General features: G+C 40.6%; 2 protein-coding genes and 1 pseudogene across 2 annotated transcripts; 2 read left to right on the top strand and 1 right to left on the bottom strand.

The window, feature by feature from the left end:
* The window catches only part of LOC139728964 (N-terminal EF-hand calcium-binding protein 1-like), a 10,852-nt pseudogene extending 3,529 nt beyond the window's left edge, over positions 1-7,323 (top strand).
* An 8,497-nt stretch (positions 7,324-15,820) lies between these two features.
* LOC139728963 (calcium-transporting ATPase type 2C member 1-like) lies at positions 15,821-64,874 on the bottom strand. The gene is made up of 23 exons (XM_071639890.1): positions 64,829-64,874; positions 41,427-41,624; positions 40,134-40,223; positions 38,855-38,890; positions 38,371-38,432; positions 37,859-37,967; positions 37,044-37,199; positions 36,124-36,192; positions 35,559-35,701; positions 34,053-34,177; positions 33,485-33,582; positions 32,961-33,056; positions 32,322-32,411; positions 31,402-31,678; positions 30,500-30,670; positions 29,551-29,648; positions 21,148-21,198; positions 20,365-20,600; positions 19,899-20,015; positions 18,407-18,554; positions 17,532-17,627; positions 16,577-16,718; positions 15,821-16,050 (listed from the first exon to the last, which is right to left on the bottom strand). The coding sequence occupies exons 1-23, from the start codon at positions 64,832-64,834 to the stop codon at positions 15,926-15,928; spliced, it is 2,739 nt and encodes a 912-aa protein (XP_071495991.1). The 5' UTR covers positions 64,835-64,874; the 3' UTR covers positions 15,821-15,925.
* Positions 53,388-60,718, top strand: LOC139728965 (uncharacterized). Its single transcript, XM_071639891.1, has 2 exons — positions 53,388-53,455; positions 59,774-60,718. Exon 2 carries the CDS (start codon positions 59,783-59,785, stop codon positions 60,716-60,718), a length of 936 nt encoding a protein of 311 aa, XP_071495992.1. The 5' UTR covers positions 53,388-53,455; positions 59,774-59,782.
* Positions 64,875-72,089: the final 7,215 nt, after the last annotated feature.

Here is a 72,089-nt window from a genome sequence, read left to right as displayed (position 1 = left end):
CTCCAGTTTAGCACATACTTCAAATATTTCTGAGTGGCGGCATGAGACTTTGGCTGCGTTCATCAACTTTCCCCTGTTTAAACGGCTTTTGATAGCCCTTTCCAAAGCCCTTTAGAAACGGCTTTCAAAATAGTTGCGTTTATCAACTCTCTTCGCGAAAACGATTTTTTAACTGGCCTGTCACTGCACAGCTGCATTGCGCTATTCGACCCGAGGAGAAGTACAAGTACTGAAGTACAAGACTACAAAGCCGTTTCAAAACAGCTTTGCGTTTATCAACTTCCAAAAGGCTTTTACAAACAGGTTTCTGAAAACCTGTTTAGGAAACCTGTTTGGATAGCCACAAATTTGGGGCTTTCGAAAAGGCTTTCCTAAAGGGCTTTCGAAAGAGCTTTGCGTTTATCAACTCGTGAAAATACCTTGAAAGCTGTTTGGATAACCTGTTTCTGCCGAGAAAGGAGAGTTGATAAACGCACCCTTTCGTAAAGGCTTTCCTAAAGGGCTTTCAAAACAGCTTTGCGTTTATCAACTCTTAAAAATTCCTTGAAAGCTGTTTGGATAACCTGTTTCTGCCGAGAAAAGGAGTTGACAAATGCACCCTCAGACACGTACATTTTGTGCTTCTGTACCTGGTATGGATGATAGCTGAACTGCTGCTGGATAATGTGCAAGTGATTATAGTTAAAAGTCTGTTGGTGTCATTAGTCAGATTTGTTCTGACGTGCCCTTTGATGAAAACAAGAATCACAGCAGTGACAGATCAGTGGGAGGGATAGTCATCTTCAACCCCATTCGTGGTTTTCTCTTTTTTTTTTTTGTTCTCTTTGTTTTGTTTTGTTGTTTAGGGGTTTAAATCCCGGCCCTCCTCTTTGTTTTTGCTTTTGTTTGTTTGTTTGCTCATCATTGTGTCAGCCGATTTTGGGAGAAGAGTGGTAGCAAGAGATGTGAAGACTTTTTTTTTTTGCTTGTCATGACCCATCGTCATTGGCTTCCCCCCCCCCCCCCCCCCCAGCAAAAAGCTAGATCCGCCCTTGGACAGCCAGTATTTTCAGTAGTCCTGAATTCAAACTCTATCTTAATCAGGAATTGCCTTGTTTGTATTCCCAGGAGTATCCTACGGAGACCTTCCACCAACAGTTCACTACTCGCTTCTTGCTGAAGGAAGTTTCTGGACAGTTTATGGCCCTGACCAAAAATCTGGACTTTGCTTGTGACCACCTGGAACATGAAGCCCTGAAGGACAGGTGAGGTCCAAGACTAGGAGTCGATGTCAGGTGTAGTGACAGGAACCATGTCTCTTGATTACAGCCAAGTTTGTCAAATATGTCTGATATATTAGGAAGTAGATGACTAGATTGCTATTTGAGTTGTCAATCTGTTGTGGAAGATGACCAGAGCAACTTGGTCATTTAGCTGTATGATAAAAAGAGTATTTAGTGACTTTCATTATCAGATAGACAATAACGGGTTCAGACAATAGTGACTTTCATTTATCAGATAGACAATAACGGGTTCAGACAATTTTATATATTTACAGATTAAAATATTTCAGAATATGAATATACCGTATATGCCGGAATATTCCTGAAATAATTTTATTTTTTAAATATGTAAATGTTTTGTTTTAAAGAAAGTGCTGTACAACTCATGGCTGTATAGATAGTGTGTGGTCAAAACTGTTGATTATCTCCAACTTGTATCACCATTGAAATAGACCTGGAAGTAGTCAGGTGGCGGTGGTAGAGCCCGTCCGGAGCTCCAGCGCTGGCTGGGTAGCTAGACGGACAAGACGTCAACTGTCCACACAGACCAGTGTGCCAGGAGAAGGTGAGTACATTGGTATACACACAAACTCAATCAAGCAATCAGCAAATACCCTCCCACATGTGCAGTGTAGTTGTGGCGGCTGGGGTAGTGTTAAAGTCTTAAACACTCATGGTTCTGTTTGGTAGTTGCAGTGAATGCCATCCAAGACATCTAAAGGTGGCATAATTTGGGGAAAACAGACAGTATTTTCTTTTCAGTAGATTTTAAGAAATTTTTATTGCTCTTACCTTTATTCATAGCTCTTCAGAAAAGGTCTCATGTGGTTAGATAGGAAGTGATTTTTGTCGAGCCCACCAGGGGTGAGGGGAGACTAAGGGATCGCCTGCGGCATCTGTCCGTTTGTCGTCCGTCCATAACGCTACAAACACTTGAATAACTCTCTACTGAGGACTTCAATTTCAATCAAACATGGAGGGAAGAGTGGTTATTCAAAGTTACACAATTTACCAAACATGAAGGTCACCTCAAGGTCAAAGGTCACAGGCAGGGGTCAATGAACTTTATGGCCCAATGTTAAGTTTTTACGGCGCGTTTCGATTATGGCTCATAACTTTTGATGTATATGTCCGTTTGTTATCAAACTTGGATGGTAGATGTCCCTTGGGGAGTTGAAGGTCACCACAAGGTCAAAGGTCATAGACAGGGGTCAATGAACTTTTAGGGCCCTATGTTAAGTTTTTATGCCTCCGCCACGAAGTGCCGGAGGCATTATGTTTTCAGGTTGTCCGTCCGTCCGTCCGTCCGTCCGTCCTTCCATCCGTAATCAATTTTGTGGACAGCGTAACTAAAAAACTGTTTTTGAGGTATCCTAATGAAACTTGGCATGTACATTTATGAATGGGCGAAGTTGTGCCTATCAACGTTTCGGTGCACATGCTCAAGGTCAAAGGTCAAAAGGTCAAGGTCAAATGCTCAAAATTTCACTATTTCCCCCATATCCATGCAATGCCTGAAGGTATTTTCTTGATACTTTGTGTATATATGTACTACTAAATAAAGATTCTCCATAGAGAGTTTCGGGTCATGAGGTCTAAGGTTGAGGGACAAAGGTCAAGTCAAAATGTTGAAATTGTACGCTTTTCTCCATATCTCGCAAATGGTTTAAGGTATCTTCGTGGAACTTAATATAAGCATGTACTGACTGGCAGTGCTTATCTAGGGAATTAGGGGTCATGGATCAAAGGTCAGGGGGGTCAAAGGTCAAGGTCAACTCCTCAAAATGTCACTACTTCCTTCATATTTATGCAATGCCTGCAGGATTTTTCTTGAAACTTGATATATACATGTATTACCCAATAGATATTCTGTGGGAAGTTTCTTGCCAAAAGGTCACAAAGGTCAAAGGTCAAGTGAAAGTGCTAGATTTCCCTTCTTCCTCCATATCTCGAAAATCATCAAGGTATTATCATGAAATTTATTACATATTTATGCATGTTCTACCAAACAGTATTCTCTTTGAAACTTTAAGGCCAAAGGTCAAGGGTCAAAGGCCAGGTTTAAATACAAATATTTTACCATACTGAAATTACACTTTTTCTCCATACATTGTGTATTACTCAGTGCATAAACTTATAAAAGGGTCAGAGTCAAGTAAAAATCCTCAAATCCCCAAATACCTGCACTCTGACAATTTAGTCATTCATCCAATTAAACATAGTTCAAGGAAAGTGAACATTCAGCACATTTGTGACAAACCTGTCATTTTAATATTTTGCCAATTATGTGAAACTGTCATCACACATTGTCAAGACATTGTGCTATAGACCTATTAGGAGAAACATGCATTATGGTGGAGGCATACCAGTCGCTGTAGCGACATTTCTAGTTGATTATGGCTCCAAACTTTTGATCCATATGTCTGTTTGTGACCAAACTTGGATGGTGGATGTCCTTTGGGGAGTTGAAAGTTCATCACAAGGTCAAAGGTCACGGACACAAACTCATGTAATTGTCTTTTTCTCCCGCACTTATAGGAATGAATCTATTGACTGCTGAGGTCAATCGTCTTGCTGACCTGGTGGCACGTCTGGAGCAGAAGGTCAAGATTGATCCCGTGGATGAAGATACTGTGACTGAGACCAACAAAGGATCTCTGGTGAGAGAAGCTTATTTCCTGATGTTCAGACATTTTGTTGACATCATTCCAGAGTCTCGGGTGCAAGGATATATTCCCACAAATCTACTACTGTATAAGCTGTTATTTTCGCAAGGGTTTAATTTTCGTGCATCTTAGTTGGATCATGAATTTAACAACACGCGATAATGTCTCCATGCGCTAGGGTAATAGCACATTTATGTTTAATAGCGGCAGCGTCATTATCGCAAAAACAACATCTCACGAAAATGTCTATGACCTCATTCAGGAAAATATCTGTACGCGAAAATAACAGCGTATACACTAACTTACAAAGAGACAGTGGAACAAGTACAGATATTTCTCTCGTAATCTCTGTCATGAATTAGGATGTGAGATATAACTCCTCATGAAATATAGATTGCTAGTTGTTCTCCCCCCCCCCCCCCCCCCCCCAACAGGACTAGATTTACTGTCACAGGTCAGTATTATATGTTGCTGATTGCAGCTATTCACGATTACGCTCCACAGGCATTCATTGTCAGCAGGAAGTTCGCCGTACTGGAGGAAAAGGATAGAAGTTTCCGTGACAACCTGAGGACATACGTTGATGCAGCAGGAAGAGATGATGGATGTGTGAGGTAAGCTATTGTGTCCTCTTTGCAAGATTTTTTCTTGTCAGTCTAAGACTTATATGTGCATCACCGGTGTGATATTTTGAAAGGAGAGTGCTTCAGTAATAGTATACTAATCACAGACTTAGGGAAATTGACTTTATTTCTGTTTTTCTTCTATGAATAGGATGTTCTTATGGAAAGTTATAAGATTGAATAAGCTGAGTGAACAATTCTCAGAGGATATATAAATACTTGATATAAACAGCCATCACTATCTTTCAACAAAGCAGAATTCTGGATGCCTAATCCAGTCAAGTAGTTGTACTGTTTGAAAATTGTTGTGTTCTAATTTTGCCTCTTTACTTATTTTTTTTGTGTGTGTGTCTTGAAACTAAAGTTTCAAAGATGAAGTTCAGGAAGTCAAGACTTGATGCCCCATTCTAAATGTTTTTACTTTTGTGATAAACTTGGAATATAGTGATTTGTTTTTTCTTCAAAGCTAGTAATAATGATATCAAGAATAGTAAAGTAATGATGGTAGTCATAATAAAATTTTCACGATTATTATTATTATCATTATTGTTATTATTAGTATAATGAAAATGATGATGTTTGTAGTCATGATTATTATCATCATCATCATTTATCATTGCTATCCCCCTCGCAGAATTGCAATATATTCATCTGAATATATTGTAGGCAAACTATAATAGTCGTAAGAATGATCAATACCTAGAGAAACCTTAATACAAGTACAACAATATGGTACTAATTGGAAACACTTCAGTTCATCTTCTCAACATCAAGTTTATTACATGTTGATAAAATTATGTTCAGAAAGGTATACTTACCCAGTAATGTCATGCATTGTATTTCTATTGTTTCCACTCCTACACAACCGCAGCATCAGTGTGAGAATGTTTGAGGGGACCTGTAACTATGCCGTCTACGAGATCTGGGAAACAGAAGAGGACTGGAAAACGTGAGTCACTTTGTTTTGATCTCTATTGATCCAGCAGTGGTTTTGCCAAGGTTTGACTCTGTAGCTCCATATTACATATATTTAGTTCAGCAGAAAATCAACCAAACAATTCCATACTTTGCTTGTCAGGATAAATTGTGCAGTATAAAAAGAAAAAAAAAAGAGTCTTGCTCAGTATGTGTTCACTGTTATTGTAGTTTGTGTTTATTTGTTTGTTTGTTTGTTTGTTTGTTTGTTTGGATTTCTGTACCAGATGTAACTGCTCATGGTTTGTGGTATTTTGTAGTATTTATGTATCATGTCCTTTGTTGATAAGCTTGTCTTGTGTTCTTGCAGGAACTTTGCTGGTGCCAAGTCAAAGTCTTTCCGTCGAGAGAACGTGGATCTCTTGGACAAACCAGAGCAGCTGTCCTCAATGGCCATACCAGGTGAGAGTCATGTTACCCCAATGATAGCTGAAGTCAAATTCAACTCTTGTTAACCCTGGCTTATAGTGGGAAAATTGTGTTTAAATCAATATATTTATTACAGGAGCCATATTTGTGCAATGCTAACTATTTGATCAGAGGATCCTGATCAGTGTACATATCAAAATTTTACGACTCACCAAAAGGTAGTTATGTAAATCAGCTAATCATTAAGGAGCTTTAGATTCAGGAAGAAATGAAGACAGAATGATGTAAAGATGTTTCTTGTAGATTCTAGAGTGTTTGACTTGTGTTGCAATACTCAAAAGCTTGTACCGGTTTCATAAGGACATCCTCTGTTCTCTCGTACACAAAATGTTGTTCTTACATCCCAATGGAGGTCATTTTGTGCATACTGTAAAGCAAGGAATATTGGCGGCATGCCACTAGAATTCAATGCATATAGTGTAAACAAGATCTTTCATGTGCATCTTAAATTTGTGAATCTCTCACGAAATTTGTGAAATTAGAATACACATGAACATTTCTGGTTTTTATGGTTAGCTATATTTGCTTTAATTTGCATTTGCATGACAAAACAAAAGACTTGTATACTTAATTCTGCTCAAAGATAATCATATGGTGGAGTAACTATTCAAATACAGGCATGGAAGACTCTCTAAACAGTGTTTACACAGAAGAACTGAAGTAGATTGATGTTTGTTTTTTTTTCTCCAACAGTCACCATGTATTGATTTCTTATTTTTGCATTTTTGTTTCATTTTTGTGATTACTCAAGATGTGCTCAGCTAACAAAACCCTGACACTTTGCTTTCTCTCTTTTTATCCCACAGCCAAATGGATCATCAAGACTGATGCAAACTGATGAACTTATGCAATCAATTTTTGTCGGAATCCTTGGTTTATTTCATCAGATCTAATGCTTAGTTTGTGTTATTGTGTACAATGCGTTTCTGTGATAAGGCACATGCCAATATTTATCTTCTGCAGGCCAAAAGAAGTGTCATGAAATATTATGTTTGTCGGTATGTTTGAGTTTTTAAATGATTAATTAACAATTAGCAATTTGCTTTAGAGTAAACAGATTGCATTCTGATAGCCCAGATGACATAAACTAGGACTGCCTATTCTACTTGTGATTTGCAAGATATTTTGGTGCAAAGTATGGTAATGAAAATGAAGAATGAAGTAGTCTGCATTTTTATGCTATTCTTAATCATATTCATGGAGGAGGAAAATGTGTTCTTTAAGTGTATTAAATGATTGAACACAGAAATGGTTTCATTATCAAACTGCTAAAGATGAGTGTTATTGTATTGCTGTGTACTGTAAATAGCCTGCAGGCATAGGGTTAGAAAGACATTCCATTGTTTATCACTTTGATAGACAACTTTATCAGTGCAGGAAGGTGGAAAACCCTGATCAGTGCATAAGGTCAGTCCTACTACTCTAGTGACATGTTCTGTATATCAGGCAAGTCAGTTTTTCTTTTCATTGATAAAAGGCAACTTTGTATCTCTTCAGTTATGAAAGGCTACCTTGTAGCTTTTGAAAGATGAACTGCTAGTTTGAATCTTCTCAATGATGCACAGCTAATTTGTATCTTGTTAATGATGAATGGCAATTTTGTATCTTTCCGATGATAAAAGGCAACTTAGTGTCTCTTCAATGATGAAAGGCTACTTTGAATCTCTTCAATGATGAAAGGCAACTTTGTTTCTTTCCAATGATGAAAGGCTACTTTGTGTCTCTTCAATAATGAAAGGAGGAAATGATTGAAGTAGTATGTGGTGTTAGAGGCAGATGCACGAGAGCTATGAAAACTCTTCTGTAGGTTTGTGTGTCGTAGACCAAACAAGGTATTTATGTGTAGTTTTTGATACTGAATAACCTTAATGGTAGTATTGTGTCTTTATGTCATGTAGATATGTTGAACAAGTTAAGTGCATCTTATATATTTAAGTGATATCAAAGCAATACCATTTTGCATCTGTATGTATGCTAAAGAACTAAGAGGCTCTGTTTTGCGAGAACAAAATATGCACAAGTTTATACAACAGTTGTATGTAATTTGTACCTGTCTGGTGTGACACTGACATAACATTAACCCTAAAAAGACTGGGGGGGGGGGGGGGGGCCTAAAAGGCCCCCCCTCGACATTTCGCGCGATTGCTCTGCAACACGCAATGCTCTCGCTGCGATGCTCTATGACTTTTTTCTTTCAAGTTTCCTGCACATTTTAACACCTGATTTCTGACGCCCGGGGTACGGTTCTGAAGTTACATGACATTTTGTACATGCATGTGAGGCCGAAAATGGCTCAAAAATGTGATTTTGTGTACAAGGTCAATGCAAATTGAGTTTTTTCACATGGTTCATATAAATATGCTTATTTTTACTCTCAATGGCTAAAATTAATTTGTTTTAGGAGTATTATGCTTCAAAAAGTGTCTGCCACAAATTTTGTTAAAAAAACAACAAAAACAAAAGGTCGAAAAAACAAGGAAATACATAAGAAATTCATGAAACAATAAAATAAATAGGAAATTAATTTTGATACCGAATTTTTTTTCAAGTGCATTTGCTAAGAATGCCACAAAGAATAATTAGACCAAAAATGAGCACTTTTGGAGCTTTATTTAGTGATTTAGATCAAAGAGTCTGATTTCTCGCATAAATTAGCATAATTAATCAAAATAAAATAAAAGAAGACTATTTTGGAAAATTTAAATATACGATCTTGTAGATTACATCGCACACTACCATCGTGCAAATTTTCGCGGCGATCGCGCGATCCACGGCCAAGATCTTAAGGGGGGGACACATTACAGGTGATGTAGTAAAGTACACATAAAGCTGACACAATTCAAACAACTGTAATGCAACTTTGCACAATAAATAACAATTTGCTGCTGGTCGTTAAAAATGATATGAAGCTACCTGGTATATTGTAGATTTGCAGTCTATCATGTGTATGTGGTTGTTCTGAAAAGAAAATCTGAGAGAGGTAGTGTGAGAGGGAGGTAGTAGTATGATGGAAGAGGGTATGGTATACAGCAAGAGACATCATGAGGGTAGTATAAGGAGTGAATATGGGGAGAGGTGAAAGAGATGAGTTTTCAACCAGTTACTAATTTGCCACTCTCACTATACAACCAGTTATTTACCTCATTTGATGAATCCTCAATTCTGATTGGTTGAAATTTGGGGCATAAACTCAACAATTTCCTGTAGCCCCATAGAACCCAAACTGCCCCATAGTACTAAACTGCCCTCTTTTAATTTGTAGCAACACATTCATACGTACGCGTAGAGTAAGCACTTGGCTTCAATGGTGCGAGAGGTGACCAATGTCCAATACAATCGCAATGCATGTGAAATGGCAGTGCAGATGTGTGAACTGGCTAGAGCTATTGCCATCAACGTACTAAATTTTCATACAATTTTATTCATTATATAATACAGATATAAACTGCTTTTCTTCAAGGCGTTTGTTGCTATTATCCCCCCTCTAAGGTTCCTTGGGTCATAGCATGGAGCCGAGCGTGCTAATGATATCAACAATACCCTGAAGAGCATTTCATATCTGTATACTAGGAGATGGTCATTAACTTCATGACTGAATAGATGAGAGAACTGTCGTGTTGTGGTTAGTGAAAGTGTCAATGAACCACTGCAAACATATTAAGTGTCATAGTGTCAATAAAAGTTTGTAGAATATGGTGAACTATTTTCATTCATTGTGACTGATTAACAATAATTTTTCATTCATGCTGAAACTTTTGCAGCAGCCAAGATTGAGTAAAGTTGGATACAAACTTAAAATCCATGTTATAAAGCTTGCAAGTATTATACACTAATTTCATCACAGTCATAGTCATGGATTGAAAAGGAACATATATGCTGTTATGTGCCGAGTTTTTTTTTTGTGTGTGTTTTGGTTTTGTTTTTGTTTTTGTTTTTTCATTTGATTGCTCTTATGCTTTGTTCACTTAGGTCTCCATACTTTTAATCACTGTTATTATTCCACGAGTAGTATGTTGCACTGCATCTTGTATGAAAAAATCTCTATAACTTTTTCAGTCATTCACCTTTAGCACACTCTTCTGAGCAGCAGTAAACTAATTTGCCCATTTACAATGAACTGGTTGTGTCCAGTAGCACAATTTACAATACATTGTATATAGAAAACTTACAGTTTGTGGGATGGTGTCATTCAGTTGTTTACACAGCTGTATGATGTACGTAGTAGTAACTATCTCACTTTTTCAATCATCAATTTATCTTGTGTATCATTCATCCACTCATTCATTCAATCACTCCTTTCACTTTGTATGCCAAGTTAACAGGGAAAGATATTCATGCCATACCAATCACAAGACTGAAATTTAATCACAGTCATTAACAATTCTGGGCAAAAAACTGACATATGCTGGAAATACAAAGTCACTGTAAATAACACTGTAAATTCAAATTGGCTTGCCATTATTCAACAAGACAGCTCACATTGCTGTTGTGTGCATTCCACACAACCTACTACAGTGTAAAACCCTCAGAGCTTTGAACCACACTGCTTTCACAGTAGTTTGGGAACAGTCCCTTTGTTATCAGTCCATATTTTCCACTCACAACAGACCCAAGAGATGTCACAGATCTGAAGGTCACTCAGTTCTTTGGGTAAATTGTTTCTTGTCATGTATCGCCCCCTGATGGCCAGGAGTAATAAGATTTCAGAGGCTGAACTACTGTATACGCTATATATTTCGCGAGTCTAAATTTTTGCGAATCGGGACATCCTAATAATTTCGCGAGTGATTAAATTCGCCATCGTGGAGTCCTCTACTGAACGAAGAAATGTGACAATGCGTATGTCACATTCATACAATGATGTATTGTATATGTATAATTGTGTAATAGATTTGTAGGGTGTTGTTTGTATTCATTGTGCTTATCATAGACGTAATTATGTAATTGTGATGCAAAATGTGTTTGTATTGTCATGTTCATTTCAGTACAATGTAATGCCAGTGGAAGCCAAATTTCTGTGTCTGACATAGACCAATAAAGAATGAAAGAATGAATGAATATCGGCATTAGGGTCAATATTTTTGTGTTTTTTTATTTCGCAAAGAGCAGCTGTCTCGCGAAATTCGCAAAAATAAAAACCTTGCAAAATATTCGGCGTATACAGTAATTTAACAGATGAGCCAGCAGGCATTATTTTTGACATGGCATTGCTTTTTCATAGTTTTTACTGAGTAAGGTCTGAACATTACAGAATATTACTGAGTACATGTATTACCAGGTAAAGCTTTTATGCTTATGTTGTAAAAGTTGCATTGTATATCACAATATGCACTGAAATAACCCCCGTATCTCTTCTGTTGAATCACCAGAGATATTAAAACACTAAATTTTCTTCAGACACTCACAGATAAAACATAATAATATGATAACCAATAATTACAGTACATAGTGCCTTTTCAAAAAAGACACACAGCACTTCAACAATTACAGCATTGATCCACTTAAATCTAACATGTAGTGGACTAGTAGGCATGGCACATCCAGACACCATGTGTCAATATTTGAAATATTACACGTTAAACAGTCCCAAGTCATTAATGCAGCTTTGATTCATCTCGGAAGGGATCTTTCTGTTCTATCCAGACAGATCCTTCAACCTCCATGCTTCAATATTTCTTACATGTCATGTGGTTGAGGCTTGTTTGGCAATACTTGTACACTGAAGAAAATTCCACAAAAATTCATTTTTCATGAAAATCACATTCTATCAACTTGATACTGACATATGTTAAGGGCAGCAATTACTCCCCCTGCTTTCTGAAAGTGGTTAGTCAAGTGCTCTTTCATAACGCTAGAAAAGTGAATTTTTGTGAAATTTTCTTTATATTTTCTTTATATTGTTGTCCAATCATACATCATAACCTCTAGTAGTCTATTCATCCAGCGGTTCCAACACCAAAACTTTAACAATTCATAACTTTTGCATCGATTGTTCGATTTTCCTTAAACTTTAACTGATGTGTTCTACTAATATTGCTGCTTTCACTCAATCCACAGTGCTATTTGGGCTTGGGTTCCCTTTAACCCTATTTTAACTGGGGGGGGGGGGGTCAAATTGACCCCCCCTCGACGTTTCGCGCCACGATTCCGCAACGCGCAAAAATTTTGCCGCGTCGTTTCATGACTTTTTTCTTTGAAGTCTCCTGCATATTTGGAGACCAAATTTGCCATGTCCGGGAACACCGTTCTGAAGTTACGTAATGTTTTGCATATGCATGTCAACCCCAAAACAGCTCAAATTCATGATATCATGTGCACATCCAATGCAAATTGTGTTTTTTGGTTAAATTGATATAAATTAGATTATTTCAACTTTTAACAATTGAAATCAATCAATTCTAGTGTAGATAAGCCTGAAAAAGTACCTGCAACAAATTTTGGCAAAAAAACAATAGAAAACAAATGGTCGAAAAAAACAATAAAATACATAAGAAATTAACAAAACAATAAAAAACAAAAGAAATTGATTTTAATTGTGCTTTTTTCAAGAAAATTGATGTGTCTTGAGGAATTCTGACACAAAAATTTAGCAGTCCTTCAGTCTTTTTAATGAAGTTATAGGTGAAAATATGATTTCATGCATAAATTTGCATAATTAATTCATTAAAAATAGAAAGGCAATATTTTTCTATTGCATGACCGTGTAATCTTGTAATTGACATCCGGCTCTATTTTTAAATCTACATGGAGTGATTGGCAGAAATGTACATGCCTTGTCACATATCTTGATTTTTTTTTTTTTTTTTTTTTTTTTTTTTCAAATTCATTTTATTTCAGTCTCACAATAATCAATGAATGCTAATTTTAAATGGCAAGTACAATGCTTGTTATGACATTACGCTGTATACTGTAAGCCTGTTTCCATCAGAGAGGGCAGATATTTGCTTATGACACTAAACTCTGTCAAGCCAGACTTGAAGCACCTTCAGACATAAACAAATTTTACTTGAGAGTGGTACACTGATCTTTGAAGGCACTGAACACATAATCAGATTCTTGTCAACATGAAAACTTGGCTTACACCAGTCTACTGTCAGTCGCCATTACAGGACAAAGACAATCAATGTAAAATATTGTATCATTCAATGTAGTCCTATTCTCTGAGTATGACTACTGCATGTCAATTGTCTATACAGGATCATGCTGTGTACTTCACTGTGAAAACAACCTGCAAACAATCAGAGTTAACATGATACAGACTACAACTGTGTCAAAGAAAAGGTGGGTCTGAAAGTCAAGAATACATACAAGGCCCTATGAACATCAATGCTTAATCCGTTGAGGACGGGCTGATTTTGCTACAACACACATTTCCCATAGACACCTGCCCGAGTATACTCGGGACTCGTCCTCAACGGGTTAACTGTTACCACATATATTATTCTGCATGTCCCACTTTGATAAAGATGTAGAGTGTAAAACACATGTACCCAACGTGGCCAGCAGCAAAAATATCACCATACAGATATGAAGGTGCCAATGACTTCCAGTTCCAGTGTATATTGTAGACAACTTTGTTCATTGTCTTTCTTGTCAAAGTAACAATCGTTAATACCGTAAGTAAAAAAAAAAATATTTCACATTGATCGCTTATATAAACAGGGTTCAAGTCAACATCCCTTTAAAATTAAATTTTGAGACAAATAGAACTATGCAGATACTCGTCAGTCTAGAGATACCACACCCAATTAAACTTGCTGCAGAAAATCTATAACATTAGAATCTCAGATAAGTTGGAAAACAAGATCAAGAGAGGCACTCCTGTATGGATTGTACATTGCTAAGTAATTAAACAAAAAGTTTACAAGAAGACAATAATTTGTATATATACGAATAATTTCTGAATCCAACAGAAAGATTCACATACACTCAACAACACTGACAAGCAGACAGACACACAAGTCACACGCCTATGAAGGAATTTGTTTACATTGTGGACTAAATCACTGTTTTGAACTATGGAAAAGCCCTAGAAAACTGAGAGAAAAATACTATTCATTCTGTGTCAGGGTTATCACAGTAAATGTGAAAAATGGAAGGTGAATTTTTCTTCCCAGCACCAGGATGTAAATCCCGCCTTTCCATTGTAAACCTTACTATTTTAAACAAGCTACACATGGCAGTTTAGTTTACAGTCTGGGGTCCTCCAAATCATATCATGTAATCTGACAATGTAAGTACACTTCAGTTGGACCACAGTGATCAAATGAATTTATCATAAAATTTGATTCAGTTAAAAATGGAGCAGTTGTGAGATACTTACATTGTATCCTCTGGCAATTTAAAGAGTCAGAATACTGAAGAAACAACACTACAGACAGTATTTCTACTGAGCAAGGTGATAACAAATATTATTACAGAGCTACACCTGTTCATATCATAGAGGATAAAATGGGTCTACCTCTTGCATAGGGACTATAAAATCTCTATTCCATTAAAAATGCTATTCATTTGGGTGGGTAAAAGGAAAACGATGTAAGGATGACGGCGGGATGATGTCAGGGTTTAGGGACGATATGAAGAATGATAGGAAAATGATGTGATGTCACAATAGTGTCAGGATGATGTCACAATGTTTGGTGATGATGTCAAGATAATGTGAGGATGATGCCATGATGTAATGAAGGTACAGTGCACTCCCGTTATAACGAACACGGTTATAACGAAATTCTGGTTATAACGAAGTAAAAATTTGCGCTGCAATGTCATCCACTCTATGTATTTCTATTGTTTATTTGTTCGGTTATAACAAAATTCCGATATAACGAAAGAAAACTGCCGGTCCCGAGGACTTCGTTATAACGGGAGTCCACTGTATCAGAATTATGTCATGATGATGATGATGATGATGATGAATGATTTAGTCTTATTCATAGAGGGTAGCCACTTCAGTGATCTCTGCACTGTTCTCCTCGTGGGTCCTGTTCACATCAATGAATGTAATTCAGCTATCAGAATTCTGTCATGATAATCTAATGATGATGATAGTGATGTCATAGTGCATCACAATGATATAATGTTGATTGATGATGTTATGAAGATGATGTGAGGATGTGATGTCGATGATGAGTGGGTGATGTGATAGGGATGTAATGATGTCATAAAGTAAAGATAATACAAAGATATGATTTTGACATCATGATGACTGACGATGTGATAAATACACTATGAGTGGATTAGACATTGGAATGATTGGCAATGATCCACACAGTTAACCTTACCCCTTCCCCTAACATCATCAGCTATTAAAAGAAAAAAATTGTCTTGACCGAGAGTGATGGGTTGACATTGGTATTGGTATTCCTCTGAGTAGCCAGTCTTAAATAACTTGCAAATATATCAATAACAATGCTAGCAGAAAATGTAATTGGGGAGGGGAGGGAAATAACTAACATGAATTCAAGTTCATAGGGGCATGATTTGTTTCGTCCCTTTAAGCAGCATTACACATTAAAACTGCTCTTGTCATCTTAACATCATACAAATCTGTAACTGCTGAAAGACTGCAAGAGTGTAGATAAAAGAGCTGGCATTCATGTACCAATTGCAAAATTTCAAATACATGCAAATCAAATGCTACGGATCAAAGAAATTAAATCAATATAAATGCATTGCTGGCAGCCTTCATCATCAAATAAACCATTATCAGTCATAATTGTTTAAGGTAAATGCCCATTATAAGAACCATGAGATATACTGAAATATAAAACCTTGTGCAAACAGGAACACTTCCATTATGTCAAGACAAGTGGCCACAGTCTTCACTTATAAATGACTTTCACTGAGTATACCCAAACCAAAACAAATGTCCACCAGTACATGCATGAAGATTTTTGACAGATTGAATGCCTCAGAAATACTGCAAAACCACACAAGATTGCTGCCAAGTATCAATGAGACCATCGTCAGGTCAAACAAGTTCAAAATCACACGGTTGCTTGACGATGTGACGCCGATGCAACCGCCGATGACCCCACTTTTTAATCTCCGACACAACAAAGACAGAAGAAGTCAGCATCACCAAGAAACAGATATCTGAAATGAGCAACAAATGTCAGTCAATCAGAGTAAGTCATATTAAAGAGTTCTATGGAGAAGAGTAAAACTGTGCTTGATTGCCCCTTTAATTACAGACATGGAAGTCAATGAAGTCCATTAGACATTAAATTTAGGAGCCTATGATACCAAATATAGCATTACTTACCTACAAATATCTTATTAAGTGAAAAAGTATAAGAAATCTCTCATTTTCTCAAAACACGCTGCGGAGTAGAATACAAGAAATCTCACTGAAGTGCTGAGGTTTAGTTGTGAAGAAATAAAATTATAAAATTGCACTGACATATGATTTACACATAGTTAACTCATTCACGCTTTTTGCTCTTAAAGGACACATTTGTACACATTAGTGTACAATGGGCAATAATCTTACAATGTGTACAATTAACAATTAGCCCTTGATATTGAAATGATGACTCTTGGTTTCAACAATAACATAACAATAGTGTGTGAAAACACCAGTGGGATGGGAGAGGGGGAGGGAAGTTCATGCCACACTCACCATATATGGAGAGTGCCTCCGTCTGGAATATTTTCTGCAGTGGTGGAAAGTAGATAACCAGCATCTGGCCCATAATGGACCCCCCTACAGCATACAGGAACATCCGATTGCTGAACAGACCTATGCTGAATATACTCTTCGTCTGTAGAACAGAAAACCAAACACAGATCATGCTAAAGTTACAGGAAATAATTTTTGATACTTCTACTATTCTGTCTGCTTGATTTCACTCTATACAGGTCAACTTGTGCAATATACGGCATTGGATACTACTGTAAAAGTGGATATTTTTGCGCGACTAATTTTTTGCGCTCAGTGAGAAAAGAAGAGTTTCGCGTGTTTTTAATTTCGCGGAATCAAGACATCAACTACTGGAACACATTGGAAGCAAAAATATTTGCGTGCTTTTCTTTTCGCGCTAGTTTCTGTTTGCACGAAATGTGCGAAAATTTTAGCACTGCGAAAATTTCCACTTTTACAGTATGTGTCTACCTTCATTCAGAAGTGTCTCCAATCCTTGACTGGTCATGTTTATCTGTCTTCATGTTTACAGTACTGTATACACTGTTATTTTCGCGTACAGATATTTTCGCGAACCGACGCCGATGCTTACGTTAATGCTCTATTAACAAAGGGCATGGAGACAGAGCATTTTCGCGTGTTGTTAAATTTGCGATCCAACTGTGATTCGCGAAATTCCAAAATTAAACCCTTGCAAAAATATCAGCTTATACAGTAGCTAGGATTATTGTATTTGTCTTTTAAATCTTTTTTTGTTTTGTTTCCTACATGAGTTTGTTTACATTTGTGTTGCATTTATGGTGAACATTTTATCTACACAGACTTTTGGAAGATCAGTCCCTGGATTGAGGCATTACCATGGGAGAAAGTCCATAAATGAGATAATGTAATGACAAAAACAAGGTGAACACAAATCAACAACCTAGATACTGACCTGTGACCTACTGCTGAGTGCATTAAACATGTCAAAGAAGACAAAGCAAGTGAAGGTCATGGTGGTATCTCTTGGGGTGATGATGTTGTCTTGCATCTGATGGCAAAGAAATGGGAAACAAAATATGATTTTGATTACAGATGACAATAAAGTAACCGTGACCTCCCAGCCTCAAGCTTCTGTGAATAGTTGTCAAGACAACGAAAATTTTGCAGTTAAACCAGAGCCAGTATGATTTCATCTCCAGTTACATCCTGAGGGAGAGCTAACCGTGGCGTGATCTGCACGTTTGACATTACTTATCAAAATTACCAGACATTACTTATGTTGAAACGTACAAAGTCTGTACACGATTGAGTTATTTCATCACCAGTGGTGCATCAGAATGTACGTATGGTATTGTATTCATATGCTACACGTCTTTATATGACTATCTGACACAGAGAAGGCTGAGGCAGGATTGCTTATGATTGAGAGCAGCAGTCATTACACTGCCATCTGGACTCTTGACAGGAAGAAGGTGATAAATCCCAGCTCAAGATAGTATCATGCTTGTCCTTATACTCTGAAAAGGCTTCATGGAGCAAAACAATTCAGCATACTGTATGTGAAGATGAATGCTGCTACTACATGTACCAATATACAGGGCCAAGTATCTAAGACAATGAATAAATCTAATCAAATCAATACATGCATCATTATTTAATATTACAATCCACATGAAGAAGCATCTGACAGGAGATTTGCTAAATGTACTAATGTAATCACTCGGCACAATGTAGCAAGAGCATAATATTACGATTATGTAAAGGAAGAACTTGACCAATATTAATAGAAATGTGTGTACAGTCATGGACAATAGAGGGAGCACTAACCTCTCTCCAGAAGACCCAGAGTGTTCCCGTGACGATGATGAGGGCAGACATGACTACATTAATAAGAAGAGGTCTGGTGATCATGGGGTCTCTGACCTGACGAGGAGGCTTCCTTATCACATCCTTGTCCACTGGCTCCACTCCGAGACTGGACAGAGGAGTGGAATGAGGACAAAACATCATTCTCAATCACGTAAAATATAGTTAGGACAATTCTTTGGATGTAAGTTGTGTTTATCATCTATGATACATTACAATCTTTGTTTTGCAGCGTTGAAAAAAATTTTGTCTTTTTATCCAAAGTTACAATATATACCCTTGCCATTTTGAAATGAATTATAACTAACAATAACATTAATGTGTAGAGTTAAAATAGTTGGCATCCATACTTTCCTATCAGAAGGGTCACAAAGTAAGGGAGAGTGGCATACAAATGAAACTCCAAAATACTGCTGATGTGAGAGGAAGTGATGATTCTGTTTTTATTTTTACAAAATGATTTTTCCCATGAATGCAGACTTCTATTAATCATGTCATTACTCACTAAGATGCTGCTTTAGCCGATGACAAGGGAAAATGTAATATTCTGAAACCAAAACTTCAGTGATGTTTGAAGATACTTGCCATTGCATCACATTTTTTTTTTTCATTGCACATCTAAATTCACAAAACAATGATTCTTTTGGGAAGGCTCATGGACATACACACTGTGCTATGCTTAAGTACTCTTAACCCGTTCCATACAGGAACCTGGTAACCTGTGTATTAAAGGGACACAGTCCTCACAAAATTTAAAAATATATGTTGTTGTTGTTGGTACCTCCATTGAACTACTTTCATCAAAAACAAACTTTCAAATCACCAAATAAGCTCGTACATTTCGGTTAAAAAAGTGTGACTCTGCAAATGAGCAAGTCTTGGCGGAGAGTCATACGTCATCGATGCACAACTCTTTCCAGCGGTGTTCTGCTCGTCATCCCTAGTTATTTATGAATACATGTTTACTATTTATTTTTATATTAATTGTATATATAAATAAGCTTGAAATATTTTGTTTGAAATAATAAAACCACATATTGTCACATTTCATGAAAAAATCAGATATGATCATTTTGAAGACTTAAATTAGTTTTCTGAGGCATGGCTGTCAACTTGAGAGTAGGGCATCAATGACGTTGCACCTTTTGGCAGGCTCTTACACGATCGCTTGCAGGAATTATTTTTTAAAAATCGCGTACGGAGACAATTTTTGATGTCCACGCGTATAAATTGGTGAAAGGTTATATTTTTTACTCTTCTTAATTATCAGTACAGTGAAAATCTCAGGACTGCTTCCCTTTAAGTCTATGGGGATTTCAGAATTCAGTATGGAACAGGTTAACTGGTTGATATATGCAGGGAGTTTTATCAATAATAACGGCACTGCCAGCATAATTGCCCTCCCCCTTCAGGATACTTTCAGACCTCATGATGTGTGCACATTGTGGCTTACCTCTGAGCTGGTGGTCCATCCATAATGATGTTGATCCAAAGGATCTGCATGGCATTGAGTGGGTTGGGAAACCTCATGATGATAGACAGAGCTATCAGGGTCAAGGCAGCTATGCTCCTACCAACACAGAGAAACAAACATTCAAACAAAATCATACATTACAATCAAACTTCTTCACTTCACATTTTTGAAAAAAACATTCAACACGTCCATGCAAATTGGTCAGTTATGGAGTTATTGTTTATTAAAAATTCAAATTTCAATTGACTTCTTGCAAATTATAAATAAAATGATTGTGTTCAGGCAGTGATGGTTCATACATTACTAGTCATCATTTATATACTGCAAATTTAGATATTTGTTATCATATGTAGCCTATATCTAAAGCATGACTGCATAATCAAGAAATCCTTTCATTACGCAATGCACACACACAGACACAAAATTCGGACTGGATATTACTCACGTGCTGAGCTGAAACCTGACAAAGTTTTTGATGTTGTAGAAGATTGCCTTGCCCTCCTCAATGGCCGACAGGATGGTGGTGAAGTTGTCATCGACGAGGATCATGTCCGCTGCCTCCTTGCTGACGTCTGTCCCTGTCAGTCCCATGGCGATACCAATGTCTGCTGTCTTGAGAGCTACAGCATCATTTACACCATCTCCTGTCATCCCAACAACCTGACCAGTGGCCCGCAGTGCCTGTCACATAGGTATGAAGAGTAGAGAAGTTCTTCCTCATTTGATTTTTACTTCCTTATTCAATTATGACACTTCACATGACATTTTAACCCGTTGAAGATGAGTCCCAAGAATACTCGGGCAGGTGTCTATGGGAAATGCATGATAGCCCCTATAGTAAAATCAGTCCATCCTCAGTGGGTTAAGGCTTCTTGAAGACCTGCTTTCAGCCTCTTGCAGCAGTTGTGTGAAAAACAATAACTCCTTTAATATACCGGGTAACTCAAATTTCTCCTCGGAACACTGGATCAGTGGGACATTTATCAAACTGTAGTATTAAAAATGACTAGTGATAAATTCAATAATACTTAAATATGATACAGAAAAGCATCCTATAACGGTGCAAGACACCAATAGGGACTATGGCATTATGTATACTGGTATACATACATGCTAATATTCTCTCTATCAATGAAACATATGGATATGTTTGCCTATATTCAACAATCGATTTCATGCATTCAGAGCACAATCTGTCTAACTACTCTCAGAGTATAATCGCTCCTACCTTGACAATTTTCAGTTTGTGCCTTGGACTTGCTCTGTAGAATATTGACACCTGGTAAGAAAGAGAATGCAGAATATCTGTTGTAATTACCATAAAATCAATTTCTATCATACTTGACTCATAATGACAACAGGTTTAATAATCACAAACATACATTCTGAGCATGTGCATGCATGAAAGATAATGGAAGTATGAGTGAGTGTGTGTGTGTGTGTGTGTGTGTGTGTGTGTGTGTGTGTGTCATTGCATGTGACACTGCTTCCTTCAGTTGCATGGATGAAAAAAAATTGCATATCAAATTGCATATAAATCATCTGTGCATAAGAGTAATAAAAATATTAATTTCCAACCAAAAATATGCAGAGAATATGAAAATAAGCAAACATTACTGCATATGATTGTGTGTTTTTGTGTAAATAAAGTCAGAGGACATTAAAAAAGGGGAGATTTTATTTCATTCATTTTATTTCAATCATGTGTCACAAATGTACACACTAGTAGTTATGTACATGTATGATGTACTGTATGCATGGTTGTTTTAATGTGTATGTACACAGGTTGACCAGATTAATGGAGAACATTTTATGTGGTATAGATTATATAGTACATACAGGCTGACCAGATAAGTGGAGAATTTTCTAGGTGGTATACAATGTAGCTATACAGTACATGCATGTAGCAGGAAATACATTATAGCTCACTCAATCTAGAATGATTTCACCCATTCCAGAAAGTTCTGGGAAGTGCTTACATGTTTGGCTGAGTGAGGCACTGTCCCTGTAGCCCAATGTGATTGGTAGTTATTCTTGGTAATGATGTTTTGTACATAGTTAGGCAGTGAGTCATCCAGGTTTCCTGGAACTCGGACTGGCTAGTAGGTTGGAGAGAGTTATAGAATGTGCTAGAAGGGGGTGAATGGATAGTATATAAGCCAGAGAAATTCTGCAGTAGGCAGAGTACCCAACACCTCTGCTCTGAGAGTTACGTCACTTCTGGCTCTGAAGCGACTTGTTATAGTCAGTCCTGTGTTACCTGCTGACCTGTTATGTTTGTGGAGATAAGGCCTGGGAGACATTTTGCCTGCAGATAATTAATTTGCCTACATTGGAGATAGACTCCATTTTTATGTCAATGGACATTGCTACGGCAAAGCTGTGACAGGCTGGATTCCTAGGTGGACAATATTAAGTGAATCATCATTCAACGCATCAACTGGACGTGGTCGTCACAACATTTGGACTCTGCACGTTTCGCCGTGGACGTATATCGTGGATTTTACCCCGGATCTATACCGTGGACTATCGTAACCTGTGCCTCTGGAGTTACGTCAGAGGAATCATTCATCGGTGCATCGCGGATCATTCGTTTGTGCATCGAGCATCGTATTTGGACATTTCCAGGGATATTGCGTGTAATGCGTACGTAAGTGATTCCATTACTGACTTATATTTGTTTTTATTGATCATTATTGTACTGATGTGAAACCGATTACCAGTCTGTACCTACAATATCACTGTTAATAAACCGCCTGAACATCAGTTGATTGTTTCTTTTGTGCGATCATTCTCGGAGTGATTTTGGTCGTAACAAAATTGGGGGCTTGTGTCCGAGAAGTGAATTTAAGCCAAAACTTAGAATTTGGAACGTTCCGGAATCCAGAATATTGGTACAGACAAAATACCAGTTGAGTTGATTGTTCAATTGTATATTGTGTGTTATACATTGTAACAATGTCAATCAGTACAATGGATGTTCAGGCATTTGTTCAGAGGACAGATTTGTCCCTCAAAGATTTGCAAAGGTTACGCAAATGTGATTTGACTGCTGTTGCACAGCATTTGAATGTAGATGTTCCACAAGGTGCAAGAAAGGCAGAGATTCTTGACTTAGTAGCTGGTCACATGGAGCTCAAAGAAGAAATTGACACTCCAGATCAAGCTCAAATTTCTGATCAAACACGGCTTGAACTTGCTAGATTGGAAATGGAGAAAGAGAAGATGAGATTAGAAATGAAGGAAAGAATAGAAATGAAGAGAATTGAAAAGGAAATGGAGCAACAACTGAAATTGCGTGAGATGGAATTGACTCATGCACAGACTGTTGGAAATCATGAAAGGGCTCCCTCTGAATTTGATTTGGCCAAGAACATTCGATTGGTGCCAAAGTTTGAAGAAAACAGAGTCGATGCATATTTTGTGTCATTTGAGAAGGTGGCTGACAGTTTGAACTGGCCACAGGAATTTTGGCCCATGCTCCTTCAAAGTGTGTTTGTCGGCAAAGCAGCCGATGTGTACTCATCTCTCTCAAAAGAGCAATCACGTGACTATGCTACAGTCAAGAAGGCAGTGTTGAATGCTTATGAGTTGGTGCCAGAGGCGTACAGACACAAGTTCAGAAATTCATACCGAAAACCAGGCCAGACACATGTTGAGTTTGCTCGTGAAAAAGAAATGATGTTTGATAGGTGGTACAGATCCCTGAAAGTGGATCAGGACTTTGATAACCTACGTGAGGTTGTTCTCTTGGAAGAATTCAAAAAGAGTGTTGCTTTCAGTGTGAGGTCACATTTGGATGATCACAAAGTGACAAGTTTCCATAAAGCAGCCTTGATGGCTGATGAGTATGAGCTGACCCACAGAAATGACAACAGACCACCTTTCAGGAATTTCTCTGGCAACAAGAGAGACAAAAATCAGTCGAGCAATCCAAAGAATGCTGGTCCTGAAAAAGGCACGAGTTCTGAAACTTCATCGGCACCAAAGTCTCAATCTGACAAAGGGTCCAGTACAAGTGCAAATGTCATCAAATGTTTTCACTGTAACAAGACAGGGCATGTTAAGTCACAGTGTTGGAAGTTGCAAAACAAAACAAAGAAGGACTTGGGATTTGTCATGTCAAAAAGTGTCCTACCAGAAAACAGTGTCCCGTTCAGTGAAACACAGGCCATTGAAAGTCAATCTCCCAAATTCAAAGATAGGATGAAGCAGGTGGATGAGAGCTATCGTAGCTTTTTGTTTGATGGTGAGGTGACCCCATGTACCTCTGGTGAGGCAGGTAAGCCAGTGGTCATCCTGCGGGATACGGGGGCCTCTCAGTCGTTGATGGTGGATGGTGGTATGACTTTTCCACCAGATAGTGCAGTGAATGCAAAAGTCTTGATTCAGACTGTTGATGGCAGTTATATGTCAGTGCCACTGTATAGAGTGGATTTGAAGTGTGACCTAGTTTCTGGTCCTGTTACTGTTGGAGTTGTTCCTGAGTTGCCCATGGCAGGCATTGATTTCCTGTTGGGGAATGACTTGGCTGGGGACAAGGTGGTTGCGTCTCCAGTTGTTTCGGATAAACCAGTGGTGGTTGCTGAAACTGAGCAGTTGCAGGAGGAGTTTCCTGGGATTTTCCCAGATTGTGTTGTGACTAGGTCTCAGGCTCGTAGAGCTGTTCAAGATGATGCGGATTCTGTTGATGTGGAGGAGAATTCCGGTGTTTGGTTGGCAGAAACCTTTTTCAAGGATTTGAATGATGGGGTTGCTGTATTAGGCTCCAAGGCTAACAGTGATGGGCTGTTTAGCAAGTCTTCCTTGGTTGAAGCACAGCAGGCAGACTCTGAGTTGAAAGGCTTGTCTCAGACGGCGTGTTCTGAGGCTGAGGCTGAAAAGGTCCCTGAGTGCTATTATGTCAAAGATGGCATTTTGATGAGGAAGTGGAGACCTCCCCATAGGCCAGCTGATGAGGATTGGACGGTGGTCCGTCAAGTTGTTGTCCCTCCTAGTTACCGCGGTGAGATCTTGAGGATTGCTCACGAGTTACCTGTTGGCGGCCATTTAGGCGTCAGAAAGACAAAGGATCGGATCATGAGGCATTTTTATTGGCCGGGGTTGAATGTGGATGTGGCTGAGTTTTGCAAGACTTGTCACACATGTCAGGTGGCTGGTAAACCACAGCATTCAGTGAAGCCGGCGCCATTGATTCCGATACCTGCGTTTGAAGAACCATTCAGTCGGGTTCTAGTGGACTGTGTTGGACCTTTGCCTAGGACTAGGTCGGGTCATAAGTACCTCTTGACAATCATGGATATGTCTACACGGTTTCCAGAGGCTATCCCATTGAGAAATATCACTGCTAAGACTGTGGTAGATGCTCTAGTGCAGTTTTTCACTAGGTATGGGTTGCCCAAGGAAGTGCAGTCTGACCAAGGGTCAAATTTCATGTCAGGCATATTTCAAGAGGTGATGTATCGTTTGGGTGTGAAGCAGCTGAAGTCGTCAGCTTATCATCCCCAGTCCCAAGGTGCGTTGGAGCGCTACCACCAGACCCTAAAGACAATGATTAGGGCATTTTGTGAGGAGTATCCCGAGGATTGGGATAAGGGCATCCCTTTCCTGCTGTTTGCAACGAGGGACTCCCCAAATGAGTCGACGGGTTTCAGCCCATTTGAGTTGGTGTACGGTCATGAAGTCAGGGGCCCCCTGAAGCTCATCAAAGAGAAATTCATGACGGAGGATGATGAGGTCCACCTACTTGACTACGTGTCAAAGTTTCGTGAAAGGCTTTCAAAGGCTTGTGAGGTAGCTAGGGAACACTTGAAAGTGTCACAAGACTCTATGAAGAGAAAGGCAGACAAAAATGCCAAAGCCCGAACTTTCAACCCAGGTGACAAAGTTCTTGTACTGCTGCCCATACAAGGTGAACCACTGAAAGCCAAGTTCAGTGGCCCGTACTATGTCAAAAAGAAACTCAATGATGTGAACTATGTGATCAGTACGCCAGACAGACGAAAAGATCAGAGGGTGTGTCATGTAAACATGCTGAAAGAGTACTATGAGAGAAAGGCTAGTCAGCCAGTAGGTGTAACTCAGGTGGTAGAAGAAGAAGTAGATGAAGAGGGAGAAGCTCAAGATGAGAATGGAAGTGAGCCCTCTAGTGCCAGGTTGTCTAACTCAGAGATGTTAGGGAAAGTAGATGAGGCACTGAACTACCTACCTGAAAATCAGAGGAAAGATGTGACTAGTCTGTTACATGAGTACAAAGAATTGTGTAAAGACAAACCAGGCTGCACCCCTCTGGCTGTACATGATGTTGATGTAGGAGATGCTGACCCTATCAAGCAAAAGCCTTACAGACTAAATCCAAGCAAACTGCAAAAAGTAAGGGAAGAGGTTCAATACATGCTAGACAATGACATAATAGAACCTAGTAAAAGCAGTTGGAGCTCCCCAATCGTCATGGTGCCCAAACCGGATGGGTCTCAAAGATTCTGTATTGATTACCGCAAGGTAAACGCCGTGACGAAAACAGATTCTTTCCCCATTCCCAGACTAGAAGACTGCATTGACAGGGTCGGAAATTCTGCATATGTCAGTAAAATAGACCTTCTAAAGGGATACTGGCAGGTGCCCTTGACCGACAAAGCCAGAGAGATTTCTGCCTTTGCTACACCAGATGGCTTGTTCCAATGCAAAGTAATGCCATTCGGCATGAAAAATGCTCCAGCCACCTTCCAACGGCTGACAAACCAAATCATTGCCGGACTTGACAACTGTGTAGTATACATTGATGACATCCTAGTGTATAGTGACACGTGGGAGGAGCACATTACACACTTGCGGCAACTTTTTGATCGACTCAAGGAGGCCGGATTGGTGATTAATCTGGCAAAGAGTGAATTTGCAAAGGCCAAAGTGGTGTATCTCGGGCATGTAGTCGGTCTGGGACAAGTATTGCCAAGAGAAGCCAAGGTAGAGGCTATACTAGGCTTTCCCATCCCCCAATCCAAGAAGGAGTTGCTCAGATTTCTGGGCATGGCTGGTTTCTACAGGAAATTTGTACCGAATTTCAGCACTGTAGTCACCCCCCTAACAAACCTGCTGAAGGGCAAGGCAAAGTACACCTGGACTGATGAGTGTCAAAGAGCCTTCGAGAAACTAAAGGCAGTCCTTGCTAATGAGCCTGTTTTGGCAGCTCCTGACTTCGCAAAGCCATTCAAGGTGGCAATAGATGCTAGCGATGTGGGAGTGGGAGCGGTTTTGCTCCAAGAAGATGAAGAAGGCACTGAACGACCAGTTAGCTACTTCTCCAAAAAATTGAACACATACCAGAAGAAGTACTCCACAATTGAGAAGGAGGCTCTCAGTCTCATCCTTGCCCTCCAGCAATACGAAGTGTACTTGACAAATAGCAAAGGGGAGATCACAGTCTATACTGACCACAACCCCTTGGTCTTTTTAGACCGGTTCAAAATGAAGAACAACAGATTGTTCAGATGGAGCATGATGACGCAGCCATATGCACTCAAAATCAAACATGTGGCAGGCAAAAACAATGTAATTGCCGACGCTCTGTCAAGAGTGTAACATGAAGAGAGTATTAAAGGTGAAAAGTTATCACCGCATATCATTTCCAGTGTATGTGTTAAGCATATTCATTAATGTGTGCAAAACAGTTTGATATGATTGTATGAGCTCCGAGAATCCAAGCAATATCATTGTAAATAGTATCCATGGAAAGAGAACATGGAATTAATACAGCTATCCAAAAGGCATGTGATAGTATGTGATTATTGTTGCTTGACTTGGACTTTACCTCACATTCATTGTAAATAACAATGATAAATTGTGAAGGTAAAAGAAACCCTTGCTACAGCAAGGCTTTCTTTTTCCCATGGGGGATGGTGTCACAATGTACACACTAGTAGTTATGTACACGTACATGTATGATGTACTGTATGCCTGGCTGTTTAATGTGTATGTACACAGGTGGACCAGATTAATGGAAAACATTTTATGTGGTATAGATTATATAGTACATACAGGCTGACCAGATAAGTGGAGAATTTTCTAGGTGGTATACAATGTAGCTATACAGTACATGCATGTAGCAGGAAATACATTATAGCTCACTCAATCTAGAATGATTTCACCCATTCCAGAAAGTTCTGGGAAGTGCTTACATGTTTGGCTGAGTGAGGCACTGTCCCTGTAGCCCAATGTGATTGGTAGTTATTCTTGGTAATGATGTTTTGTACATAGTTAGGCAGTGAGTCATCCAGGTTTCCTGGAACTCGGACTGGCTAGTAGGTTGGAGAGAGTTATAGAATGTGCTAGAAGGGGGTGAATGGATAGTATATAAGCCAGAGAAATTCTGCAGTAGGCAGAGTACCCAACACCTCTGCTCTGAGAGTTACGTCACTTCTGGCTCTGAAGCGACTTGTTATAGTCAGTCCTGTGTTACCTGCTGACCTGTTATGTTTGTGGAGATAAGGCCTGGGAGACATTTTGCCTGCAGATAATTAATTTGCCTACATTGGAGATAGACTCCATTTTTATGTCAATGGACATTGCTACGGCAAAGCTGTGACAGGCTGGATTCCTAGGTGGACAATATTAAGTGAATCATCATTCAACGCATCAACTGGACGTGGTCGTCACAACATTTGGACTCTGCACGTTTCGCCGTGGACGTATATCGTGGATTTTACCCCGGATCTATACCGTGGACTATCGTAACCTGTGCCTCTGGAGTTACGTCAGAGGAATCATTCATCGGTGCATCGCGGATCATTCGTTTGTGCATCGAGCATCGTATTTGGACATTTCCAGGGATATTGCGTGTAATGCGTACGTAAGTGATTCCATTACTGACTTATATTTGTTTTTATTGATCATTATTGTACTGATGTGAAACCAATTACCAGTCTGTACCTACAATATCACTGTTAATAAACCGCCTGAACATCAGTTGATTGTTTCTTTTGTGCGATCATTCTCGGAGTGATTTTGGTCGTAACACATGTATTGTCCATATCATGGATATTTGTTATGTTCACATGCTCTTTACAAGAAAATATACAATACAATTTCATAAACAACATTTAAATGACATATAAGACATAAAAAAGTATCTTTTTGCCAACATTTTAAACATAAATTTTTTTATAACATATCTTTGTATCAACATCAATATTCAAACATTCAACCTGTTAATATATCTTTATATGATTAACATTAACTATGAATACAACATAACTAATATGGGTGGTTTATTTCTGTGTCTTGGGGGTACAGTATACAAATCCTGCAAATCATTTATTGTAATCTCCAGATGAAAAAGAATATATAACAAATATTCTTACTCTGATCAGACTCAATCTCCCCCAGCTTCTCAACATATTGCATTTATCATAAAATAAACACCATCAACTGCAATAATACAAAACCTTCTCTAAAACCTCCAGCTCAATCTATACAGCCTTCAAATCTTTCTAACCATACAACATTATCAATCAATCCAATCAATCAATTCAAAAATCCAATCATTATTATAGCCACAGTATTTGTTTTGTCTACATACTTTCTAAAAAAAATTATCAACTGTACATAAAATTGAGAAAATTGTGGTAAATCTCACATGACTGATAATCCTGCAGAGCTGCATAAATTCCACATTCTCCACCTCCTCACCAGACATAGCTGTAGAGCCCTCAGCATACAGACCAAGTCTGCTTCCTGTGGTGGATACACATACCAGTGACTTACAATATTGTCATCATTCACTATCATATTCAGTAATATCAGGGACAAAGAAATAAAAACAACAACAACAAACCCAAGAATATATGTTCTTTTCCACTTTAACAAATCATTAAATTATTAATCAATATACCTAATTCAATGCTACTTAAATGCACCTGCAATGTGGTAATCCGTTTTGTCATTAACTCAGACACTGGAAAATACATTGACTTTTCCATTTTCAATAAAAGAACTAGTGAAGCATAATACTAAAGACCAACACTGACCCATAACTTTTTGTAAATTGGTAAAATAACTCACTCACTCAGTCTCCAGTTTAGGTCTGCCTTGAAGTGCTTTGAGAGTACTAGCCATTATAATCATGGTCTACATTCCCTGGTATATTAAAGGGATAGTATAGTAATGGTGGAGACGAGGATTGGCCTTTTAACTTTTTGTGAGATACCAAGACACCACTTATGAAATAGTACAGAGCATACCATTCTAAGAGGAATTTAAAGCTTATTTGATGAAAATTGGTTTTGGAATGGCTGAGACATACAAAAACAAAGTAAAACAAAGTGATCGTAATAAAAGGTGGGTCCCACCTTTTATTAGGATCACTCTGTTTTGGATAACTCAGCCATTTCATAACCAATTTTTATCAAATAAACATTGAATTCCTCTAGGAATTACATGCTCTTTTACATTTCATAAGAAGTTTCTCATTACCTCACCAAAAAAAAAAAAGAAGTTAGAAATCTGAATTTACGTCTCAACCAAAACTATACGATCCCTTTAAGTTTTGAGAGTACCAGTGAGTGGTAAGAAGCAGGAAGCCTTACCAACAGCTATAGCAGTCTCTGCTGAATCCCCGGTCACCATCTTGAGTGCCACTCCACTGCTGATTTGAGTCTTGATGGCTTCTCTCACCCCAGGTCTTGGGGGGTCCAGGATCCCTACCATCCCTAGGTAGGTCATGTTCTCCAGATTGGTGCCTACAGCCATGGCCAGGACTGGACATAGGGTGGGGGGGGGGGGGGTAGGAGGGACGGGATAGAGTAAGACCACACCAGCATCAAGGCTTTCCAATTGAATTTCTCACTAGCAATCACCAAGATATAGAAAAATGCACAATTTTCCAGCAAGGTATCACAACTTCCCTTCTCCCTATGCTGTGTGCTGCTCTGATATTGTATCAATGGGATCACGGAAAAAATTACACAATAGGCATAGGCATAGGCATTCTGACTAAAGACACAAATGAACATAAATCCTCAGCCATTCATTTAGAACTCTGGAAATAGTGTAAACCAAAGGGGAAAAATTGAATGTAGGTAAGCATTATTATCATGCTATCATTATCACTATATTAGGCTTATTTCCTGGAGTGGGGGACACATTTTTTTTACTAAGGATGGCATACTATGATCAATATGACTACAACAACAACAACTCTCCCCCCCCCCCCAAAAAAAAAAACAAAACAAAAAAAAACAAAAAAAAAACAAAACAACAACAACAACCACAACAACAACATATCTTTAAATCACATCAATCCTTCATGCTTGTAGCTTCCCTTGTAGCTTCTTATAAACCCTGAGTGATTATCACATCTTTGCACAAAGCAATAATACAGTTATCTGAATTTGTCATGTGGCAGCTAATCCTTTATCTAAGTCCTATTCTGTCTGTCCTACTATCACTCCATTCATCCATCCATCTTTCTTCCATCTCTCTATCTCACCTCTCAATCCTGCCACACCCATCTTTCGGCATTCCTCCATGTACTCCTCCCTCCTCAGCTTGTCCAGTGCCTCCGATCTCCCACTGATGTTGCAATGGGTGCATTTTGCCAGCACCCTCTCGAGGGCGCCCTTCATGAAGTAGACTTCCTCCTGGCTGGGAGTCACATGGAGTGTGGAGTCGTGGACTCCACACTTGACTGCCATCCACTTGGATTCTGAGCTGAAGGGAATCTCCGATAGCCTTGTGTAGCGACTGCGAGAGTGGTGTAATTGCATCTGGAATTTAAAAAAAAAAAAGTTTACAGTTAAGTGAAACTCAAGCATTTAACTACTCTACTTGTCAGCTGACATGAGTTCATACTTTCATCGTGACTGTTCTACTCTGAATCGAAAAATACTGACAGAGATGTAATCTATTATCACACAACAAAGTTATCATTCAAAATGGTATGCAAGGTACAAATAAGATCATCAATAATGATGATGATAACTCACAAAGAGCGATTTACTTTAAAGATATCCCGCACTATTTCTTAACATGATAACTGTCAGTGCACTTACTTCATGATGAAAAGACCTAAAACTTCATATTATCAAGTCAGTTACATCACTACCATTCATACTCACACAAAAACAGACAACACGTGCACACTAACTAGAGCACACATAAAACAAACTCACAAGTGCAAGCATATATACACATATACAAACATAATACGCTAACACACACACACACACACACACACACACACACACACACACACACACACACACACACACACACACACACACACACACACACACACACACACACATGTATACACACGCTTAAACTCCCATGCTCACACATACATAACAAAGCAAAACAAGTGGTGGCATAAACATGATCCTCGATAACACATCAAAACATGATAGAAACCTTCATGGCTAAGGCAAGTAGGGCGCCCTCTGTAGGCTGACCATATAAAACATTGTCTCGAATCTCTGCATTGTTGCACACACAGCCAGCCTGAAATAAGACAAAACAAATAAAGTTACACAGATATAAAGGTGACAGATCAGGATCAAATAGGCTTTCCAATCTGCATCATAATGAAACTCACTTGCAAGTAAATACGATCTATCCCCCACACATCTAAACACATCAAATTCTGTATTATAAGTTATACATTCATATACCACAACATTTCATGTATTTGTGATGCATTACTAAAATGTTGGAACAAAGTTCTACTCTTACAGCATTTCTTCTGCTTACTCCAATCTGTAGATGATGAATTCGCACAGATAGAAGTGAATGGCTGAATGCAACTCAACATATTTGTCTGCTTGTTTTGTCTCTTCTGATCTCTATTCAAGACACTCCTCCAAAGCATTTGATACCTGTTGAACACTGCAACTCAGAATTTGATTTTGCATATGGCTGAAATAAATGAAATCTACAGATGGTTTCAAAAGGTTTGATTATGAAGAAACTGAATCAATATTTGAAGTCCTTGAAGTTTCCACCAAACAAGAAAACATCTCCCATGGCATACACCAATAAAGTGAGACTGACCTCTATGACTCTAGCAATGGACGGATGCTGGTATCCCTGAATGTACTGGTCCTCTATCAAGACTTCTCCTTCTCCATTATAGCCTACTCCAGTCACCTGATAAACATCAAAACACGACGCATGAAATAATACACCTTTTCCTCCATATCTGACATGATTGTTAAACATATTAGAAACATCTCATTTACCTGTTCAGGATGAGTCCAAAGTATACCGTGGTACTAGGGCAAGTGTCTAAGGGAAATGCAAGTTGTAGCAAAATCAGCCTGTCCTCAAAAGGTTAAAGTAGGTACAAGAACTTTGGGTTAACAAGAGATTATGAAGCTAAAATCATCTCTACTTGCTTGAAATATTACCAAAATACAATCAAATGGATGTGGCATGTGGCACACACAAAAAGTATTTTCTAAAATATCCTTCAAAGTATTTTGACATGTATGACCAACCTCTTTTCAACCTCTAACACACAGAATTGAGAACACAACTAGAGTAGGCACAAAAGTCATGATGGCTTTGACCCCTACCTCAGCCTTGGTTCCATCCGAAGTTTGTACCACCAAGGCCGTCATCTCATTTTTGGTCAGTGTCCCAGTCTTATCGGAACATATCACATTTACACAACCTGTCAGTGAAGAAAAAAGATAGATAGATAGATAGATAGATAGATAGATAGATAGATAGATAGATAGATAGATAGAAAAACAGGTAGATAGATAGATAGATTTTTTTTTTTAATGCACTCAATCAAACCGACCCTACTACCTGGTAAATGACTTAATCTATGGCAGACAAATTAAAATAAGAACTGAAACTTTATTGTGATATCATATAGTTGTTAATGCTGCATTCAGAATATCAGGACTTTATCACTTAAAAAAAAAGGAAAAAAAGCAAAAATTATCTTCATATGCAGTTTCTAAGGCTCCTGGTAGATAGGAATACACAAGTGAGCAGTAAAGACCTTGAAATTGCTTACACACACAAGATTACTCCTGCACAGGTGGATTTAAAATCCACTACATGAATGAAATGCGTTAACGTGTGTGTACACTTAGCATCAAATTTAAAACAGAGTAAAGTTCTAGTTCTCACCTAGTGTTTCTACAATGGGGAGTTTTTTTACTATTGCACTTCTTTTGGCCATTCTCATCACACCCAAGGCCAGCGTCACTGTCACCACGATGGGAAGGCCCTCAGGGATCGCTGCTACTGCCAAACTACAAACATTGAATACATTTAAAGGTCAGAGGTCAAACAAGCATCTAGACACTGACATGCATATTGCCTTCCTCTGCTCTGTAGAACACAGCATATAACGTCTTAGAATAAGGTTCACATGACATTATGCAAATGTAGACGACTATATATTTTTAATGGCTTATGTTAACTTCAAAACAAGGAATATGAGTATGTAATTTGACCTATATGATTGAATGTTAGTGTTAATGTTTTAGGGCTCATGTATGTTATGTTAATGGATGTTGAGCGAGTGTTTTATGGCTTATGTAAACTTCAAAACATGGAATATGAGTATGCAATTTGATCTATATCTCATTCTGAATTTAGACTGTGTTGATATACTATAACCTAACAGGACAGCAGAAGGCTTACAGTTGTTCAAATTCCCGGTCAATAATTCTTACCAAAGCATGTACAAGTGAATCAGTAATATATATTTGTATATGGTGAGCAAACAAATTTATTAGCAACAGAATGTTTGCTTTCAATTGCCAATTAGTTAATAGTTAATCAATGTATCCAATAATAAGTTTCCTTCATTGATACAAGATATACAGATTATTCATTTGACCACGTGGCTATAAATATTTATTTTTTCTCAGCCTTGATAACTCAGAAGGACATGTTAACTTGAGGCCTATGATTACTTCAACTCCCATACGGATATTTGAGATGGTTAAACATCAAGAAATACTGATGCTTCATCCATGACTCTACAAGTTACGTCACACAATTAAATTTTTCTTTGAAAGATTGGCAAAATAATATTGATGACACTTTTCGTGATTTTTGCAACGTCTAAGGTTCACATAACTTTTATTTCTATCAGAATTATTCATAATCTTTTATGTCATGCATAAACTTGATCAAATAACATATCCATCACTCTGACACTGCTCTCTATTACACCGTCTTGGAATGTGGGAATGACCTGAAATGTCAAATTTGGTGCTCTTTTTTCAAGAAAGATGTGTCTTTAGAAGTGCCACCCTGCACAATCAGTAGTCTTTCATTTACAAATATTGATCAACATTTTTCTTTTCTTGTCTTTATTTTTTTGGTAACATTATCCTGTAATTAGCATTTCAGGTTTTCACAGCATTTCACAGTTAAAGGTCATGACTTACTTGCTAAAAAAGTGGGGAAGCTACAAACAAGTTTTTGCATTTATCAATTCTTGTCATAGTAATTGAGCAGGTTTGACATATTTGTATCCTGGCAATGCACACTATAGCATGGTCACAGTGCACACAAACACTGCAGCACCAAATGTAATCCATATGCCCCTTTATATCTTGACATCTGATCAGTGATGTAAGCTGTAGCTAAGACTGTGGAGAGGTGGAGTGGGCATCTTACCTTACACCAATGGTGAACATGTCTAGGAGTCTCCTACTCTGTACCCAGCCCAGTAGCATGATACCACCAATGATACAGAAAGAGTAGAAAGACAGCTGCTTGCCAAGGCTGTCCATGCTCTTCTGTAATGGGGTCTTAGGGGCCTGAAAAAAAAAAAAAAAAAAAAAACGGATGCGGTTACCAAAGCACCAAATGTCAAAGAAGTCTTACGCGATGCAGTCAAACCTTACGCTACTTAACTTGAATGTTCTAATACAAGTTATATCTGCAATTAACTCTTATGTAGAACACATAATTTTATTGATGGACCTAGGAAAGCTCCCAAAAAAAATATTCATCTTTAAAACCCTTTGCAGGAAATGCAAGAAAAGAGCAAATCATCCTAATTGCAGATGTACACTACTTTGATGGGCTGAAAGTTTCAGGGTACTAACTTGTCGTCTCAATTACTAACTTGGCCAAAAGAGTTGCATGGCAGTGGGGCTACCAGTATATAAAAAAGACATGATACATACACAGTACATATGTTGCATGTGATCAAATTTGTTGTTTTACAGGAACTAACCTCTTCAGCTTTCATCATCTTGAAGATGTCCCCAAATTGTGAGTTCTCTCCAGTTCCGATGACAATACCCTACAGTGGACATTAAAAAAAAGATACTAGTTGAGGTTGTCATAGCAACCCTTGTCTCATCATGTTTTCTTGTTGCAATGGTAAGTGACTATGGCAATGTTGGCAGAAATGGTAAACAGACTCTGTAAAAGTGATGATGGTGGTGATGGAGTAAGATCTATGGTACGTAACAGTCATTGGCCATGTTGGCAATGATGTTGAAGGTGGTGGTAGAAGTTGGGTAAACTTAGGAGTGAGAGGTGGCGCTGGCAATGTCAAGAAGTGACAGATGAGTGGTAAAAGGCGGTGTCACTGGAGGTATTGGTGCTGATGGTGATGGCAGTGGCAGGTCAGCAGTAGATCAACAGTACCATTGGTGGTGTTGATGAGGTTGGTGGTGGCAGCAACTGCAGAGCAAATGGTAGTATCAGTGGTGGTCGTGGATCTAAAATAAGTAGACCTCCCAAACATTTCCTGTGGAGTTTTGACCAGAGGTTGCGCAGAGGGTAGACTTTCAAAAGAGGGTTCATATTTGTAATGATAGTAGTAATTACAGCAGTGTTGGTAATATTGGTTGTTTTGATAAAGACAGAGCTGGTAGTGGCAATGGGGGGGGGGGGGGGGGGGAGGGGCTTTACGACTGTTGATCATCAAGCCAAGAGGCAAGAGCCTGAAGTATGAGTTTAACTGTCAGTTTTACGATGTGATAGACAAGAAGGATAAGAATGGCAACAGGCAGCATATTTTAAGAAAAGAAATAAGGAGTGGAATAGGAGAATGAACAATATTATTATCACTACAAAAGAGGATATATGAAGTCCATGACAGGAAGATATATGAGACAGAAAGAAGAGAAGATGAAGCCAACTCACCATCCCGTGCCCATTTCTGATAAGAGTTCCCATGTATGCAATGTTCTTCATGGTTGTCCTCTTGCCACTGCTAGTCTTGCTTTGAGCATGAATGGTTTTATGACTGGGTTTGGTCTCTCCTGTGAAGCTGGACTCATCAACAGCAAGGTCAACAGCCTGGCATAGATAAAAAGAAAATAAGACTTTAAAAAGGCTTCTCTGAAGAATAGTGAATTTTGTTCCAGAGAATACAAACAATAAAATCTCTTACTAGATGCCATCCACAAATTGACATACTCAAAGAAGTCACTTACACGGTTAGTCCCAGCATTACAAATAGCATTTAATTTGCCATTAAGAATAAATATGTTGGTGCATTTCATAAAGCTCCTGAATTAGTACGATATCATATGCAAAGTAAATACAGCATTTTTTTCCCCAGCACATTGTGTGTGTGTGTGTGTGTGTGTGTGTGTGTGTGTGTGTGTTAAATAGAAAATAATTCATGCGGTAGGTACATTATGGTTGTTTGCATCCTCAATCAATGGCCTGTGACATATTCACAGCGAGATTCATCTCTATTGTCCGGGGACTGAAACACCCCCAAATCCCTATCCCAACCAACCCTCACCACACACACACACACACACACTGACACACAAACACTCAATATTCCATTAATACAATGTACTATGCTACTGAGACTGCGGTGTAAAATACAATGGACAAATCTAGATCATACACCCATAGCAGTGCAGTACTAAATATGACACACATCTTGCTATTAAATGCCCTACTGTTTGACTCCTCACACAATCTTATCTGAACCAACAAACCTTTATGAGCCTCATGTCCGCAGGAACTCTGTCCCCTATGGACAGCTGGACAAGGTCACCTGGGGTCAGTGACCTTGCTAGGAATTCCTTCAGCTGACCATCTCTTATACTGAAGAAGAGATTAAAATTTAAAACAAAATCATTGTATTTCAGTCCTTACCTCCAGAAAATAGATGACAGGAGCAAATAGTACTGAAGGGTTTAAAGCTCAGTCACCTGATTGTTAATCAACAAAGTGTTTCATAAATCTATTGAAATGAATTTTCATAATAGTTATGAAAAATAGTACCATAAGGAAAACAAACATAATCATGTCAGGGGCAAAATAATAAACAATGCAACTGCTACTTGGAATACTGGTAAGCATTGATACAATGTATTTACCTGGTATGCAAAATTAGTCGTTTTGTTTCTTGCTTTATCTTAATCTTCAGTACTTAAACAATTTAGTGCATGCCTTGACATGTATCTGGCTTAAAGCTGAAGTAAAGACTAACATGTTAGAGACTTACCAGCGGCAGACTGGAGGCACCATATTACTCAGCTTTTCGAGAGATTTCTCAGAGCGATACTCCTACAGTAAGATAGGAAAAACATTAGAATAATCACAATTCATAATATATGTGAATTTCATGTGATTGGATTTACTGAAAATGCAAAATGAGGGATATTTAATGCTTTCACTGCAGTCATGTGTCGCTCATCATGAAAGATCTACTCTCTAGTCATGATTTAATGTTTAAAAAAAAATCAATGTAAATAAAAATTTACAAAAGTGGTCTTGAAGACTATGATAGCATTTTAACTACAAATACCACTACTGCTGCTCTTAGTATTTAAACACTACATGTTGCATTTTATAGTAACAGCTACTGTTTTTCAATCGACAACTAATCAAAGCAACCATCAAGACTAGTAAATTCTGGTTCAGCCACAGCAGCTTTATCTTCACAGTGTGAAAATGATTTCAAGATTTTTGCCATAAAACTAACTCACCTGAACAAATGCCACAGTGACCACTATAATGATGGCCTGTATGGTGGGAAAAGTCAATAATGGGTTAGAAGCTTGAACCGACTAAAAACAATAGATTAATGATTGTAAAACGTGAAAAGGTGCATTCAACATGATTCCTATATCCATTGCATCTCTCCCTCATTTGCTCTCCCCACCCCCCCCCCCCCCCCCCCACATCCCTTGAAAATAAGGGATAGAGGCAAGGATATACAGTGCACTCCCGTTACAACGAACATGGTTATAATGAAACTCTGGTTACAACAAAGTAAAAATTCAGTCCGCAACATTATCCACTCTTTGGTTTTTTTTGCTTATTTTTTCGATTATAATGACATTTCAATTTCAATATAACGAAAGAAAACTACCGGTCTCTAGGACTTCATTACAATGGGAGTCCACTGTACATATACAAAGCTCTATACATGCACAGTTTGCTAACTGTCTTTGTGCCCATATTAAAACAAATACGCCTCACAGACATAGCCAGTCATTTGTTTGATGTTTTAAAGCAAATAAAACTTCCTGACAGGAGAATGATAGCAATCCCCTACAAAAACAAAGAAACCTGTCTATATGCGTAGAAACTACAACAATCCACCAGAATACTGCATTATCTCCTGCCAGTCTCATAGCTCTGACAAACTACTAAACTCATACATGACATTGCCATACAGACTGCTTGATCAAACAGATACCGGTACAAAGAAAACCCATACGACATCAGAGTTTATTCTACAAATGTGCCTGTGATGGAATTTGAAAGAGATCAGAGACTCCCATTTACACTGTTTTGGCATAGTTTGCATAGTCTTCTTTATCCAGTCAGATGTAAACAAAGAAAACCTGCACAATACTACAGCTGTAAGTTTCCAGAGCGTGCTCATAACCATTGAGCTCACTGATATTGAAGCATTTAATACAATGTTTGACTTTGTCTACGTACACACCAGTTTTCACGGACAGAGAACCACTCCTTTCCATGCTGTTACAGATGATGTACAATCGACCAAAGCACATTCATAACAAGGAGACAAAATGCTATCATATATGAAAGATAGCTTGTGTTTGTATCTTCCACTGAATGGAGCTGGGTTTTGCTTTGTTTTGTTTTGTTTTTTGTTTTGTTTTATTTTGGTCTTTAATGTTTACAGAGTGCTTACTTGATGGTTTATTCACTGAAATACATGCACATATATCCTTTGGCCTCTATAACAAATATTGTACTGGAGTAGGAAAAGCAGAGCCTTACTCATCTTACCATTGTGATGCTGAAGGCATCATCAAACTGACCCATCACCACGGAAACCACAGCTGAGACTAGTAGCAACATGATGAGGGGGTCCTTGAACTATAGAAGACAAGTGATCATTCCAGTATTATGTGTTTATAAAAATGCAACTGTAGCAATTGGCTTTCAAGACACTATTTTTTTTTTAATCATACACACATTTCTACCTTGCAGAGCTAATCTTGATGTAGTAAAGTACAAAGGCACCTCTACAACACATCGTATCTGTCATAATGTAAAGGTGAAGTGTATTTCAATACCACAGTGGATAAATGCAATACACATACTTGGCAGTAATGCCCTGTCCTCTTTTAATTTCTTTTACATCTTATTTTTTTTCTTTCTTTCATTCTTTTTTTTTTTTGGCCTCCGAAATAGGTTGGTAAACAACACAAAAAAACAAAACACACACACACTCAATTTATGTTAAACTACCAGTGACGCCATACATTGCCTGATTATGCTAATTATAAATCTTCACAGGATAGGCTGTTTACTTTTAGTTGCAAGACCTCCACATTCACTGACAATATTAATGATCAAATCTCTTTACCGCATCAACATGTGACATTTTACATGGAATAATCTTTCCTTGATCATAACATAAATTAGGCCGAATCCGTCATGGGACAGAGAGAATGTCAGGTACTGTAAAAGTGGATATTTTTGTGTGAGTGACTTTCGCACTTGGCTGGGTAAGATGAGTTTTGCATGTTTTTAATTCCGCGGAATCAGGACATTAACTCACTGGAACATATGACATGCAAAAACATTCACATGCTTTTATTTTCACGCTAGTATCTGGTTGCGCGAAATGCGCAAAAATTTGAACACCGTGAGAATTTCCACTTTTACACACAAAAACAAATAACTGACACGATCAACCAACTTAAAGGGGATGGCTAGTAACTGATCAATGGGAATCAGTGGAAATGCTGGGAGATGATTGTTCCAATCCTTATGGGATTCATTCAAGAGTTCATTGTATTTCTATTGTTGTGTGAAAATGATTTGCTTCAGAACGGTCTCATATTCAAGTAATGTGCAGATTAATGCTCCGTCACTGACCAGGGACGCTAACCTGGAAGCATTAAACTGCACATTACTTGAATATGAGACCATTCTGAAGCAAATCATTTTCACACAACAATATATATACCATGAACTCTTGAATGAATCCCATAAGGATTGGAACAATTATCTCCCAGCAATTCCACTGATTCCCACTGATCAGTTACTAGCCTTCCCCTTTAATTCACACACCTGCCCCAAGTACTTCTGCCACAAGGGTTCTTCTTTGGTGATCTCAAACTCATTGGGGCCGTGGAGCAGGAGGCGTCTTTGTGCTTTCTGCTCGTCTAAGCCCTTCTCTGGGTCAGCACCGAGTCGGTCAATGACATCGTCCACTGACAGGCCAGCAGCTTCACTGGCCGAGAGGAACTGCATCATTTTATCATCCTCCTATCAAAAGATCAAAGGCATTGCACGCATGTGTCGTATGTCCAAGAAAAAATTACAACGGGACCCTCTGCACCAATAACTTTAAAAATAGTTTAATCAATTCAAATATACTTTCAGGGCGAAACTATAACTTATCCCCCACATTTTACAGAAAACCCCGTTCGATTTGCTTCGGTGGTCAAAGAGAAATGAGGATTTTTGTACAGCATGTCAGGAATCCCTTCCCTCCAAGTTCTGTCCACTGTGTTCACACATTGATATGCAGTTCCAAGAGCATCCAAAACTTGGAAGAATCAGACCCATGACCTGCCTTACAATGACCCGCATTTCTCTGTGACTACTTAATGAAGTTGAATGGGGTTTTCTGCAAAATAGAGCTAAGATGTTATATCTTAAGACACTGAAACAGCATGCAGACAGTTTAATCACATTATCAATGCAAAAATCCGGTTGTGATTTTTTTTGGGGGGACATACTGTATACTCAACTTCAGTGGTGATTGGTCGGTAAAACAAGTATCAATGCTAGGAAGAGAGTCAACAAGTCACTGCACATTCACTATGAGCCAACTACTATTCTTATTCCATCAAGATGTATGAAATGAATTCTTATTCCTTCTTTCTTATTTCACACAATGTGCTAATGAGCTTGTGATACTTTGCAACAACCTCTTTCTGTGGGGTAGCGAGAATCCTGCGATCTCATTGATGGAGAGCTATGTGTTAATTTTGTTCTGGCCGCACGCTGAGTCACAGTGGTAAACATGTTATTGCGCACTTGTAGCAAGAGTAAGCGCACTTGTAACAAAGGTTTGCACACTAAGCAAGCGTTCGCGCACTCAGTACGAGACGTCTATTGGCTAAAACAATCATGCATCAGTTTTTACTGGATGCATGGTTCTGAAGAAAAACCATGCGTCTAGTAAAAACTGATGCATGGTTTTCGGGCTCTCATCTATGGCAAGCCAAAAGGAAATGCATCCAGTAAATTTGTCATTGGGTAACACGATAGAAAAATGGGTTTTTGGCAAGAAAATTACCCATTCTATAAAACAGATGACACACATGTCTTTTCGTGCGTCAGTCGGAATATAGTGTGCATGCGGTAACTATGGAATTTAGCTTAAACCCACGAGGCGAAGCCGAGTGGGTTAAGCATTCCATAGTTACCTTATGCACACAATTCCGACTGACACACTCAGACCTATACGTCATTTGTATACTATACAAATTACTATCAGGATATTAGTATACAAATGATGCACAGGACAGAGTGGATCGGTGAGAATTGGATGCACGAGTTTAACTTTGGAACTGTTTAAACCCACGAGCACAGCGAGTGGGTTTTAGACTGTTCCAAATTTAAACGAGAGCATCCAATTCTCATTGATCCACGAAATAGGCCTGTGCATCATTTGTGTTATAAGATGGGCCCGTAAATTCATGAAATACAACCATTTCCCCCATCATGCGTCCGGTACACCTACAACACTGTACAAGACTTGAGACATGCGTTCGGATTTTACCGGACGCATGGCCATGCGTTCAGATTTTACTGGACGCATGGCTCACTGTGGATCAGTAAAAATCAATGCATGACAATTGACCCATCAGATTGCAGAGATTCTAAAGCCCATTTTATAACAATATATAATCACACAGAATGACTGATACAAGTCATGTGTACTTTCATGATAATAACAGTAATGATAATGATGTACATAGATGTATATAAGGTACCAAATCCACCTAATAATTAATTGCTGAAGGCACAACTTGTGAAAAATATGTACTACATGCACATGATTGCCCAGACTGCACAGACACACAACATTGCCATCAAGGTAAGAGAGCACAGCCATATCAAATGCCATCCTCTTTTTCAGCTCTGCAAAACAAATTTCTACCCTGTGAAATATGCAGGCACTCAGAACTATCCTTAAAACAAAAAACAAACAATAAAACAATCAAACAAAAAAGATAGGACTTGTGAGTGATTGCAATATGGTTGAGCTGGAAATGATTGATACATCCCTGGCCCAACTGTGGTGGAGATTTATTTACAGAGATGAAGAGGGAAACGTGTCTCTACTTCAGTTTGCTATGGCTGAGGTAATAGAGGAAATGCCTAGATCCATTATACTGTCATTGTACTGGATACCAGACTAATCCATAATATACATGTACATCATAGAAGAACTGGACATTAGAGGGAAGATTCCCCAAAATAAACATGTGGATTGAGTGAATGCAGCAATATCAATAGTAGAACACATCAGTCAAGTTTGAGAAAATGTGGACAACCTCTTCAAATGTTAAAAATTGTTAACGTTTTTGTACTGCCATTGTTGGATGAGAAGAATATCAACAGTTTGTGACATCACAGCAGAACAACAATATAAGAAATTTTACATTTAATTTCTCAAAATCGGTTTTCTAGCATAATGACAGAGCAATTGACTTACCTTTTTCAGAAGGCAGAGGCAATGATATTACCCTTAATATTACTGGTATGTACATCACATGTATGTCCATGACAGGTCAAACAAATGTGTACTTTTCTTAATGAAATAAATATTTGTTGAATTCTCTTTATATTTTGCTTTCTGTAATGACGTCACAAACTGTTGTAGTCTTCTCATCCAACAATGGCTGCACCAAAACTTTGAAACTTTGAAACATCAAAACTTTTGAGCGAACTGTGTGTTCTACAAATATTGCTGTATTCCATTCAATCCACATATATCAGGCCCGTAACTAGGATTTTTATGGGGGTGGGGGTTCAAAATTGGAAATAGAGGACCTTTCTGAGGGAGTTAAGCAACCAAGCAGGATAGGGTCTCACTCTGGGAGGGGTATATTTTCAAACGTAAAAACAATCAATTCTTCACCTTTAATAGTTCGGTTTGACACATGTATCAGCCATGAAGAAAAGTCTCTGATCATCTTCGTGCCTATATACTGAATTGTTCTCATACAAGCGCGCGGGAACACTTTTGTTTTTGTTTCTTTGTTTGTTTGTTTTTTGGGGGTGAGGGGCAAAATCTCGACGGGGGCACATTATGTGACGGTGTGAAAACCTCGGCGAGGGAGCGAAGCGACCGAGCGGGGGTACCATGGTAGGGACTGTTTGTAAAAACAGAGTACAAAAGTCACAGCATTTAAAAGCAAATTTCTAGGAAATTACACATACAGTGTAATGGAAAAATTTAGTGTGAAGGACTATGATTATAACATACGGGGGTACATTTATGTGACGGTGTAAGATCCTCGGCGAGGGAGCGAGCGACCGAGCAGGGGAGGGAGTGGGAGGGGCCCACAGTAGGGACTTTTTGTAAAAACAGAGTACAAAAGTCGCATTTATAGAGCATTTAAAAGTTAAAACTAGGAAATTAAACTTAGGTAAAAAAAAAAATTTAGAGCGAAGGACTATGATTATAAGATACCAACGGGGGGGTACATTTTGATGTGACGGTGTGAGATCCTTGGCGAGGGAGCGAAGCAACCGAGCAGGGGGAGGATGTGGGAGGGGGAATCCCCACCTCCCACGGTAGGGATTTTTTGTAAAAACAGAGTACAAAAGTCGAGCTTATATAACATTTAAAAGCAAATTTCTAGGAAATTAAACATAGTGAAAAAAAAATAGTGCGAAGGACTGTAATTATAACATACGGGGTTACATTTATGTGAACGTGTGAGATCCTCGGCGAGGGAGCGAAGCAACCGAGCGGGGAAAGGATGTGGGAGGGGGATATCCCCCTCCCACGGTAGGGACTTTTTGTAAAAACAGAGTACAAAAGTCGTGTCTGTTGTGGTTCACTCAGCAAACTTCCAGGCTTACACGTTGTTGCAATAAAGAGATGTAGGACGAGCGTTTACCATAAAAGACCTTTGTAGCTTCCTTTATTCTCTCTTGCATATGACGTACAATACTTGATGCAATGTAACGCAATGCAGTACAGTGAGGTATGATATCGTAAAACAGTAACGTGCGGTGGTATGCGGTGCATGGTACGATATGCAGTAGCAGTAGTAGCTGTAGATACTGTTACTAGTAGCTAGTTGTAGTATATGCAGTAGTAAAATTCAACAACTGTGTCTGTTACACCTGAAATAATGATCAAACACACATAATATAAACACAGTTAACTCAACTTTCTGTTATGTGTACAAGTTATGCCAATCAATACAACTGTACATGCATTCACCTTTCCCTGAATGCTATAACAAATACACTTGAAGTGTATCTTTCAACTTCTGTTAAATTTTGGCACCAAATTCCTTCACATGTGCATGTGCCACCAAAGGAAAAAAGATTCACACATTCATGTTCATGCACATGTCTAAACTATCTTGCAAGTCATGATATAATCGACATCAGCTGTTGCTGTTATATCTTTGTGTTATATTGTCCAAAGGTATCAATGAAATATCTTTTTGCTCATACAGGGTTTTGTTCTTTGTTTTTACATAAACAGTCCTTGCTCATCATCAATACATCACTGGTTAGAAATCTGTTGCATCCAACATACATGTATTATCCAACCTTTACCAATAGGTAAACCAGTTGCAAGTTTAACATGTGAATGATTCTTTGATTGCATCTCACAGGACTGCCTAACTACCATAAATCAGCCACTCGAGGAGTTTGTTCATGTGAAACAGGCTGAAATAATAAACTGTGCCACTACTTTGTTTAATTATTCCCAATATAAACGTCTGCAATGACATTATACAGTATATGTGATTATTACCAAAGAGCGCCTAATTTGAGACTATGCGAAAGCCGTATCACCTTATATTTACCCCAAAATATCACTCCGCCTCTTTTATTGGCGTGAACCGGTTACCAAGGAACACCAAGCCAGCTAATTACTAATAAAATAGTTCCTGAACAGACCGAATTCACATTATTTTTACTGCAACTGCGAATTCACCTCAAACACAATTATCAATCCTTACAATTGTTCTTCAAACAATCAATAACACTCCATATCGCTTTCTCAAACCCCAATCAGACACCAAATGTCTTTTAAACTTGCACTAGTTACAGCACGCTCAAGGGCCGTCAATCAAACTTTCAATAGGCATGTGCACACAATGTCAATGTCATGAACGATCGAAGCTAAGAATGCTAACTGATCGAGCAAACCACAAATCTAACAATCACCCTTTGCACTATCAAATTGATCCACAAGGGTCACAAAACTATAGATTTTCAGGTCTAACAATCCCACCTTCTTAACTGGCATAAATCTTACAAAAAGACACTCGGTTCTGGAAGTTGCGAATGAGTGCTTCATCTCGAATACTCGCTGTGTGGTGATGCATCATAAAACACGCCAGACGCACGCTAGTCTCTTCACCAGCCGTGCTTAACTATCCAAACAAATTATATGAAGCACAGTTAACACTGTATCAAGAAGTGTACAAATGGCAAGATATGGGTATAAACTTATAAGAATTGCTTCCAGTCAGCAATATCTCAAACACGCCATGCCTTCGGAGAGGCAATTAAAAAATAAGTGTACAAATGTATGCCACCTTCATTATTAACATGTCATATCATGACAGTGTCTATAGAGCATTTAAAAACAAATTGCAAGGGAATTAAACATGGCGAAAAAAAATAACAGTGTGAAGGACTACTATTATATCATACGGGGGTACATTATGTGACGGTGTGAGATCCTTGGCGAGGGTGTTGGAGGGGGGTAAAACAAACATCACTGCGAAGGACTATCATCATAACTTATTTTACCATGTACGGGCAGAGCGAGCGAGCCACTTTCACTTTGCCATTCGTCTGAAATGTATTCATTAAAAGCTTAAACCTGATCGCATAGTTCGAGCAATAAAAATTATTCTTATATTGCTAAAAAGCATAGAAGGGAAAATCTAAGGTTTACTAAAGGTACACTTGTTTCAGGGGGCACACTCGAGGACGTGAGCGCGAGGCTACCATCTTTACACTAAATTTACTCATAAGTAAATATTAGTGTATAGATATTAAAGTGTATATTGATAATGAATGATGATTTTTGCCCCATTAGGAGCAAAAATTTTGCATTTTCGGTTATGAAATTGACACCTTTTAGACAAGAAAAGTGCCTTTATTGTTCATATTGGTCTTTAAATAATTGATTAATTATTTGTTACAGGGGGCACTTGGGGGGGGGGGGGGGGGCAAAAACTCTTTTTGCCCCCCAAAATTGTATTTTTTTTTTTGGGGGGGGGGGGGGCAAGTGCCACTTGTAGACATTGCATTGAGATTGCATTAATCTCCATGAACATAAGGCAAGCAGACAGGATCAATGCACACAGTGTTGTATTTCTCCATTGTCCCTTCAAAATGTGAAAATATTTTGTAATTCGGTACTTAACCCTTGGCGCTGAAGACAACTCTTAACTTCTCATCCATTATGACACTACCATTTCCTCCCTACCCCCCCCCCCCCCCCACCCACAAAAAAAAAATCCAATAACAACTACTTAAAATGAAAGTAATATGTGTTTCTCGTCCGGTAATTCTGAGAAAGGTAACGAGAGAGGGCTTTACTATTTTCTATATCCAATTTATGAAATGAAATATCACTCTGGTAGCTGTGTTATGAGAGACCGGGGGGGGGGGGGGGGGGGGGGGGCATTTCATGTAGCATTTTGGTCGGATATTTTTCTGACAAACTGTTACAAGCTATTGAAATCCTCGCATCTGATTGGCTGAGAGCCCAATTTGTCCGACAACTTGTCAGACAAAATGCTTCATGAAATGCCCCCCGGTCCCAAGTGTATGTCTTGCCTGCACTCTGTGCATTTTCAAACAAATAGATTATGTACCATACTTGAAATGAAACTTCATGCATGCAGAAATACATTTGCTTTTTCTTTCCACTACAGATGTCAAGGAAAAATGACCATCTTAATACTGGTATTTAGTGTTGTAATGGCATTTCTGATACCAGTGTACTTGCAATTCTGATGTATTGTGCTATTTAGAAACAGGTATAAAACATGTCTTTCAACAAAGAATGTACGACTGAAATAAATTCCATGATATTCAAAACACTGCTTTATTCATCATGGTGTTTGTGACTTTTTGTGTCCACACAGCTGGTATGTATACTGCATTTCTTCACAGTACGTAGCACATTTAACTGGAAACTGTTGTACAATTGCAGATGAATGTCAAAATGATACTGATATGGCATTATAGCATTAAACATTTAAAGATGTTTCTTCATGCTCTAAAAAGACATTTGAAAATCACTCATCATTTGGATGATGAATGATTGTATAGATAAGGTCTACCACACTACAGATGATACGACTCACGGCCGTGCCCGTGAATTTACATCGTAAAGAAAAGTATCCCGCAGAAATACGAGACAAACCAGAATCCGTGGAAAAGTTATTTATTTTGTAGATACACCCATTTGATAATTCTACATTTGCTGGAAAAGCGCATTCATTTTCTAATCAAAATAGAACAATAAATCGCCGTCAGCGATGCAATGTTACAGAGCAGAGTGTACAGGCTTCTACACATTCGAATGTGTTCATGCGTGCGTGCAGACAGCTGACAGACCAGGGGAGCTGATGGTACCGGTGACCGACCCTGGACAGCTACAGACACGCACACTTTGCCAATACAGTGCGGCACGGCCACTGCACCGGCACCGTACCTTCCGACACTGCACACACATGCACATACAATTGTAGTCACAATGACATGAAAATGTATACAAACTCGATACAATCCTCACAAGCATTTGTACAGTACAATTCATCCGCTTGAAATATGAGAAACGGGGAAAAATACGAACAATACGCGAAATATGCGTGGAATATCAGCGATTGATCGCAAAAAATGTTGCCGCTATCGCGTTCACGACGTACCGAGTGCGCTGTACATCACAGCTAGCCCAGGCCTGCGCCCGCGCCCATCCAACTACAGTTCGACTGCTTTGTGGGTCATTCCTTCTTGCCGAGCTCGCAGTGTGAAATGCGTTATAATTTTATGCGTTATACATACCAGAAGCTACAGCTGTAATACAGCTAAGTGGAGGACGCAAGGCGTATTAGAAATGAGACATCACGATTGGTAGGTGAATTGTCGATTTTCTTTTCGGCGGCCGAAAAAATAGTAAATATCAAAAAAGTCGATGCGGCAACTGAAAATCGATGCGGGCGGGGAGCGGGCTGGGACGAGAATTATGAATTTCTTGGTATTTTCAGCGCCATTTTGAAAATAGTAAATAGTAAAAAAATCGATGCGGCGGCCAAAATCGATGCGCGCGAGGACGAGAAACTGGTTTCTTTTTTTACTTGGCCTAATTGATGAAATTAAATGTTCCAATACCTTAAATCCAGAGAGACGAATTTGAAACTTAATTTGACACTTGGAGTTAGTCTGCAATACCATTTAGACAAATTGAGATTGTCTTCATCCAAGGATGATTCCTACCCATTTGAGCCTTCAACAACACACAGCTAGGAAAGGTTTTTTATATCAAGACTGCTTGATACAAGGCAACCAATCTAGGCACAAAAGTGCACTGGACACTCTATCTCGGGTCACCTAAAATGGGAAGGGTAGGGGTGGGTGGTTACACATGATCAGTTTACAGTGATATACTGTACATGATACAATCATTCTTTGCCATATACATTGTACACGTATGTGATCCTGTGATAACCTTGGCTATTGTTTACAACACTAGTATAACTTTACATCCTGCTTACTCAGGACTTGCCTGTGCTCATCTTTGCAGAGAGAACAATTCCATTGTGTGTGAACGATTAATGCAATATAAATATGAAAGGATGAAATAATGTGGAACCTTGCCACAATCAAACCAAATCTATAAGCCAGTTCGTAATTAGCTCATGGGCATGTTGCCATTGTTGGTACAAATGACGTTTCTTTTTTCTCAGTTGGTTAGGCACTTCATTCATTTTCAAAGAGACATTATGCTTACCGGTAAGCTTGCCCAACGTAACAATTCATGGAATACGTGTTCAAAGAATGAATGAACTTGCATAGACCAGGTGACCAGAATGGTCCGTCAATCAACCAATGGGGAAGCATCCATTTCATTGCTTTGCATTGAATGCATTAAAAAACTAATTATTCATATTGCCAAATACCAGGCTTGCTGTCAGGTGGATACATAACTAGCAGGCAACATTTACAAGGATTGCATGAATAATCATTATATGACAGATGCTTATCTCAGTGAATTTAAAAACGAACGTGCCTCTTGGTACAAATGACCTTTTTCTGCTCATATGCAAAGTGGAACTACGAACTGGCTTATTTGATATCCATAGAATAGAATCTACAACTAGAAGGGTGTTCCCAATATCTAGACAAATCTTGATGGGAATGGTAAATAATATGACGAAACAGTTGAGTGCTGCACATGTACATTGTATCTCTTAGGTGCTACAATGTTTCTGCTGAACATCTGCTCAAGAAAGTCAATCAATCAATTCACATCTGGCAACCATGCATGCCAGCATGAAACTCACTTTGACATTGCTCAGCAGTTTTTATTAGACCCTTTGAGTCATAACTGGTGCCCACATGTTAACAATTTGCTCAGCTTTCACTTTTCAGTGATACTTCATAGATTTTACAGGCATGGCACAGGTACATCATGCATACACTGTATAACTGTAGCTGACAAACACTTTAATCATACGTACAGCTGTACTACAAACCAATGAATCTAATCAACATATTGCACACGTGGCATTAGATCAATGACCACAAAAGTGTGTACAGTTGCCATGACTAGGGCAACTTAGGTATAGACTTTTCTCCTTGTCCCGATCTAAAAATTGAGCTTTCCACAAACTATGCAAAGTTCAATACATATCAATAGGCATTCACATCATACCATAGCTTGCATCGATACTTTGATGAATATTACTAATATGCTCAGAATGTCATATATGTACCTAGATATGCACTCATCAAAGACAACAATTTTAGGTACATGCATGTGTCTGTGTAAAATCACTGATTATTTGCCTTTGTGAAATAAATCTTAAACAAAATTTATATTCTGCAAAAATATCATTTGAAAAATATATCCTGTTTAATCAACTTTCTGTCCCATATAAGTGGCAATATTGACAGGCCTTGCAAGTGTCAGAGTAATGTTGTTTCCTTAATTAGTTCCATCTATCCAAGTCCCAGCTAAAACCTGACAACTGCATAGATATGAATCATGTTGTCTTCTTGCATTATGCAAATCAGTCACATAATTTATTTGTGAAGAAAGAAGTTCATCCCTGAGAGGTTAGAAAGGGGATCTTTCATTCGAAGGACAAGTTTGAATACAGGTAGCACAAATCTGGGTATGTCCAGCAAATAATGGAAACATCATGAATCCTATATGTAATATCAACACTTGTAATTCCTCATTTTCTGAATGGCAAAAAAGGCTGTCTTGATCACGTAATTACAATACAGCTTGTACAGTACAAATGTGAGGTACTTCGCTGAGACACACATACTAAATGACATATCTGATTAAAAAATGAACTGACATTACAAATGAGGTTAGTGCTAAAAGTTTTAAACCCCAAACATTGCTTTTTATTTTAATTTTTTAAATCTCGGTCAGAATTCACGAATACAACAGGGCCTATTGCAAGAAGATATATTGTAAGTTGGTATATCGTAAGTTGGAAAACTCGCACTCACTATAGCTGCAGCCAGCTCCAAACAACCAGTCTGCCTGGAGCATGTACGTTGATATTGTGGTAATTAAAAACAATTTCAAAACTCTGTAGAGAACATGATCCTGATCAGAACTGTTTAATTGTGAGCATGCTCCCACTAGAATTTGCTAAAATTTCTGACATTAAAAAAAAAAAAATATTAGAATGCAACGTGTGAGAAGTCTTCATACAATCAAAAAGCATCACAGTTTCACAAACTTCACGTCACTCAAAATAACAAGCCAATAATGGGTGTTTCTACTTTGATGCTGTGACATTCCAGTGCATGAAAAGTTTGAAATCAGTTCTACAATGTATATGATTATGAAACCCTTTCAAACTTACCACCCATTTCCAGGCAATATCTAAGGAGGTCATTGATAGATATAGTGCACACACAATATTTATGTTAAAAGGGCATTGTACCGGTTTTTTATTTTTTTATATGTTGTTCTTTTAATTCTAAAAGACCCAGCGGTGCAAACAGAATCAAAATTTCATAACGATTTAGTCCGTAATTTCATGTTGAAAATGAAAATTTTTGGGCGAGAATTATGCTAATGAGCTGACGAGCCCGGATGTCGTGATGTCACAGGTGCCAAATGTTTCACTGATTACAAGCCCTCGCATACGCGTGCGTTAAATCGTGCCGAGTAGCAGACGACGCTTAGGCCCAATTTTAGCTAGCAGGCGGCACTTGTGTACTGTCCTATCCATGCAGCTGTCTCAAATTTCGCTGAACCAAATCGCACCAAAATTACAGGATATACTTCTAAGCATATTTCAAAATACTGTAATGAAATGAGTTTAGAGCACTAGAAGTAGGTGTCTCTGGTACGTCTAGTAGGACGTTGGCGGCGTGCGGTGACCCCGTGACCTTAAGAGTTGTAGTGGGGGCACGGGTCGCACGTGGGTAAAGTCTCGCTCGAGCGAGCAGTGTGAGCGAGCAGTGGTTAGCTGACTCTCGACAGAGGCGGATGTGTCCGTGGTGTGTCTCCCTGTGCTTTGTTGTATATTGTATACAAGACGCTGTGTATCGACTCTTCGTGCGGTGATCAGTTACGCACCGTGGCAGACGAACTCTCCGAATTGGCGAGTACGGTAATAAAGTTTCTTCTTTGCACGCACTTTTCTTGTTGCTTGTGAATTAATGATGTCGACTCGGCGTGATATGGAGATGTGGTCTGATCGCTTTGAGCGTGAGTGAAGTGTCCGCGAATATATACCCAGTAAAGATCCCACAGTAACTGGAGAAATCCGGTTATATTACATTGGTGGCAGCGGTGGGATGGGTTTCGTGGACCAGGTGACTGCTAAATCATGTTAATGTAAAATTGTTTTGCATTAATAAATTAGAGGAGAGAGGATTTATCCTGCAGTGCTATAGTAGTGCCCTCGTTACGAATGCCTACTATACTTTTCATTGCCTGCAGGGTGAGGTTGGATCAGTAAATACATCTTGCGTATATTTCGTCCTGCAGTGAAGGGCGCCTGCAAGGAAGGGCGCCTGCAGGGAAGGGCGCCTGCAGGGAAGGGCGCCTGCAGGGAAGGGCGCCTGCAGGGAAGGGCGCCTGCAGGGAAGGGCGCCTGCAGGCGAAAGGCGCCTGCATTGTTTTAGTAGACTCTGCGCCTGAAGAAAATGAAGAAATAGTATCGCCTGTCAAGAGAAGTAGTAGCGCCTTGCTAAGAGAAATAGTAGCGCCTGCAGTGCCAGTGGTGCCTTCGTATTGAATGTCTACTATGCCTGCAGTGCCAGTGGTGCCTTCATATTGAATGTCTACTATGCCTGCAGTGCCAGTGGTGCCTTCATATTGAATGCCTGCTATGCCTGCAGTGCCAGTGGTGCTATCGCATTGAATACCTGCTATTCCTGCACATGCACATTCTCACAGCAGACTGATAGATTGAACTACGCTGTTCCGGGTGAATTTTAATTCAATTCAACATTCTTACACATCATGGCGGCAGAGAAATTACATCCCGATGTTGAATTAGATGTCTTAGTGGCGGAGGTCCAAAAAGGGGAGGAGGCATTGCTCAGTTCAAGGGCAGAAAATGAGACACTTCTGGAGGAGAATCGTGCACTGAGAGAACAGTTGCAACAGCTTGGATTGGGCCAGAAATCGCCAGTGAGCTTTCCAAAAACAACAGCTGCAACTATGACACCAACAAAGTACACAGCCGACAGCAAGTACACAGTCCCAGTAGCGCCTGAGGATGTGCTGAATTCCCCTCTCAACTTCAACAGGCCAGGGACTTCGCTAAATGTGGAAGGACCTACACCCGGAATCCCAAGACAAATCGGTACCACGGAAAATTGGATACCTCAGAAGTCTTCAACTAGTCGGAAATCTTGGCTTCAAGCAAAAAGTCCAGAGTCAGTGGAGGTGCACAACATGGATGAGTGGCAGGAGTTACATGCACCAAGAGTAGTTCCTACTCAGCGTCGAAAGCAGGTGGAAATGCAACCTAGTGATCGCCAGTTTCAAGAACACCAATTCGAATCAAGACAGTCCCAGTCGGTGTACACAAATGCTACTGGCTCAAGGCCGAACATCATTCCAGACAGGTTTGACGGAAAGATTCCATGGACGGAATATCGTAGTCACTTTGAAGCCTGCAGGATGGCTAATGGTTGGGATGATGAGCAAGCCAGGATCTTCCTAGCGGCAAGCCTGAGGGGGCCTGCCCTGAAGGCCTGTGGGGTTGAAGTCGGCGAATCTTCACGGCTGTCCTATAAGGAACTCGTACAGCTCTTGGAGAAACGTTTTGGACCAGGGCAGATGGCAGAAAACTACCTTCTTGAATTACGCTATCGCCGGCAAGGCCCAAAGGAGAGCATCCAAGAGCTAGGTCAAGGAATTTGGGAACTCACCAGGCTAGCGTATCCAGAACTTCCTGGGGAGTCACAAGACCGCTTGGCAAGGACACACTTTGTTGAAGCAATAGAAGACCAATCAGTGCGAGAGGGCATATTCCGCTCAAAGCCCACTACTCTAGATGAGGCTATACAGGCAGCACTTACAACAGACAATTTCTACCGGCTCGAGGAACAACGAACGGGAAGAAGATACAAGCAAGCACGGGTCTTGAATGACGATGTCATTCACAACAAAAAGTTGTGGGAAGAGATAAAGAAGATCAATGAAAGGCTGGACAAGGCAGATCGAGGCAGCCAGGAGCGACGTGGTCAGTGGAAACGGAGGTTTGCTTCAGCAACAGATGAATGCTATTTCTGTCACGAGAAAGGACATTTCCAAAGGGAATGTCCTAAGAGAAAGAAGAAGACAAGTGACCAGCAATCCCGGGGAAACGACAACCAGCCACCCACACGGCCCGAGGGAAGGCTGGACACACAGGAGGGCCAGGCGGGAGCGCCAAAACAGTAGATGAAAGCCCATCGGAACCACAACTGGAAATCAGACCCAACCTCCTTCAAGCTCGCAGTGGCTTGTTTGTAGATGTAGAGATCAGAGGCATTAACGCAAGGTTGCTAGTAGACACTGGAGCAACAGACACGATTTTGTCAGCAACCTTGTATTACCGCATCTCACCAGAAAACAGGCCCCATTTGCAGACCAGTGGTCTAGGAGTACGGACTGCAGATGGTAGCCCCTTGAAGACACTTGGGAGGACAGTCATCGAGTTGAAAATTGGGAGAAGGATAACATCATTGCAAGTAGTGTTCGGAGACACAAACCAGTTGGATGGAATCCTTGGAATGGATTTCCTACTACAAAATGGGGCAAGCCTTGACCTCAAGAAGATGGAAGTGAAGCTAGATGGGGAGAGAATCGAGTGTAGTGATAGACAAGGAACACCGCTCTGTTCGAGAGTAATGGTCGGTGAGACAGCAAGAATCCCAGCTGGACATGAAGTACTGGTGCCTGGTACTGTAAGACAGAAGGGAGCTGTTCATGGTGTTGGAATCATTGAGCCAGTAAACAATGGTGAACTGGCCATGAAGGGAATATTAGTTGCCCGTGTGCTGGTGGATGCTTCGGAGGATTTCCCAATCAGGATTTTCAATCCAGGACAAGCAGACTGTGTTGTCAAGCGAGGAACTCTTGCAGGCTACATTTCACCAGTATGTGAGACGGATCTGATGGAAGAACAAAACAGCTCAGCAGAGAACAAGGAGAGTAGTCCCATTCCTAACCATCTCAGAGACCTATACGAAAGGAGCACACAAGAGGTAGACAAAGCTCACCATGCCAAAATTGCTCAACTACTCTGCGATTATCAAGATGTGTTTTCTACCTCAGACACAGACATTGGCCGCACTGACAAAGTTCGCCACAGAATCAATACAGGAGACCATGCACCAATCAAGGAGAGACCTAGACGTTTCCCCCCTGGGGAACAGGCAGAGATAGACCGTCAGATCAAGCAGCTGCTCGATACAGGCATGATTGAACCATCAGACAGCCCTTGGGCTTCCAATGTTGTTCTCGTCAAGAAAAAAGATGGGTCAAAAAGGTTCTGTGTTGACTACAGACGACTTAACCATCTTACCACCAAGGACGCCTACCCAATCCCCCGGATTGATGATTCCCTGGATGCCCTTGGAGGCTCAAAGTGGTTTTCCACTTTGGATCTTGCGTCAGGGTATTGGCAGGTAGAACTGGATGAAGACGCCCAGAAGAAAAGCACTTTTGTGGTTAGGGGAGGCTTGTACAGCTGGAAAGTCATGCCCTTCGGACTCTGTGGTGCACCATCTACCTTTGAAAGGCTCATGGAGCGAGTGTTGGCAGGACTTCACTGGGAGACCCTCCTAGTGTATCTAGACGATGTCATTGTGTATGCCAAGTCTGTAGAGGAAGAGTTGAGCCGCCTTGAAACTGTCTTCCAGCGCTTGCGAGAGGCAGGATTGAAACTCAAGGCAAAGAAATGCCACCTCTTCAAAGAGAGCGTGCTGTACCTAGGCCATGTCGTGTCAAGCCAAGGGATCACCACTGACCCGGAAAAGATTGCAGTAGTGAAGGAATGGCCCACTCCCACCAACGTGAAACAAGTCCAAAGTTTCCTTGGTTTAGCCTCGTATTACCGAAGGTTCATCGCCGGATTCTCTAACATTGCCCGACCTCTCCATCGCCTGACAGAAAAGGGTCATCAATTCGCCTGGACAGGGGAATGTGAGGAAGCTTTCCAGGAGCTTCGGAAGCGACTTGTCGAAGCACCCATACTGGCCTACCCCGATCCTGAGCAGGGATATATCCTAGACACCGACGCTAGCAACGAGGGGGTGGGAGCTGTTCTGTCACAGGTGCAGGGTGGCGAGGAAAGGGTAATTTGCTATGCTAGCAAATCCCTCAGCAAAGCAGAGAGAAACTACTGCACCACACGAAAGGAGCTTCTAGCTGTCGTCCTGTTTTTGAAGCAGTTTCGGCAGTATCTCTACGGACAAAAGGTGACAGTCAGGACTGATCAAGGGGCCCTTCGCTGGCTTTTGAATTTTCGTGATGCTCAAGGCCAAATGGCAAGGTGGCTGCAGGTCATTGCGGAATATGACCTCACAATCATACATCGTGCTGGGAGGTCCCATGCAAATGCAGACAGCCTGTCAAGGAGACCATGCGTGGACTGCAAACAATGTGACACCAGCGATAGATCACCTATGCAGGAGGCAAGGCCATATCAAGTTGACCAAGACACTCAACCTCGCATGGAGGTGAAGGTGGTGACATTGCAGCCCTTGGATAACACTACCCTAGGCCAAGACCAAGCCGCAGACAATTCATTGAAATGGATACTGGACAGGATGAAGGAAGGAAGAGACAGGCCAAGCAAGGCTGAAATGGCAGCCAAATCCAGTGTGGAAAAGGCCTACTGGCGAATGTGGGAGCAACTTGAAGTCAAGGAAGATATCCTGTACCGGCGATGGGAGTCGGATGAAGGGGATGAGACTACCTGGCACATTGTCCTGCCGGAAAAACGCCGGAAGGAGGTCATCGAGGAATTGCATGGTGGAAAGTCCAGTGGTCACTTTGGGATGAAGAAGACTCGAGCTAAGGTTAGAAGGAGGTTCTACTGGGTTGGAATGGACGCAGATATCCGATCAGTGGTTAGAGGGTGCAGCACTTGTGCCCAAAAGAAAAACCCTCTGAACAAGAAAAAGGCTCCTTTGATTCAAGAAGTAGTAGGTGCTCCCATGGAGAGAGTGGCCATGGACATCGTGGGTCCTCTGCCCGAAACAGATAGAGGAAACAAGTACATCTTGGTTGTAGGGGATTATTTCAGCAAATGGATGGAAGCTTACCCCATACCGGACCAGACTGCTGAAACAGTCGCACACAAGTTTGTCAGTGAGTTTGTAGCACGGTTTGGAGTTCCTAAGGTGTTACATTCCGACCAAGGGCGCAACTTCGAATCCCAGGTCTTCAAGGAGATGTGTGACATTCTCGGAATTGACAAGACAAGAACTACCCCATACAACCCGAAGTCCGACGGAATGATCGAGAAGTTCAATCACACGCTGATCACCACTGTGTCAATGCTGATAGATCCCTACAATCGACAGAGGGACTGGGACATCAAGGTGCCACTGGCCCTCTTCGCATACCGCACATCTCCGCAAGAGTCTACTGGGGAGACCCCCAGTATGATGATGCTAGGGAAGGAGCTCTCATTGCCGATCGACCTCACTATGGAAACAGCCAGGCAGGAAGAAGAAGTTACCCCGTCCCCGGTAACAGATTATGCCTACCAGTTGAGGAGGCGCATGCGAGAAGCGCATCAGAGGGCCCGGAAGAAGTTAGCAGCAAGTGCCCGACGGCAAAAGGAAACATATGACCGGAAGGCAGAGGGAAGCAACTTCAAGGTTGGAGACTTCATATGGCTCCACAACACAGCAAAGACTAAGGGCTTATCTCCAAAACTGCAGCGAAGATGGAAAGGTCCGTTTCTCGTTGTGGGAAAGTTGTCGGACGTTACGTGCCGAATACAGGAGAAACACAACGGAAAGAAACGGGTGGTCCACGTGGACAGGATGAAACCCTACCTTGGAGAGCCGTTGGAGTCATGGATCGAGGTTGGTGGAGGAAGTGATGCTCCTTTGCAGGAGCCGGATCCTCATGTCCTCCAAGCACCACCTCACGAGAGACCCAACGAGGTTGCCGAAGTTCGACCAGAATCTAACCCTCCCACTACACAGGCTGGCGAAGATGAGCCCAATACCCCAGATTCTTCTAGTAGGCCTACTCCTCCGCGACGCTATCCACCTAGGAGGCGAAATCCGCCTCAGCGATACGGAGAGTCCTAACAGGAATGTGGGACAGAGTGTGGAGTGATTGCAGTTTATTGATGTACAGCGTAATGTAAATACGTAGGAAGTTGCAGGATACCGTCAACACCATGTGATAAAGTGGTGACCGTCTAAACAATGTATATATTGTCATATTTGTTGTCTTTTTACAACAGAGTTTCATCATGTCGAGATCACCGGAGAAAGGACTCTACAAGTGCTACACTTGCCATAGATACTTCTCCCACCATCGGAGTTTAACCCGGCACATCGAAAGCGAGCATCGAAGTCGGCGCAGCCACGAGTGCAAGCAGTGCGGGAAGTTATTCTCCCGGAGAGATAACCTCTTGGCTCACTACAGGAGGCTGCACCGCGGGCATAGAGGAGATTCCCCAACAGCTGGAAGGGACAACCACTCTCGCGAAGTCCACAGCCGCAACGATGAAACTGGGAGACGACATAGATCCCGCTCGCCTGTTGCGAAGCAGGTGAAGAGCAGTGTTTCAGTTCCTGAGACTCCAACCCCCTGTGCGGAGATTGAGGTGACGGTCTCACCGGGGACGCGGCAAGAGGTGGAGTCTGTCCCAGGTCCCCTAGCTCCACCAGCAAGGGGGAAGCCACGAGGCATGCTAGCGATGATGGGGCCGCCGGATCCCGGATCCGGGACATCAGACTCGGAGCCGGACAACCAAGTACCTGAGCCGGATGACATCTTGGAACCCCAAATCCGGCGGGTCACGGTAAACGAGCCGGTCGGAGAACTACCCGTCCCAGATCTCCTGCAGAACCAGCGGGTGAACGTCGGTGAAGAATCCTCTCGGTCCATATATCGGGAAGGCGAGAAGATATGGGAGGAGAGCCGAGACAGGCAGTATGAAGTGGTGTTTCTCCGAGCAGGGGGCAAGAACGCACCTCATCGCCTGACAAAGCTGCATCATGTGGAGGCTGGGGCACCAGGCCAACCGATGACGGAGGGGGAGTTGACCAAAATTCTCGTTGGCAAAGTACACAAGATAACAGAAACCGTCTGCGAGATGACATACAAGGACGGAGTCTTGTGCACCAAACTAGAACGTCGCAAGGAATTCCTTGTTGACGCAGTAGTGGGAGTGCAGACTTAGCGAAGAGATGCAACGACCATAACGCTCCAGTGTTTTTCGTGTTTTATATGTGTTTCAGATAATGTGGACTGCTATTAAGAAAGCTTTGTTTATTTTGTTTATTCATATAATTAAGTGTAAATATAACTCGAATCACTGGAAGAGTTACCACTGGAAAAGCGCAAATAACCTCAACGACAGAAACTTTAATCAATGTACATACACAAGGTGCTCTGTGAGATTTACGTCATGACAAAGACGGAAAACCAAACTCTCATGACCTTTAAATAACTCAAACGCAGGTAATGATTCAGCTTTATCTCCGGTGTTGACTTAAGTTATGTAAATACATGTTCATGCAGAGTTGGCAGAAAGTGTTTCATGTTGTTTTCATGTAAGATACTTGTTGTTTTAATGTGCTTAGAGAGAAGGGTAAAGGTTGCTGTACGTGCTAATTGGAGAGATTCAAATAAGCAGGTCGATATTGCGTTATTTTTTGTGTTTTTAATTAAGAGAGATACGGAATTTAAGTATCCGATTTTTGGTCATTTCATTATGTGTGAGAAGCCATGCTCTAGTCAAGGGACTGACTAGTCTTAGGGAGGGGCTGTGTAATGAAATGAGTTTAGAGCACTAGAAGTAGGTGTCTCTGGTACGTCTAGTAGGACGTTGGCGGCGTGCGGTGACCCCGTGACCTTAAGAGTTGTAGTGGGGGCACGGGTCGCACGTGGGTAAAGTCTCGCTCGAGCGAGCAGTGTGAGCGAGCAGTGGTTAGCTGACTCTCGACAGAGGCGGATGTGTCCGTGGTGTGTCTCCCTGTGCTTTGTTGTATATTGTATACAAGACGCTGTGTATCGACTCTTCGTGCGGTGATCAGTTACGCACCGTGGCAGACGAACTCTCCGAATTGGCGAGTACGGTAATAAAGTTTCTTCTTTGCACGCACTTTTCTTGTTGCTTGTGAATTAATGATGTCGACTCGGCGTGATATGGAGATGTGGTCTGATCGCTTTGAGCGTGAGTGAAGTGTCCGCGAATATATACCCAGTAAAGATCCCACAGTAACTGGAGAAATCCGGTTATATTACAATACCGTATTATATTTGAACGAAATCTGTAATCGAGAAGTATCAATATTGACGCCGAATTTCAAGATGTCACTAAAAAAAACCTCACTCTTCGCAAGAGATCTTGGTAAACGCGATATGCACAATCTAAAACTGAAGTTAGCCGACTAGTGCTGTGCGAACGGGGAATTTACGCGGGAACTAAATTAAACTAGAAATATCACTTAAGGTGATTAATACCCACGCCCCGTGACGACAGTCTTACCCAAGGAATGATCTTTCCTTGATCTTCTGCCATTTAAATGCCGTTACCATGGCAACGCAGCTTCCGACACGTCCGAAAAATATGTCTTGCACATCTTCCCACCAAGACTATTGTGTGTGCCACATTTCATAAGCTTTTGTCAAAAACTGAGGAAGTAGTTCAATCCACAAGATCTTTCCTTGATCTTCCACCATTAATATGCCGTTACCATGGCAACGCAGCTTCCGACACGTCCAAAAAATATGTCTTGCACATCTTCCCACCAAGACCAATGTGTGTGCCACATTTCATGAGCTTCAGTCGAATACAGAGGAAGTAGTTCAATCCGCAAGATCTTTCCTTGATCTTCTGCCATTTATATGCCGTTACCATGGCAACGCAGCTTCCCACACGTCCGAAAAATATGTCTTCCACATCTTCCCACCAAGATCAAGGTGTGAGCCACATTTCATAAGCTTTGGTCAAAAAACTGAGGAAGTAGTTAAATCCGCAAGATCTTTCCTTGATCTTCTGCCATTAATATGCCGTTACCACGGCAACGTACTTTCGGGTACTGTCGAAAAATGCGTCTTGCACATCTACAACCAAAGGCACACATCTGTACCAAGTTTCATGGAAATTGGGCAAAAACTGAGGAAGTAGTTTGCAACACAAAATTTTCCATCATTTTGGCTCATAATATGTGAGCTGTTACCATGGCAACATACTTTTTGTCACTGTCAAGAAATGTGTCATGCTGACCTATATCCTAAGACAAACATTCAATATGAATTCCATGAGAATTGGAAGAACAATGATGAAGCAGTTTTGCCATGAAGCATTTTGCCCTGTATTTTACCAATAACATGCCGTTACCATGGCAACGCACTTTTTGCCACTGTGGAAATATGTGTCTTGCACATTAACCTATTCAGACGAACATCTGTACCTAATTTCATAAAAATTGATCAAAAACTGTGGGAGGAGTTCGCGACGCAAGATTTGTACCCATTTTTGCCCATAATATGCCGTTACCATGGCAACGTACTTTTGGGTACTGTCAAAAAATACGTCTTGCACATCTACAACCCAAGGCACACATCTGTGCCAAGTTTTATGGGAATCGGTTGAAAACTGAGGAAGTAGTTCGCGACGCAAGATTTGCAACGGACCGACCGCCCGACCGCCCGACCGACCGCCCGACCGTCCGCTGATTCCTATATACCCCCTTCAAACTTCGTTTGGCGGGGGTATAAAAAATGTCATGATTTTAGCAATTTGTGTGAATTACGAACTTTATTTTTCATTCAACTTAGCTCATACAATTTATAAATTGATTTTTTGCTCCCGATTACTTGAAAGATTTGTCTCATGATATCAGATGGCTAACTTCAGTCTGTGCGTGCGCAGGCAAGTAGGTCACTCTTGTTTAGTCGTACAGAGCAGATTGTCTTTAGCGACGACAGGAAAGTCGACAACTTCACTTACGCTTCTCAACTTGCGATTTGGTTCCAATTAGCGTGAGCAAGTGGACATGAGTCATAAAATACTTCTTGTGATTTTGGTGCAATTTGGTTGGGTGAATTTTGAGATATCTACATGGATACGGAAGTACTCTAGCACTATGCCTACACCAGCGCTTGGATCGCGAAGCGGTAGCACTGTTTGTATCTACGTGGTCGGGCCACTCTTCCGAGGTATGGGTCCTACTAAAACTAGATCTAAGTTAGTCCTTGGTGTTAATACGACCACCATGAGATTTATCTCGACCACAAAAACATTGAAAATCCATAAAGCAGATACCTTACCTGCAAAATTCAGCACAGAAACAACAGGGCCTGCAGCACAAGGGCCTCTAGCGGCAACACTAGACCTTGGAGTCTGGACTTTCGTCTGGACTTTCTTCAAGTTCTGGCAGCAGGGGTATGTATTGCATACTAAACGTTTACGCTGTGCCTATTATTAGCGCTGTGCACGTACAGCTGTCGATGGAGCGGTGAGTAGAATCTTCTCGGTCCTTGACTGCTCACTAGTCCTAGTCCTAGTTCTAGTCTAGAGTCTATATGTACTGAGTGCCGTTTTCTTCTAACTAGGCGTAAACCGTGATTGCCGTTGACTATTTTTTGGATTTAGGTTTTAAGAATCACTCAGTCCTCATCTTCGTTAGATAGTTTGAACTGTGATGTCGAACCATTATCGCTCATCATCAATGCATAGTTAGTACAACGTTACTTACACACAGTTTTCTATGGGCAGCACGTTCGGACAATGATGCCAATTTCATTTTGCATATCTGGAATATTCCCCACAAATTTGATCTGAATAAAAAGCTTTTGAAGAGATTCCTTTTAAAAATCAATAAATATTGTTTTACATGTTTATTTCAGCTCCATATTGCAATTTTACTAAATAACAGTTTTTGCAGTACTTCGTGTGAGATTTCATCAGTAAATTGACATGTGTAGAACCTTTCTAGTTCGTTTTGCTAAAGTCGGAGGTTGGCACCTGTGACGTATGCCAAATTGTGTAGATCGTTCCTTGGCTTGCTCGTTTTCATTTTTTTCAAAAAATCATTACAGGCTTATCCTGGGTTTTAGAATCCTCTCTTTCCAGTTGAAGGCATCAAAAAATGTAGATTAGAATTATCAGACAAGTAGAAAATGTCAGTACAGGTTTCTTTTAAGGATACCTTAATTTTGAAGCTGTGAATACTACTGTGAATTTGTATGGCCAGTTTTAGGTTTTCTTGACTCTGTTAAGTTAAGCAATGAACTTGATATGCTAATGATAAAGACAAATGATTACAACATGAAATCTTACCGTCATGTGCTCTGTCTACTTGTTAAACACCGTTCTCTGCAATCCAGGAATGTCTCAGATCAGGAACATGGAGTGTGAACCATCACAATGTATAAAGCCACAGACTGCAGTGCAATACAGAGGTTTGCAAAAAGGAAGTATGAAAATGAAAATAAAATAAATCAATACCCTAGAAGATAGATCACTAATAATTTTGTGAGTTCAACTACTATTGTTTTGACTTTTTATTGAACCTATGATTGAATTGATGAGTTAATCACTATTGTAGAGTTAGACATCTAGAGTAAAACCCCCAATTTTCGGACACTTAAGCTTTTTTGCAATATTTGTTTGAAACTCAAATAATACTCCACAAAATCATATCCATAATAATATATGTTAAATATATCAAACTATTTTTCCCAATATTGATTTTGTTAAATACATTGATCATAAAATTTCACAGAATCCCCAAATTTTATCACCTTGTCAATTCCCCAAATTCAGACAGCTGCTTCAAAATTCTGACACGTATGCAATGTCACTACGCATACATTACAAGGCCGCTGAAAAATAAGTGCACGCCATGCCTTGTTGGTGCAAGGTTGCATCAGGGATGTTGCGGCACTCATTCGTGTTTGAATTTTGGTGACTCTGCACTTGCATTCAGCACCTGTACATTTATTCAAGTGCTGCATCGGCACGTACAGAGATTTTGTTCTTCTCTTGATTTTTGAAAGATACCATCACACTCTGGGCTTGCGATAAGCGAAAAATTTTGCAACAGAACGGCATAATTTTTCAAATTTTAGCCCTTTTCTGATGACCCTGATTCTTTCCAAGGGACCTAGGCTCTAATTGGCGCGCACTATGGAAAAGTTGCGGTGATGCTGCGTTTTTTACGGCAAAATTTGGGATTTTAAATGGAATTTTGGAGGTGACTCGCGCACCTTCCTGTGGTGAACGAGTGTGCCAGTGTGTGAAACGATGTGATATGCGTGTGTTGTGACAGTAGAATTTGCTGGCTTGTGAAAAGTAATAAGTGTCTGGATTTTGGAGGCCGGCCGAAAATTGGGGCTTTTACTCGAAACTAAAGTTCACTTTTTCTGATGCTCAAGACAATGTATTTTATCAGTAACGACGAGTTAGATTTATCACTAACGTTACACATTTGGTCAAGATCGAGGTTAGAAAGTAGAATGTAAATTTTATATCTGAGTTTCTATCTAGCTCCATATATTCTACACTGATAGTAAAATAAAATATTGGTACATGTAAGGGTTACAAGTAGACCTACTTCTGTGAGTACAAACCTCGTTTTGAAATCGTTCACTTGGATATTCTAGCTAGATCTAAATTCACTTTGATATCACAAGACAAGAAATTGAATACATGGGACTTAACAAAATATCTTCATTGATTTGCAACTGACGTACGCATACGTACAATGTACAATGTTCGTGCAATCAACTGCACCGCAGCAAAGCTCCCATGCCAACCTAACTGCCCGACTAATACCTTGAAATTGATAAACGTTTCTACAGCCCAACAACTGAACAGAAACAAAATATAGAGAAAATCTAATCATATTACCAGTTCCCACAAGATTATTTCCACGGAGATTTCTACGAGTCACAAGACGTCTGCTCGCGGTATCTGAAGAACTCAGCAAAATCTCGATCAGTGATCTCGATCCGATAGTCAGATCAGGGAGCCTCGTCGGCTAGCTAGCTTTTTACTCGTAGGGGTGATTCAGTGTACTCCACAAGCCGTATGAGGGCGTGACACCCGAGGATTGCGATACGCCGAGAACTGCGATACCCGAGTCCTTTTGTGGTACGGTATGTCACTGCAGGGAGGTGAGAGGAAACCTCCCTGGTCACTGACACAGCTCCCGTAGGATTTTTGTGCCAAAATTGATTTTCTTGCATTTTTGGGTTCATTAGGGTCCAAGATATTGGAAACTGATGGGGTTCAAATTTTCCCGCCCCTCACCACCTGTCGGGGGGGGGGGGGGTAGACACCTATCGTGGGACCCCTAAAAGTAGGTGTGTTAGTAATGACGTGAGTGAATTCACAAAACTTGAGTTGTTTTTCAAGAACTTATATTTTCCCTAAACAGCCAAATGGAAATTTGAAGACTTAACAGTGAGATAAACTCTCCTACGAACCCACCCCACCCCTTATCCCCCACCCACCCCCACCCCCATCCCCCCAATTTGCACTTCCTCGTCATTGTTCGGCCAGCAATTCTTAAAGTGAAATATAGGCATAGGAGTGTACTTTCATTACAATTATACATGTATCTACTAGCCAATTTCCATTTACAAACACACTGAGTCAACCTACAATGTAAAAACACCTCCCCCTCCCCCACCCACCCCCAACACTACTTCACAGAGAAGCGTGCTCGCTTCATGTGTTACACTCACTTTGTAGGCCCTATATAGGCCTTTTCAGCATGTTAGCTCATATAACGTACTCATGTGGAACATTTAACATTCTTATTGACTACTATGCACATACAGTCTTGATAAATCTTAAAATGATGTGTCAACATACATACAAACATACACACACACACACACACACCCACAACTGTGCGCGCATGCTCATACACACCCAAACACATCAAACATTCACAGACAAGCGCGTACGCGCACACTATGCTGAAGATGGATCAATTATTTAATTGTCAAAAGAAAACAGTCCTTTCCAATTTATCCAAGTTTTGTAATTATATAATGACACATGTTTAGATTATTAGTATTTTTTATCCTTTTTGCTAATACTATACATGCCTTTTTTACAGGCTCATGCCTTCTTTACAATTGATATGTAACTTATTTGTCTTTTCATTCTCTCCTCCTTTTTTCTTCCCCTCTCTACTTCTTCTTCTCGTTCCCGTCTCCATATTTCCTTCATTCTTGTTCACTTAGCGTATGGATTCATTTCCGTATGTCTTTGCGTTTTTCTTTTTCTGTTTCTATTTTTTTCTTTTTTTTTTCCTGGACCAAAAGTCACTCGTATATCTTTTGTTAATTCACCAGCCTTCTCACTCTCCCTCTTCACCTCCTTATCCCTTCTCTCTCTCTCGTCATATTTCCCTTTCTTTCTTTTTTTCTTTCTTTTTTCTTTTTTTTACCATATATCGTGTATATACATGTATTGTATATTTCTGTACATTTTTTTTTCTTTTCATCAATCGCATTTCATTCTTATTTTGTTTGTTATAGTTGTTTTGTACACTTTTCAGAGTTATTTGCAATTATTATTTATTGATATTATAATGTGCTATATGTTTTTTATTGGACTCCGATACCCAGAGTTTGGGTTGTGAGTAAATAAACTTTCAACTTTTAACAACTTTCAACTTTCAACTTTCAACTTGCTCTCCAGTCTGGAGCTGTGACTGTGAGGACATTTTGTTTTATTGTTTCAAGCCCTTCTGTTGTCTTGTTCCTTGGTTTTCACAAGTTTGACAGAATAAAGGAACCTATTTTGCAGCATTGGTGCCTGCTTTTCCAAGGTGAGAATAAACATTTACCAAATGGCAAATCTAGATTTGAAACCAATAATATGCGCCACAGTCTCGTAGGCCTAGTGCAGTTTGTGTAGTCTAGAACTAGATGTCTATAGGCTGTTGTGTTGTTGGTACCGGAGGCTATTAATTTCACGCACGTTCTCAGTCAATTGTGCTCTCTCATCTAGTATGTCACTGTAGACAAAATGAGAAGAAAAGCACAGAAAACTATACATCAATTAAAAGCGAAAATAATGATCTTTGATATAGGATGTAAATCAGAGTCCTCTAATTATTTATGTGACATCACATAGTGTGAATGTTTCCATATGGAATACGCATCTCTGTCATGAATGATCATATCGTTTATTCAAATGAAACCACTTATGTATCCGGAGCCGGGCTGTGTTGATAATGTCACTGTAGCAGCATACATCAACAAGCAGGGGGGCACCCATTCCACACGCCTGAACGCCCTCGCTGCGATGCTGTGAAAGTGGTGCAGACGCATGGGGATCTTTCTCATTGCCTCGTATATACCGGGCCGGGAAAACCTCATCACGGACTTTCTGTCCCGGGGCCGGGTCCTCCCCTCGGAGTGGATGCTCCGCCCGCAGGTCATGGAACTGCTGGTGCGTCGGCTGCCCCCACTGGAGGTGGACCTATTCGCCTCGGAGCTGAATGCTCAGCTACCGAGGTACTGCACGAGGGTGCAGGACCCCACGGCCTGGCGACTGGACGCCTTCTCCTTCGCAGTGGAAGGGATTCAGAGGCTACACCTTCCCGCCCTTTCCCCTCATTCCCCGCGTTCTGCGGAAGATAAGACGGGACCAGGCGACCATCCTCCTCATCCCCGCTGGTGACCGAAGAGGACATGGTTCCTGGAGCTCACGAACCTGTTAGTGGGGAGCCCGAGGCTCCTCCCCGGTCGCCCAGACCTGATAGCGCAACCTGTGTCGCGGGGCCCTGCACCCCCGATCAGCCACGCTCCACCTGACTCCCTGGCCATTGTCAGGGAATCCGGAACTCAGGCGGGCCTGTCAGAGCGGGCTGCATCGTCCGTCGCTCTCAGCCGGCGGGAATCCACCCGGGAAGCTTACAATTCCTGTTTGACTGGATACTATACCTGCATGGTGCCAATCCCACGGGGTGGATCCCCGTTCAGCACCTTTGAAGGATGTTGCGGACTTTTTGGTTTCCCTTTTCGATATAAGGGCCTAACCATCTCGACCATCCGTGGTTACCGCTCAGCCATTGCTGCGGTTCACACTGGGTTTGCGGACGGGTCTAGTATATCTACTGCCCCCTCCCTGTCAGGCCTGGTCCGCGCTTTTTTCCTGGAGCACCCCCGACGAGGAGATTGCTCCCCTCGTGGAGCCTTCCTCGGGTGCTGGAGGCTCTCACCAGGGCGCCTTTCGAGCCCCTAGCCGAAGCCTCCCTTAGGGACTTGACCGTGAAGACGGTTTTTCTCCTGGCTATTGCCTCCGGGCAGCGCCGCAGTGCACTACACGCCCTGTCAACCTTGCCGGGTCATGTGCGTTGGGAACGCGCAGGAGTGCGTTTGATTCCCAACCCTTCATTCGTAGCGAAGAACCAGACGGCAATTCCAAACCGGTGGAGATCTTTATCCAACCGCTTTCGGCCCACTCGTCTACTGTATTGCGGAGAATAAGGTCTGGTGCCCGGTGCGGGCGCTCAAGTATTACTGGGCGCGCACCAGAGACCGACGCTCCGCGGTGATCAGCTCTTCGTTGTCACGAAGGAGCCCTTCTCTCCAGCTTCGAAGGACACGATTTCGAAGTGGATCGAGGCCGCTATTAAAGCGGCCGGTCCGGATGCCCTCTCCTCTGGCGTGTCGCCCCGTGCACACGACACCAGGGGGATTAGCGCGTCCTGGGCCCTTTTCACCCGATTGTCGGTCGAGGAGATTCAGAAGGCGGCCTATTGGCGCTCCCCGAATTCCTTCATCTCCTTCTATCTTAGGGACATCCCCGCCGCAGTGCCCTCTTTCTCTCGGGCAGCCCTCCTGTCGGCGGCTCAGTCCCACCAATACACCGCTCTTTACAGTCAAGCCTCCCGCTTATAGTCCGTGTCGGTCTAGCATATGCTACTATAACAGATAGGTGGTCAGATGTACTGATAGTAGATCATGAGGATCAGGCGTGATCCTCTTATCTACGAGGTACATACGACCATCTATCTGTGTCTCCCACTCCTTCCCCTCGCCTCGCGGCGCGACTTGGCTGCGTGTCCCGGTTGCGAGTGCCCTTGATGCGTGGAACTGGAGGAATAGTCATGGCGGGTGACGGGTTACGTGCGTGATTTTTTTTTTTTTTTTTTTTTTTTTTTGACGGCACAGATTGGGGCATGGCGCGTATTAAGGGTTATTGAGGGTTAGGGTTAGGGTTAGGGTCCCCAATCTGTGCTGTTGTGATGTACGAGTAATTAAGGTACAATGTAACAACAATCAGGACACCAAAGAAAACACGTGTGCTCCTTTCAAGTGCGATTCCAAAGCAACTTTTATTGCGCAGAGCGCATGCGCAGCTTACAGTGAGTGTGTGTCAAAATAGTCTTAGTTTCCATACACAACATTTCTCCCCCCTTAGTTCAAAATACACCGTACAACATTCATCTGCAGCTTCTTTAAAATTCTTCCAAATTATTTAATGACTTATTGTGAATCCAGGTTCCTCAAAACAATTTGTGGTTTTTTAACACCATGTAATGCAACAACTCAATAATCATCTTTCCGACAATTGGTTTTGTTTTACTCTTGCTTTGAATTTCTATTCCAAACTTGTGTGTACCTATACTGCATCATGAATTCAATAAAAACATATTCATGACCTAATGACAACAGCTTAGATTAATGAAATGTTATAACCCCAATCAAAAAACAGTTAACATATTTCTGAAACTTCCAAAAAAAAACATGTCAAAACATTAACTTTGGCTGTGATGACAAATAAGGATGCGATGTGTAAATCGCTGTTGTAATCAGTCCTCAGATCAATCAGTCAAAACCGTAGTAATCCGGTTTTCTACGCTCTCGTCGTGGATATGTCTTCCTGTTGCCATTGATGGGGATATCGCGATTGACGTCGACTTCGTTCGCCAGATTTTCGCGGGGGTCGACCGGTTCATCGCGAATATCATCCGCGTCATCACCGAGATCGTTGTCGATGGGCGTATCCTCGAATGTAGGACCCTCTCCGTCGTTCGCTCGCGTTTGTCGTGCTGCGATTGGTGACGACTCTCGACCTCGAAGCTGGTCAACATGACGCTTCCACTGGTGTGTCGTACCATTGATGACGACATCGACCGTGTACGACACGGGCCCCAACCGCTTGACTATTTGGCCAGGTACCCACTTGCTCCCTTGCCCGTAGTTCCGTGCTAACACGTCTTCGTCTATCGCGAATTCGCGTGGAGCTCCCGATTTGCGTGACGCGTTCTGTGCTAGCTGGTTTTTCTCCACGGTTGCGCTGACATCTGGCAGCACTGTTGCGATGCGTGTACGCAGTTTGCGATGCATGAGCAATTCTGCTGGCGATTGCATCGTGGTCGCATGTGGCGTGGTGCGATAGCTCAGCAGGAAACGCGATACGCGTGTTTGTAGCGGTCCACTCATCTTGCGAAGGGCGGTTTTCACTGTCTGCACCGCTCGTTCTGCGAGGCCATTTGTAGCCGGGTGGTACGGAGCACCCCTCTTGTGGCTGATCGCATTCATCTTCAGAAAAGTGGCGAATTCATCGC

Source organism: Diadema antillarum, unplaced genomic scaffold (genome assembly GCF_040938485.1).
Source record: "Diadema antillarum isolate AM-2024a unplaced genomic scaffold, OU_Dant_1.0 seq00000207_RagTag, whole genome shotgun sequence".
Taxonomy (NCBI): Eukaryota; Metazoa; Echinodermata; class Echinoidea; order Diadematoida; family Diadematidae; genus Diadema; species Diadema antillarum.
This window is presented reverse-complemented; position numbering and strand designations above follow the sequence as displayed.

Bases quoted from the DNA above. Each gene is read 5' to 3' on its own strand.
- LOC139728963 (XM_071639890.1), bottom strand. The intron at 35,702-36,123 runs GTTAGTTCCTGT...TTTTTTTTTCAG, and splicing joins AGATGATGAAAGCTGAAGAG to GCCCCTAAGACCCCATTACA. The intron at 18,555-19,898 runs GTAAGCCACAAT...TCCTCTGTCCAG, and splicing joins GATGGACCACCAGCTCAGAG to TCTCGGAGTGGAGCCAGTGG.
- LOC139728965 (XM_071639891.1), top strand. From the start codon at position 59,783: ATGTCGAGATCACCGGAGAAAGGACTCTACAAGTGCTACACTTGCCAT.